This window comes from Protomyctophum parallelum (genome assembly GCF_964188405.1).
Source record: "Protomyctophum parallelum genome assembly, chromosome: 13".
NCBI classification, from domain to species: Eukaryota; Metazoa; Chordata; class Actinopteri; order Myctophiformes; family Myctophidae; genus Protomyctophum; species Protomyctophum parallelum.
In genome coordinates, this window is record NC_139708.1 from 25,127,052 (window position 1) to 25,197,537 (window position 70,486).

The window sequence follows — 70,486 nt, forward strand, 5'->3', positions numbered from 1 at the left end:
AAAATGCAACTTAAGCTCCTCCCACTGGTCCAAAATACGTGTGACAGCTGGTTCAATTGAAAGCCAGCGTGTGGCACACACCTTGGTGATCATGAGTGGTTTATTACCAAGGTTGATGGTTTCATATATGGCCTTGTAAGCCTCTCTTCGTTTGGGAGACACTGAAAACCAGTTGTAGGTCTCCCGCACAAGGTATTCAATGCTGCGTGGAACTGTGTCCTTGCTGGCATGACTTACAGCCAGCTGCAGGGAATGACACACACAACGGATGAGGACAAGCTCCGTCCCACACTCCTCCTTCAGCACCTTGTGGACCCCATTGTTGACCCCTGTCATTACAGAGGCATTGTCTGTTCCTAAGCCTAGGAGTTTCTCTTTTTTCAGTCCACATTTCTGCATGAAGGCCAAAACAGCTCTGGCTATAGCCCTGGCATCCCCAGACTCCAACTCGACAAGCCCTAGAAATGTTGACACTACGTTGTTTTTAGTCTCACTGAAGTAACGTATCACCACCCCAAGGTATTTTGACACGCTGATGTCAGTGGACTCGTCAAGAAGGAGGCTGAAGCGTTGGTCACCCACATCCGAAACCAAACGCCTGAGAAAGTATGGAGCCAGACATCCATTTAGCATCTCTGTGCACTTGGTCCTATGCATTTTGAAATTGGTGGCAGCAGTGGAATCTGCAAACGCCACTTTGCAGGCTTCCCCAATGTGGTCACATGCCAGCATGGAGCAGTGCTCTGCTATAGCCAGGGCAATAGTTGCCTCTGCCCTTTTTGCCTTATCTATATGAATGTTGATGGTAGGCAAAGTGCTTTGTGTAGCTCTGTTGTAAGGCTTTGCCTTTTGTATGTGCTTCTGGGAAGCCACATGCTTTTTAATATCACTCATTTTTGCAAAAATGTCAGATTTGCAATACATGCAATATGCACGTGTGTCATTGCCTGGCAATGGCTTTAACCATCCCTTGAATTCAGGAATAGTTTCCCACTCCCTCCTGTACTTCTGAGTGTAATGCTTAGAGTTAGCCATGCTGTAAGCCTGTAATATGCTTCTGTGCGACTGCCTGCTAAGGTTGTAGAGTAGAGTGAGTGGACGACGTGGGTACTGGGTAGGTAGGTAAACTAAAGTTTTTAGAAAAAAAAACCACTGAAACTTTTATTTTTCAGAATATATATAATTAACTGATTCATGGATCCGTCGCTGGGGCAGTGGGGCGTGGTTAATGTGTAGGGGTTTTTCGACACGCCAGCGACAGCGTTAGTTTAGTTTCAGTCAGAGCCCTCTGTGCTGTCTGAACTCGGAAAATTTGCTGCTCGTTTAAACGCATTGTAATTAAAAAAAAACATACCTCAATTCAACTAACGTTTAGAACGCTATTTTGTTCTGATCCATACAGGAGTTAGAAGGTTAATACTTTATGCATTTGCGTGTGTATTTTATTTTTACTAGCAGACTAAAGTGAGCTGCCACTGCCAGTGCTTTGCTTCCTCCTTTCTTGCTCTGGGTGTAAGCACACCATGATGATGATGATCGCATTCATTCCATTGTTACAATGTGAGTCAACGGGACTACGGGAGTGTCATTACTCTCTCTTACTAGATTACTCTGCTGTCACAGCAGAGCTTAGTGGCTTCCTCGACTCGGCTCGGTTATGTGCACATAACCGAGCCGAGACGAGGAAACCACTGAGCCAGACGCGCCGAGTTTTTTTTTTCTTTTTTTTTAGGCTGAGAAGGAAAATTAATAAAAATGAGGGTTTTTATCTCTGGCGACTGTCAACACGATTTATCCCCAATTCACCAGAAAAAGTAGCTAAATTTCTCGCCAGAAGCTTTTCACTAATTAAGTCGCTAGGGGGGTCTGGAAAGAAGCTAAATATGGCGACAAATCCGCTAAGTTGGCAACACTGGCTGCCTCACTGTCTCCCAGTGCCGGTCTGTCTGTCGCGCAATGCACTGTGGGTATTGTAGGAAATGATATTACCGTGCCTCGGCTCATTACATGACTTGTTCTCAGCAGTGGTTTCATCAAATTTAAAAATCTTTTTTGTTTTCATGAACGGATATCATACTAAAGCATGACAAAGGCCATGTAATAGTGGCGAAGTGATCTTAACTATCCGTCACGAATAGAATACAGGCATTTATATTTCATATTATTACAATTTGAAAATACACCTCATGTAATAATAGCATACACTACAATATGTAGAGCTAGTGTAATAACTTAAGATATCTACATTTTCACAAGATTCTACTTCATAAGTCATTCACTTATTACCTTTCCAATATTGTCTTATTACATTACTTTAGGCTCTGGAATAGTTGGCCATTTGCTTATTATAGTAATAACATTAACTCTTTCTTGAAAAGATGGGTGGTCCTTAAAAGGACCGTTGTGTTTAGAGCAGACAGAACCGTTTACTTGGAGCTGGTGTACTTGGTCACAGCCTTGGTGCCTTCAGACACGGCGTGCTTGGCCAGCTCACCGGGGAGCAGCAGGCGGACGGCGGTCTGAATCTCCCGGGATGAGATGGTGCGGCGCTTGTTGTAGTGGGCTAGTTTGGAGGCTTCACCGGCGATGCGCTCAAAGATGTCGTTGACGAAGGAGTTCATGATGCCCATTGCCTTGGAAGAGATACCGGTGTCGGGATGGACCTGCTTCAGGACCTTGTACACGTAGATGGCATAGCTCTCCTTCCTGGACTTTCTGCGCTTCTTGCCGCCCTTAGCCGCGGTCTTGGTGACAGCTTTCTTGGAGCCTTTCTTGGGCGCTGGTTTCGCTACTTCAGGCATGATTCTTTCTAAGTGGTTTGAAGAAAAGACGTGAGTATTATTCGGCGTTGCACCAGTATTTATAGCAAGCCAATACAAATGACGTGTGCTATTCCCAGTGCCTGATTCGCGTCAGCTGTCACGGACTGTTTATGTGACCCACAGAGGGAGGAGTCTCACGACACTGTATTTGTTTCTGCATGTGCTCCCTGCATGAAGGAGCTGCAGCTTTTCAGTGACGTCGCCATGGCCTACAATTCAAGCTACGGCGACCTGGGAGCCTACAGCGGAAGGAAATGTCTAATGAAGCAAAAAGAGAGAATGATGTCTCAAAAGTCCTAGTTAAAGAACCCGATTTCATGTTCTGACAATCATTTTGGGGCCCATTTCTAATATCCTCACAGCCCACCAAATAGTTTCTTATATACTATTTACTATGTATATAATCAATGAATTGACACAAAACTTCTTATAGATTCGTTTTTTGAGGGTTGCTAGCACAAACTTTGTCCTACACAAACATTAAATTCCCCTTGACAATGAATGGACAATTTTACATCATAGTTTCTGAGCAAATAGACAGTGTCTATTTCACGTTATGATGATGTACGATGATAAGAGCGCCCCTCACTTCACAACATGGGTGTGATCTTTATAATCGACTTCTAGTCTGTGCAGATTATTGAACAGATCGTATTACACTTTGTTGTGCAATGATGGTGTGCAAAAATAGCGTTTTATATAAAAAGTGAAAATAACCAATCTACAAGTTCACAACAGACCAATTGTGTTTGTCTGTAGACACTCAACAAAGGCGAATTTGAACCCCCATGCAGACTCTTCTGTGGTGGGAAGCTATACCTTTGACCAACGCACCACCCAAGCGTCATTTTTGAGGGGCGCTAGCCCTTCCAACAACGTCTGTCTTTATTGTGGCAGCCAAGTCTATGGACCTTTGGCAGCCACAGTGGGCTTTCAAATAATAATTGTTCATTAAAAATAATCAATTTCAAAGTTTGCAATAATTGTGATATTAAGATTTGAAGTAATAACTCAAAATATTATGTTGGTGCTAATTATCAGCCTCCCCTCCCCTTATAATCATTTTATCCTAACTTATTAAAACCTTGCTTATGTGTCAATATAGTGGAAGTCACAAATGGAACCTTCAAATTCCCATATAGACGAAGCCACTGTTGGCCAGGTGTAGCTAATTGGCTTAATAGTACAGTAGGCTACACGTAATGGCTGGCCCAGGGCACCCCTCTATATGGAGCCTGCTGTCATCACTGCTTTGTATTATCACAAGCTCTCACATAGGCTACCGTGTGAGTGCGGTAACTGAATGGGTAGAGAGGCGGTCTGGGAACCTGGATTAAAGTCCAGGTCAAGGCTATGTGAAGGCTCGAGGTGTCCCTTGAGCAAGACACTGAGGGCCTTATCTTGCCTTATGACCTTATGCCTAAACCTATTATAGCCATATTTAACTATTTTGAAAAACATTTAAAAAATAGTTCAACTAGCCCATATGCATTGACACGTTATATATATATATATATATATATATATATATATATATATATATATCACTCTTGAGATCATTCTTGAGATAAGGGACAAAACTTTTTTCAAACTAGATTTTTTTTTTTTTAAAGATACATTCAAATCAAATAGATGTATTTGTAGACACAGGTCTCAACTACCAATCTTGAGAAGGAACAGGTTTTTCGCATAACATTTCTTTCTAAAATGGGACATTTATGCACTTAATACCTGATTCATGTCAACTCCGTCAGACACACTAAAATCCCTTTTAATTTAATTTGATAATTTCAACAATAATATAAAGTCCTCAGTTATCTTATAATGGCTTTCAGTAATCAAGTTAAGTAATACAATTCTTTTAATATTGTTTTGTTCCAATATCACACTATTATGAAATATCCAATTTCTCAAATCCATCATTTCAACCTTTATTTTCAATATTATAACATGAAAACCATGTAAAAAAAAAATCATCATTACGTATCATTTCAGTTGGTGTTTCAATACATAAGCACAAAATATTTAATATCGAATTTTCTATTTCTTTGGAAATTAACAAAAACATCACAGGACGAACGTCTGACGGAGTTGACGAACATCATTAACTGATTTAGGTTCTAGACCACCTAGGATCTTGATTCTGGTGACTAATCCCACATTTTCAAGGATGAGGAATACAGTGGTACTATTTATATTGGCCCTGTGACCATGGCAGCCATTTTCAAAATGGCCGCCAACTTTCTGTTATTTCCCAATAACTCAAGTTCTACACCACCTAGGATCTTGATTCTGGTGACTAATCCTACATTTTCAAGGAGGAATACAGTTGTACTATTTAGATTTATCCTGTGACAATGGCAGCCATTTAAAAAAATGGTGGACCTGCTATTATTTTACCAATTTAGTCAGGGAATATTATCAGAATAATGTCAAATATGTGAATACATTTCTTACCAAGAATGTTTTCACCAATGTGTTTGTAAAGGTGTCTACTAACATATCCCACATTGGTTTCTATTGAACCACCCTAGGGGCATTTTTGACAGCTGCTGAAAGTTGGGTACCATACCAAGTGCATGGCCAAACTAGGGAGTCTATGGCCAAACTAGGGGTCAAACCCCCTTGGGCTAAATTCGGCCATATATCCACTTGCCCAAATGTGCTGACCTCATTTTGTGATGACGGCTATGGCCGTTTTCAGCCCAAGGAGTGTTCTTCGTGCATAGCTAATGCTTGGAATGCATTCAGAATCATGAAAACTCCCTAGTTTGACATGTCACATGCTACTTAAAGCATAATGAACATTTTGCCTTATATAGGTTGTTGATGGTACCCCAACTTTCAGCAGCTGTCAAAAGTTCCCCTAGGGTGGTTGAATATAAAGCAATGTGGGATATGTTAGTAGACACCCTTCCAAACACATTGGTGAAGAAAATTCTTGATAAGGAATTTATTACCAGATTGTATTAATATCCCCTGACTAACTCATCTTCTAGACCACCTAGACCCGACTTCACCAACAGAGACCCGATTGACACCTAAACAACAAGTTTGGACAGCCCCACCAATTAGTGTTACGGAAAATAGCAAGTGTCTACCCTAGGCCCAGAGGGAGACACAGAACTTAGATGCGGCTCACATGTTGCACGACTCCTCAACAAGCTGCCACCAGAGATGAGAGCTGAATTCTGCCGCACAATGCTCTGCGGCCCAGGAGCAACCAACACCATGTTGGAGTTCTCTGAGTGGTTGAAGCACGAGTCCTAGCCATATAACCTGTGCAAAGGCAAACACCTTGAAGACCTGCTTGAGGTGAACAGTGAGCAGTGAACAGTGAGCGAAAGACTGAAGACAGAAGATCTGCCTTCAGGACTATCAGGCAGGATGTGCAGACACTGAAGGCATCAGTGTCGCTCTGTGTCCCCAGCATGTCAACCAAAGCAATGTTACCAAATCAAAGGAGCCTTCACCTCAAGTCACCTGGGGCTGGTTGAGCAATCGTATCCTGTATCTAGCCTCACAACTAAATACAGACACTTGGCCAGACTGCCGTTTGAAAGGGTCAAACCCTTCATCCTGATTGGGGAAGACCACCCCACCTAATCACACCAACCGAACAAGTGAGGCCTCCAGGTGGGCCAGCAGCCATCTGCACAAGACTGGGCTGGACCCTGCAGGAAAGCAATCTCCAGCCAAGACAATGTAAGTTGACTATAACAGAGCCCCAGAACACAGAGCTCATGAGAAGGATGGAGAAACACTGGCAGGAGGCCACCAAGATACAACGCCACACTGCAGTGGCCAGTGAAGTCAAACTGTGCGTCTGTACCTGAAAGGGACAAGTCAAAGGCCAGAAAGCCCTGCACCTCCTTTTAGGTTGGTGGTCATTTTGAAAAACAATGGCTGCCATGGTCACAGGACAAATCTAAATAGTACCAATGTATCCCACATCCTTGAAAATGTATGATTAGTCACCATAATCAAGATCCTAGATGGTGTAGAACTTGAGTTATTGTAAAATAACAGCAGGTGGCGGCCATTTTGAAAAATGGCTGCCATGGTCACAGGGAAAATCTAAATTGTACCACTGTATCCCTCATCCTTGAAAATGTAGTCTTAGTCACCAGAATCAAGATCCTAGGTGGTGTAGAACTTGAGTTATTGTAAAATAACATCAGGTGGCGGCAATTTTGGAAAATGGCTGCCATGGTCACCACGAGACAAAGCTGTGATGGCCCTATAGCCAAAAAAATTCCTTAAGGCATGCTCTAACTTTGTGCCAAATTAGAATACGTCCCATTATTCAAAAACTATCATTTTATTGTTTTAGGAACACTTTTGTCAACGTCTGACGGAGTTGACAAAATGTCATTTGTTTTCATCTTAACCCTCTGTAGTACAATGTAGCCATTTTGTTTTGTTAGCTAAACCTAACCCTAAACTAAAATAATAAACATTATTTTGGAATTCTTAACAAAGATCATAATAATGTCCTGACGGAGTTGACATGTAAAAGCTGTGACCTCATTGATATCAACATTGTTTGTTTAAAATATCAAACAATTGAATGCTTGTCAGACCAGGTGCTCCACTGTTGCAACAAATATAAACGGGATTTGGAAAAGGAGTCTTCAGGCTAAATCTGTCGACAATATTTTCTGATTAATTTAAGACTTTTAAAAAACCTGACGGAGTTGACGGGAGACGTGGGACACACATTTCATATGAGATATCTATTGGAAAATATAAATTAAAATTAACTGTGTATATTGTTTGCTATGTTGTTGACAATCTACTTTAATTTAGTATGTATATTTATGTGATTGTGACAGTATTAGACACTTTTCAAGCATTTTGAAATTGTGACCACTTGCTGGGGACAGGCTAAATACAGGCGTTTTTGGGTACAGTGCCTGCTTTTAACTAATTCAGATGGCATATGAAAACAATTATAATGAAATGAATGGCATAATAATACACAACTGTATTACATTTAACTTTGCAAGTGCTTTTATTTTTATGAATTAATTTATTTTTCACATAAATAAGGCTCTATGTGTGGGACATGTTTTTTCCACTTTTGTCCCTCATCTCAAGAATGAGTGATATATATATATATATATATATATATATATATATATATATATATATATATATATATATATATATAAATGCACCATTTACCACGTTGTGAACTGTACATCTTACTGTACATCCTACTCCTCTCCACCACCTCCGGGCAGCACGATGCTCCTTGGGTCATAGTAGTCGTCATCGATCAGAGGAAGACCCTCCGCTTTGCGTTGCTTGATCAGCCTCTCGGCCTCCCTCCTGGCCCACTGGCGCATGCCGTGGTCTGGCAGGTAGTGGATGAACGTTCCACCCAGAACCAGAACCACGGAGATGCCCAGGAAGAAGCCGATCTTCATGTTCCATTCGTCAACCACGGGATCCGCAGAGAACCCGTGGAAGTCCGGGTTCTCGGCGAACGGGCTGACCTCGCCGCGTCCACGTTGACCTTCCCCGGCGCGCGGCGGCTGTAGATCGGACGCGGTGGCGGAACCACCGGCCACTCCGGAAGGCCGCTGCGACTGGTAGACGGAGAGAGTTAAGAGGCACGCTGCATCAGGCCGGAGACGGGCCAAACCGGGCCCCAAACGAACCAAACGGGACAACATTGTGTCAACGTTGTATACGAGCAAGCACACTGATGATATCACAACCCGGAACGGGAAGCCACTCCTATATTAAGCTCACATGGTTAGTCTTTATATTTTGGGGGGATGCCCTCGTCATCACAGTGATGTCACAAATGAGTCAGCCAAGTTATGTCCATAAATGGAGTCCTTCCTGGTTCAATTCCACTGGGTTCTGGAGCGGTTGTTCAATGGCCCTCAGTTTGATCTGCATTAAGCCATGGATCCTCATTTGACTCGTATCATCCCCCGTCACCTCTAGCTAGCCGTCCGCAACGACGAGGAGCTCAACAAACTGCTGGGTGGAGTGACCATCGCTCAGGGTGGTGTGCTGCCCAACATCCAGGCTGCCCAAGAAGACGGAGAAAGCCTCCAAGAAATAGAGAAAACAAACCCCACAAAGGCTCTTTTAAGAGCCACCCACTGTTTCCACATAAGAGTCACTTCCAATGAAACATCCCTTAAATTAAGATGTTTATTTTGTAGCCTAAAGAACCACGATTTAACTACACTGCTATTTACAAGACGCCTCTAGTTCTCAAGCCTTGCAGTTATCTCCAGTCCACTGTAACTGACCAGCAACAGCAGGTCAATTACAGTTTACGTTAAGCTGCAATAAGTAATTGCATAGGCTAGTACTGAACTAAGCCGGCCCTACACTGTTCTGTATTGAAATATTATGAGATTATAGAATAGGTGCACCTTACATTTCAACATGTTTACAATATTTTAGGTTAAACTAACTGGATTTAGCATGACATTAGGTTTTGATACAATAAAGAATTTAGTAATCTACATGTGTAATGTGTAATGTAATTTTATACTATGTAGTTGTGTACTATTGTTTTGTCAAGGTAGTCATAAAACAGTCAATATACTCTATACATTGTATTGAATTTCCACAATTTTACTAAATATCACGTATTCTATCCATTTTACCACGTTGCATCACATTCATGTCTGAATAAATCTTAATCTGGACAAACTGGTTTAGGTGGCAGGCTCTGTAATTTCCATTCAGGGCGGGAACCCTTTTGGGGTTCTCTTCTTGTTGCCATTTACAACAGTATATAGAGCAACATAACGACTTAATGACTAGATTTTATAGTACGTAGGCCAGGCCTATTGTCTGAATACCAGCACCCATATAAATAGATATGTGCACCATATAGGACTATAGAATAAAAGAGATCCCCGGGACCGCTGTTGACATGATTCAATTATATGTGGTTGAAAGTATCTATAATTAAAGGAGAACTTTAGTTTTGTTCAACCAAGGTTCATGTTTTAGGTTGTTATTAGAGAATTATTTTTCATTTGCTGCTTCCTTTAGTTTTAGGGATTTTAGCTGTTTTTGACAGGGGGGGCGGGGCATTGAGCATGAAGCTAAATATGTATTTTTTTACAACATTTTATAGCAATTTATTATTTTATTATTATTTACTATAGTTCTACTAGACCCCAAGAAACTACTTCTGGCCACAAAAGATCACAGGATCTACTGAATGTGTCAAACTGACTATTGAGCCTATGACACACATGTGGCTTCCCCCCAGTAGGCTACCTTCATATTCAGTAGATCCTGTGATCTTCTGTGGCCAGATACAATTTCCCGAGGACTATCCACAGTTTTCCTGGGCTGTGTGTGCTCCAGTTCCTGTTGATTTCATTGGATATCATTGGTCATCTGACCAGTTTCATTGGCTTTCATTTGATCAAATCGACAGGAACTGGAGCACACACAGCCCAGGAAAAGTGTGGATAGTAAATAATATTAGCCGTAATATTTTGTAAAAAAAAAGACATATTTAGCCCCATGCTCGAATGTGTCAAAATCAGCTAAAATCCCTAAAACGAAAGGAAGCAGCAAATTTAAAAAATCATCTTTTACTTTCTCTAATAACAACCTAAAACATAAACCTTGGTTAAAAAAAACTAAAGTTGTCCTTTAAAGTAAAGGCTCAATGTGCTAATTAATCCATGCAGATTTCAGACCTTTGTTGAGAACAAAGACAGCAGAACATGTCTGCTATTGTGTGAATGGGGGAGGGGGTCTGCAGCTTTGGCACCGCCCAGTGCACTGCAGAGCAGTCTGCCTGTCCCCCCTTACGTCCTCAGAACACACATAAAAAGGCAAAGCTCTGACCTCTCAGTTCACTCAGTATTCTAACTGCAACTACAGCTGAACTCAAAATGTCAGGCCGAGGAAAAGGAGGAAAGGGACTTGGAAAAGGAGGCGCTAAGCGTCATCGCAAGGTGCTTCGTGATAACATCCAGGGAATCACCAAGCCTGCTATCCGCCGTCTGGCTCGCCGTGGCGGAGTGAAGCGTATCTCTGGTCTGATCTACGAGGAGACCCGCGGTGTCCTCAAGGTGTTCCTGGAGAATGTGATCCGTGACGCCGTCACCTACACCGAGCACGCCAAGAGAAAGACTGTGACCGCCATGGATGTTGTCTATGCTCTGAAGAGACAGGGACGCACTCTGTACGGATTCGGAGGTTAATAACGCTGACTTGATCTACAAACAACCCAAAGGCTCTTTTAAGAGCCAACCACATGCACTTTACAGAGTTTATTCCATTCAAGTATAGTCAATATTTGCATATGAGCCATGATTCATGGACTGACAGTGGTTACCCACTGAGCATTTTTGTATTCTAATAAAAAATGTGTCTAAAGACGTCGTTTCATATATATAGACTACATTTGCACCTTGACGTTGGTTGTTTCAACATCTACTCTAAATAATTTTAGAATATTTTCACCCCAGTTTTAGGTCATTTAGACGTCTAAAAGTAGGTCTGAATACAATCTCTTTACTTGTAACTACATCATAGTCCTCCATTGAAAGTCTGTATAGCGTGTCCTAAATGGCCAAGACATGTCTAAAATCCAGTCCCCGGTGGATGGCAGATTTGGAGTAGGCCATACTGCCAAAAGCCAGCTCAGAGGCCTTGTGGTTAGAGTGTCCACCCTGAGACTGGGAGGTTGGGGTTAAATCCCCGGCCAGGTCATACCAAAGACTCTAAAAATGGGACCCAGTGCCTCCCTGCTTGACACTCAGCATCAAGGTTTGGATTGGGGGTAAGTCCCTGCGACATACTAGCGTCATGTCCAGGGGGTGTACATGTACATCAAGCTGCCTCACGCTACAGCAACAGGAGATAGGCTCCTGCCCTATGGGCCTCATGGCTCGGCAAGGCTACTTATACTGCCAAAAGTTCAGGGTGTAAAAACTCACTGCACATTTAACCTCCAGCAAGCTACACAAATTCCTATTGACTATGTAATAGAACACGAAAGTAATTGTTAAAAGTAATTGTTAACTGTAAAAGCTTAATGCAAATTAAATTCACACCCCCTTGCCATCAAATCAATTGATTCAATTTGGGGCTATGATTTGGGATAAATTGAGTTCCCATATATATTACTTCGAGTTTGTGCTTAACTTGAAGTCAGCGACCCACTCACCCCATCTTGAATGACGAACATGATGACATTTGATTGATTTGAGGTGTACAGACTGGTCAGGGACATGGGTCATAGAAATATCATCTCGTCAGTATAGCAAATACACTGACTGCAGTGAGTAGACTATATAAAGTGTCTTCCAACTGGTTTTAAATAGCGGCGAGCACTATTAATTAAAATGCTTTATAATATCCCTAAACTAGTCTATATTTTAGCGGGACAAATATTATATCAGGCAGGCGGGAGAACTATTTTAGCAGGACAATAAATCAGGCAGGCGGGATGCAGAAACAAAGACAGTGTGAGACACCTCCCTCTGTGGATCACATGAGCAGTGGCAGCAGAAGCCAATCAACTGCTGGGAGTTGCATACTTCATTTGCTTTGGCTTGCTATAAATGCTGGTGCAACGCCATGAACAGAACACTTATTTTCTTCATTACACTGAGAAAGAATAATGCCTGAAGTAGTGAAACCAGCGCCCAAGAAGGGCTCTAAGAAAGCCGTCACCAAGACCGCAGCAAAGGGCGGCAAGAAGCGCAGAAAGTCCAGGAAGGAGAGCTATGCCATCTACATCTACAAGGTCCTGAAGCAGGTCCACCCTGACACCGGTGTCTCTTCCAAGGCCATGGGCATCATGAACTCCTTCGTCAATGACATCTTTGAGCGCATCGCCGGTGAAGCCTCCAAACTGGCTCACTACAACAAGCGCTCCACCATCTCATCCAGGGAGATTCAGACCGCTGTCCGCCTGCTGCTCCCCGGTGAGCTGGCCAAGCATGCCGTGTCTGAGGGCACCAAGGCTGTGACCAAGTACACCAGCTCCAAGTAAACTGTTCTGTGTGCTCTAAAAACAACGGTCCTTTTAAGGACCACCCATCTTTTCAAGAAGGCGTTTATCCACAAATGACTGATTACAAATGCGTTAAACAGCCATGCATTTGAACATTATGGAAAAGTTGCTTTTTTAATTCTGTAATGACAAAGATTATAAGTGATGCAATTTGGTGCTCTTAATCCAGAGCAAAGCAATAATAACCTAATCTTGTGTGTATATAAAATGTTATGAGATTTCCTCTTGGCTTTTGTTTTGTCTGTTTACTCGTGAGTGTAATGTATAGGCTAGTACATGGTTTCAATGTGCTCTATCACCAGTATTTAGGTGTCAGCGTTTCCAGTTAATGTACATTAAGCGCTACATATAGCTAGAACTCATGCCTCATCAGTCAGTTTAAACTTCTGTGTGTGTGTGTGTGTGTGTGTGTGTGTGTGTGTGTGTGTGTGCAAGGGCTAATATAGTTTATGGAAATGTGATCTATTTGGGTTTCAGTGTTAATGTGACTTGATTTACTTGAGTTGTAGTGCTATTTGGCACACAATTGTATTTATTACATATTTGTAGAGATGCAGAACATTCAAGCTTTGTCACTCGAACATGCATGATCTATTGTCCTGCCTATAATAGTGTCTCACTGTCTGCATAATGTTCTCCGGTCTGCCTGGTCTATTGTCTCACTAGGGACTAGGGATATAATGATAAACATTTAGGGTAAATCTATATTTCAATTTGAATTAATAGATCTATTCCACACTCCAATTTAAATTTAACATGATTGTATACACATACATATACTACAATGTTTATTGAGGGGAAATAAATCACACCTGTGTGAAATGAGTGGTGCAACTCCATGTGGGGGTCCCCGGAAGTTCCAGACACACCGGACCACGGCCATGGTTCCGGCCCGGTTCTGGTGAGCCGCCCCACTTCTGAAACAGTAGAGAAATGAGAGAGTTACCCTGTGGGGGTTCCCGGGGAGTCCCCGGGGGTCCCAGAACATCCAGACCCACAGGAACACGCCCAAAACGGTTGAGAAATTACAATTACCGTGTGTCCCCGTTCTGTACTGTACTGGCACATCATATACACAGTTAATATATGTGTGTGTTAGGTTGCTCACAGGTGGTGAATAACAACCATGTTATTTCCGTGCTCAGACCCAGGCAGCCAGCCACACACATACGTAGCTCCGTAAGGGAGTGGTTGGCACCACTAAAAAAATAGAACATATTGTGTATGTAATAATACCATATGACTAGACAAGCCAGTTCGGGTGTTTTGGTGGCACTTAAACCAAGAACAAATATTCTTAAATCTTCTATTATCTATAGAGCAGTAATAGGTTGGAATCATAGACTGTAAAAAATATGGACAAAGCGTTCCCCGGGTCTAACATGAACGTAAAATGAAGCCTGTAATGATATGCTAATTCCTGATGTAAGTCGCCATCTTTCTAGATCCGTTTGGTACCAGCTGGCCATTGGCTGGCTCCGTTTTGTACCAGCTGGTCATTGGCTGCCCAGACAACGAGGCGGGACTTCCCCCCTTTTTAATAATTTTAATTTTTTATTTTGACTCGAGTGGGAGGAGAAGACTCTTGAGTGGGAGGGGAATCCCGATCATAGACTGTAACGGTAGCCACGCCCCTCAGAACATACGCGACTTTATGGTCATTTTTTTAATTAATGGGACCATAATTTTCCAAAAAGAATATTATGACATTAGAAATTAGACTTTAAACTAGTGACTGGAAGAAGAAAGTATTCATGACCATGTTTATTAAGGTAATACAGTCTAGGTGAAGTTGGACCAAAATACATGGGCCTCTATGGAGCTATGGGGCTTTTTGGGTCCAGTCCAGCAGTCCAACAGGCCATTATATGAACTACCGATTTCAAATGAGGCTTCACGAAATATCTGGCTGACTGCCCCCCTGGTTGGAATGCACTACCAAAGTGTATAACCAATACAAATACAAAATTCATCTTTAAAATCAAGTTAAAAGAACACCTTGTGTAAACCATACTGCAGTAACCCTGGGGAAATAATAATTCAAATGTATAATTTGTTGAAAGTGATTTTTGCTATGTTTTTTATTTATTTATTATTTATTATTTTACTATGTTTTATTTTGAGTTAGTGTTTGTAAACAATTGTAAGTATTGCCTTTGTTAAATGTTAAATGTTTGTCTGTGTCGGACCCCAGGAAGACTAGCTTTTGTCAAGGCAAAAGCTAAGGGATAAGGGATCCTTATAAACAATAAACACATACAGGGTATAACTGTGCTATACGCTATACAAGTTGCAAATGTGTGGTGTTTCATCTATTTTCCATTTAATTGAGCTATGTCATGTTTATTAAAATTATACATTTGAGTTTGAAATTAACTGAAACATGTCAGATTTCTCATCACAAAACAAGAGTGAGAGCAGAGTGAGATAAAGTGCCCTCTGATAAGTCTCCATGCCATGGCCACGAGCTGTGTTTGCAGACACTGGAAAGTTGTAAATTAAAAACAAAAATCTTCACCACAAACGACTAGTTTTACTTTAATTCCAAACCCAGACATCTCTGCTTGCTCTGCAGCAAATATGGAACAGGGTATCTTATGTTAAAACTATTTTAAAAGACAAATGACAGAGGAAAGTTGACAAACAACTGTACATGTAAGGGTGTACAAGTGAGGTTTTAAACGTCCCTAAACAAAACACGGGACTGCTCAACGCTCCACATGGTTTGATTATGACGCTAAACTCGTCTGACATCTGCTCGAGTTTTTTGTATGACTTTAATCAATTTATTTGTATGTATTTTATTTAGTTTTAGTTGTAGAGAAAACACAACTGTGCCAGTATTCTGCAGCACAGAGTACTAACCTAGTGGGTTGAGTCTACATCGTTCTCACATATCCTTTAAGTTTCACCCCCTCCTCCTCTTACAACATTCTCTACTCAGAGTTTAGTTCAGTCAGTGCATCTGAAACTCGAACCTCTACAGAATGGCAGAAGTAGCTCCAGCTCCCGCCGCCCCGGCTAAAGCCGCCAAGAAGAAGGCAGCACCTCGACCCAAGAAGACCGGTCCCAGCGTCGCCGAGTTGGTCGTCAAGGCCGTGTCCGCCTCCAAGGAACGGAAAGGTGTCTCCCTGGCTGCGGTCAAGAAAGCTCTGGCTGCCGGCGGCTACGATGTCGAGAAGAACAAGGCCCGCGTCAAGGTCGCCGTCAAGAGCCTGGTCGCTAAAGGCACTCTGGTTCAGACCAAAGGTGCCGGCGCGTCTGGCTCTTTCAAGATGAACAAGGAAGCACCGAAGGCAAAGAAACCCGTGAAGAAAGCAGTCAAAGCCAAGAAGCCTGCAGCCAAAAAACCCACCGCGGCAAAGAAGTCCCCGAAGAAGGCAGTAGCCAAGAAGCCCGCAGCCGCTAAAAAATCTCCCAAGAAGGCAAAGAAGCCTGCCGTCGCTGCAAAGAAACCAGCAGCCAAGAAGAGCCCGAAGAAGGTGACCAAGAGTCCCAAGAAGGTGACGAAGCCCGCTGCCGTCAAGAAAGCACCAGCAAAGAAGGTAGCGAAGCCCAAGGCGGCGAAACCCAAGAAGGCTGTCGCTAAGAAGAAGTAAACAACACAGTCTGTTAACCCCACAAAGGCTCTTTTAAGAGCCCCCCACAACTTCATTTAAAGAATGTTCCTTTATTTAATCTAGTTGTCATGTCAATGGATGATATGTTAAGGAAAAAAACTTTGCCAAAACAATTATTACGTACTGGGAAACATTATTCAACACCATGCAGCCGAAATCAATGATTCTGCATACGTCAAATGAAGTGAACAATATAGAAGAATACCTGTAATCTTTCCATTTTACAACGAAGACAACCTCTCAGGGCGGCATCAGCGTTCTATCACTGGGCGTGTTTATTAAATCACTTTAAACAGAAATCAGCCGTTGCTTAAACAAGTATCTCCGGTTAGTCTATTTAATTAGAGGTAATTCCATATTATATAGCCTACATTGAGCGCATGAATCCCAACAGCATAATCAAACCGTATCCAGAGCGCATAAAACCAAACATGATAATGAGGATTCGTGCAGCATAAAACGAGCAATTTGTGAACAACATAAGACAAATGCCTCGAGTCCTCATATTAAAAACAATGTATGCATTACTTGGGAGTAAGGAAGCACCACATGTGCATAATGTAAATGTATAATGTAATATAAATTTACATATAATGTAAATTAAATCAACGCAATGACTGACTGAGCAACTCGACTGTGTGAGAGCATGTCTACTTTGCAATCCCAAAGCCTGTGATTATCATTAGATTAGGCTAAGATTTTAAAACTAGGCATAGAGGAAAATTGCTTTAGATCACGAAAGTATTGCTTATATACATAGAAGTGACTCTTTATATAGAAATTGTGGGTGGCTCTTAAAAGAGCCTTTTGGGGGTTTGTAACTTGGAAACAGATTTATTTCTTGGCGGCTTTCTTAAGGCTCATACATAGTCTGGTTTTACGGTGGTGGGGTGACCACCAAACTACAACATGACGTCACGAGCCGCGGTGAAGAGCAAACCACCGCCACCGCTCCAGCTCTTCCCTCTGTTTTTACTCACCACCGCTCAACGTTATTTCAGCTCCGGTGGTCAGCTCACCACCGGAGCGGTGGTCACCTTACCACCGAAAATCCAGACTATGAATAGGCCTTCAGTCTTCTTGGGCAGCAGAACAGCCTGGATGTTGGGCAGCACACCGCCCTGAGCGATGGTCACTCCACCCAGCAGTTTGTTGAGCTCCTCGTCGTTGCGGACGGCCAGCTGGAGGTGACGGGGGATGATACGAGTCTTCTTGTTGTCACGGGCAGCGTTTCCAGCCAATTCCAAAATATCAGCGGTCAGATACTCGAGCACCGCAGCGAGGTACACTGGAGCTCCGGCGCCGACTCTCTGGCCATAGTTGCCTTTGCGCAGCAACCTGTGAACACGACCCACAGGGAACTGGAGCCCGGCACGGGATGAGCGGGTCTTAGCCTTCGCCCTGGCCTTTCCTCCGGTCTTGCTTTTTTTTTATTAAATTTCCACAAAGTTACAAGTCATCACATTTCATATATCAACGTTTGGAGATCCATACAGAAAATATGCTGCTTGTCATCATATAAATACATCACATCAAATACATACATCATAATACATAATAATACATACATCAAAAAGCACAGACACCTAGGCGCCAGAGAGCGCGAGCGAACAGCACCATACTTTGGTGCCATGTGTACTATATATTTTTTATTTTTCTGGAGCCCGGCACGGGATGAGCGGGTCTTAGCCTTCTGCCTGACCTTTCCTCCGGTCTTTCTTTTTTTTGAGTGGTGCAACCACTCCTACAACCAGCTTGCAATGTCCTCGCACGTGTCTGTGTGAGCATGAGTGCAATGTCCTCGCACCTGTTTGTGTGTCTGTGTGAGCATGAGTATGTGACTTAATAATAGCAGTAGGGGGCGCCAGAAACAGTGAGAGGGGTAGTGACTCTGAGAGAGAGTGAGAGAGAGAGAGAGAGAGGGGGGGGGGGGGGGGGGGGGGGGGAATTGCACCACTCAGTTCACACGTGTGTGATTTTTATTTATAAGTATTTTATTAAATTTCCACAAAATTACAAGTCATACAGAAAATATGCTGCTTGTCATCATATAAATACATAGCATCAAATACATACATCATAATACATAACCTCAAATACACACATCATAATACATAATACATACATAAAAAAGCACAGACACCTAGGCGCCAGAGAGCGCGAGCGAACAGCACCATGCTTTGGTGCCATGTGTACTATCCACAGCCCCCCCTAACGCCCAAATGCCTGCACCTGCATGTGCTGTTCTGAAGGTCTCGCCACCCGCCAACAAATAGCACCATGCTTTGGTGCCATGTGTGTCTATCCGCTGGCGTGCAACCAAAACCCCCAGAGCCACACACTCAGTATAAACATTTAAAAGTATAAAACATGTAGACGCAACCGGGAGTCACATCAGGATACTACTATTTGTCTGGGCTGTTCTAGAGTTACTACAGTGCCAAGGTGGGCTAGTTTAGGTGCGTGTGCAGTCTCTTCAGGTCCATTGTTTTTTTCCTTTTAAGTTCGGTTTTAATATGTTTAAAAACAGTGTTTGCGTCAATTACCACGTTGTCCATTGACATTTTGCACCCAGTCTTCCAAATCTTAAATCTTGCCTCTGCCGCTCATTTTGATGTACGTTTACTTCTGGAGTTGAATCACGAAGAAATGTGTTGGAGGAGAGGCGCGCGAGACCTTTTATATCTTCAACAACGCAGAGAATAGTAGGCATACTTTCTGTATGTGCGGGTGTGCGCCCCACCAATCATAGAAACGGATGAGAGCGCGGGCTGAGTGTGTAAGGGCTTCCAACCAATCAGTAGTACTAGCATGTACTGCTCCTCCCAAAGAAGAAGGTTCTCCTGACCAGAGACCGCTCAGAGCCAATGAGCTTAAAAGCAGCAGTTTGCACCCTTTTTACTACAACTCCTATCTTAACTTCGGAGAGAGAAAATGGCAGCAGGTACGGCAGCAAGGGCTGAATCCAGTTCTTGCGACCGACTGTCTGTTGCTGCCCCCTGCCGGCCGGTCTTTTATAGGTCGGCCGGTCGGTCCAATGCAATTTTAGCGACCGACGCATTTCACGTCGGCCGGCGGGTTTGATGGGTCGGTCGGTCGCTATGTGTGTCCGTCGCAAATTTTTCAGGTCGGTCGGTCGCTATGTGTGTCCGTCGCTAATTTTTCAGGTCGGTCGGCCGCTATGTGTGTCGGTCGCTAATCTTTCAGGTCGGTCGGTCGCTATGTGTGTCCGTCGCTCATTTTTCAGCTCGGTCGGCCGCTATGTGTGTCGGTCGCTAATTTTTCAGGTCGGCCGGTCGGTGATTTGGTCTGTCTTCATATAAAAAAGAATCTGCTCTCGTTGGACTTAACTTTATAAGTCCAATGGAACACTTCTTTGTAACGTATGGCTGCTGTAGTGTAGCGGTCTATTCTGTCGCCTCTCACTTTTTTTTGGCTGGGGACGCTGGTTCGAATCGCGCGGCACACAGCAATTATTATATTTTTAGAAATATGGAATGAATACATTATTTGATAGGCAGGCAGACAGGCAGTCTCTGTCTGCCTGTCTGCCTGCCTATCAAATAATGTATTCATTCCGGAGGGACCGGAAGTGCTTTTTTTTCCGGCTTGCACGTGCACAAGCGCACATGCACGCACGCGCAATATAATGCGCGTGCATGACACGCACTTGCTGGTGCGCGCTTAAATGCCGGGTGTATATAGTACCAGCTGTGCTTAATCATAATTACGTGCTCGGTTTGGAAAAGTTTGATGTAGTTTGTTGTAGGTAATAGTTTAATTGAAAGCTTATTAGTTGGTGGTATAAGTGTGCATATTTGAAGAAATGCAAATCTAACAATAATAAAATTATATGCAATAATAGGCTAGGCCTATATGGTCGAATATGACATAATGATATCAAGGCATTTAAGTAATGTAATAAGTTGCTATAACCCCGTACCCCTGTCCCACACACACCATGTCCAGACCATAGACCACAGACACAGGACCATATGCATTTAATTTACTATGAAAACCTGCATTTCCCGTCAGTCAGTCAGTAAGTGTGTCATGTCACGCCTTGTGTCATGCCTCACACCACCATATATGGCCGTTTCTATATATTATATAAGATCCCGACACTGACCTCATCAAACCCTGGATAGCCATACATGGAAAAGACTGGATCATCACCTAGATCTCCATATATGGAGCTGAGGCGGCCAGGAACTCTACATCTGACCTCATAATGTAATAATCAGCTCATAATGTAATTAAAAGACGAGCACATAACTTAATAGATTTTTCTATAATGTAATAATGTGTTACATTAAGAACCTCCACATAGGCGACTCATAGTGTAATAAAACTTCATAATGCAATAATGTCTTTATAATATATGAGCTGATTATTACATTATGAGTTTCTATTACATTTTAGTCATATTGACCATGATACTGACATGACACTGACCATGACACTGACATGACACTGACCATGACAATGACATGATACTGACATGACACTGACCATGACACTGACATGATACTGACCATGACACTGACATGACACAGCATATTTCTGCTGGGATGTGACTTTCTTTCTGGGACATACTGTATAGGCCTATCATCTTCAGAAATAATCAAATATAATTCAGAGTTAAATTAATAATTCAATTGAGTAATTCATGCTATTACATTCGATAATATTCAAGCAGGATAAACCATTTGTACTATAATCAATAAACCATAAAAAAAATAATAATAATAATAATAATAATAATAAATAAAATAATAAATAAATATAAATAATAATGTTTATATTAATATAAATAATAATAATAATCAAATAAAAAAAAGTTGTGAAAGTGATCTGTCGGAATGGTGGGACCTTTTCTGCCGCGGGTCCCTGTCGGAATGGTGGGACTTTTTTCTGTCGGAATGGTGGGATGTTTACAAATATGGAGCATACCACCATTCCGACAATTAGAAGTCAATGTCGGAGTGGCAGCATGTCGGAATGGAGACTATACAGTAGGGCTTATCACACCTGCTAAAAGCACTCATTTGGAAACTGATGCATGATGCTGACCATGATACTGATATAAGAATGTGTTGTTGCGACTGTAGGCCACTGTTTACTATGAAAACCTGACATGACATGACACACTTACTGACTGACGGGAAATGCTTCCCGTCAGTCAGTAAGTGTGTCATGTCACGCGTCCATATATGGTCACGCCTCATGACATCACGCCTCGTGACACGTCACGCCACCATATATGGCCGTCTCCATATATGATATAAGATCACGACACTGACCTCATCAAACCCTGGATAGCCATACATGGAAAAGACTGGATCATCACCTAGATCTCCATATATGGAGCTGAGCCAGCCAGCAACTCTACATCTGACCTCAAACCCTTATATCTCCATATATGGAGCTCACCTGTTCTGACATTCCATATGTTGATCCTTCCCCACCCGTCCTTCCTCTTCGATGTTTCCCTTTTGACTGATACCTGTCCATTCAAACTCTAGACGGGCCCGCCCCAAAGTTATTAGTGAAGTTCTCAGGCCCAAAAATGAAGGCCCGGCCCTACCTGGGCCCTCATCAAACCCTGTACACTCAAGACACTGCCCCCACTGCCCCTTAGATCTCCATATATGGAGCTGACCTGTTCTGACATTCCATATGTTGATCTGACCTCATCAAACCCTGTACACTCAAGACACGCTCCATGGCCAGTACATAATTAATTCCATATGTTGATCTGACCCCCCCATGCCAAAGCACCAGCGCTCGCCCAGCAGTCTGCCGTCACCCAGGCAGATGTGTGCACGTGACCTCACTTCTCGCCTTCAGGGCGTCTTACTGGTATAGTCTGATTGGCAAGATGGTCTACTGTTATTTATCTTTCTATTCCCACAATATAGTCTACAGAAAAATATGGCATATATTTTGGACGTCATTGATCATGACTAATACATTTTTAAGTTTGACAGCCCTAATACTATATATTATTATTAGTGTGGTTGCCCAAATATAATAATTCACATATATATATATATATATATATATATATATATATTAAGGTGGAGAAATCATCGCCTCTCAATTTTTTTTGGCTGGGGACGCTGGTTCGAATCGCGCGGCACACAACAATTATTATATTTAAAAAAATATGGAATGAATACATTATTTGATAGGCAGGCAGACAGGCAGGCAGTCTGCCTGTCTGCCTGCCTATCAAATAATGTAAAAAAAAAAAGTGAGAGGCGACAGAATAGACCGCTACACTACAGCAGCCATACGTTACAAAGAAGTGTTCCATTGGACTTATAAAGTTAAGTCCAACGAGAGCAGAAAAAAATTTATATGAAGACAGACCAAATTACCGACCGGCCGACCTGAAAAATTAGCGACCGACACACATAGCGGCCGACCGAGCTGAAAAATGAGCGACGGACACACATAGCGACCGACCGACCTGAAAGATTAGCGACCGACACACATAGCGGCCGACCGACCTGAAAAATTAGCGACGGACACACATAGCGACTGACCTGAAAAATTAGCGACCGACACACATAGCGGCCGACCGACCTGAAAAATTAGCGACGGACACACATAGCGACCGACCGACCCATCAAACCGGCCGGCCGACGTGAAATACGTCGGTCGCTAAAATTGCATTGGACCGACCGGCCGACCTATAAAAGACCGGCCGGCAGGGGGAAGCCACAGACCGTCGGTCGCAAGAAGTGGATTCAGCCCTCCCTCAGGTACGGACCGGTCGCCCCTTTTTTAACTCGCCCCCGCGAAAAGTGAAGGAGGGACGCCCCGGAATTTCGAAAAGTGAAGCACGGTCGCCCCAAAGCCATGGAGGGCTCGCCCTCAAAGTGTGGATATGTCGCCCCAAAGCGTGGATATCTCGCCCAGAAGTGTGGTAAATGGTGCATGTATAATAGCACCTTTATCCAAGGCGCTTTACATAGATTGTGCATTACATTCACACATTCATACACCGATTGCGGCGGAGGCCATGCAATTAAGGTACCAACCAGCACATCAGGAGCAATTTGGGGTTCAGTGTCTCGCCCAAGGACACTTCTACGTGACGTGTAGACAGGAGGAGCCGGGATTCGAATTGGCTAGACCTCACTCTCGCAACTAATTAACTAACCAACTAAGTAGTGTCACATTGCATTCCAGTGCCATCAATGCACATTTTTGTTGCACAATGCATCACAATCAACACTTCTGTGCAGCCAGCAATGCACCGACAAATATTGGACGTTTAACCACATGAATATGCTGTGACAATAAAATGTGAATTTGATGTTAATTATTTCATTAAGATCCCGAATTTAACCACTATAAATACAGTTTGATTTAATTTGAACTGTACATACATGCCTGTGTTATGTGCTATTTTGTAGAGTAGTAGAAATGCTTATTTATTTGCGCCATTATCATACACATACAGCAAAGTATTTTCTTTGTTCAGTCCATAGTATTTATTACTTAGCTATTATAGCAGCCCAAGTGCAGTACGCTATGACTTTAGCAAGAGTCCAATCGGACTCCAATCGGTGCCAGTGATGCATGGTACCTCCCCAAACAAGGAGGTCCCCATCTCAGAATCACTTTATTATTAGTAAAACATAGAGCCTATTTAAAAAAAACATATAAGCTAAAAACTAAAACAAAACATGGACAAACATTTAGTTCACAATCTTGCTGTGTTTGCACATTGTTGTATTTCTCCCGATTGGTATGGGAGTTTTTGGTTATTGGTCATAAGTTTCAAACTCACGTTGTGCGTGTGTAATCTGTGGGAAGTATGTGTTTCTAATTTCTTGGTATACATGGTACATTTTGCAGTGGGTGCATAGTCTGTCTTGAGTCTGTACCTAGTCAATGCTTTTGGGTATTTTACCGTGTTCAGGTATTCAGCAAATGTAGATTATCTTTTTAGTGATAGATATAGTTTTGGGTAATCTCTTTCCAGTATGCCAGGCTATTCAGCTATCCTGTGTGGTGTGAGTTTTAACTTTTAACCAGTACACTCTAGACCAGGGGTGCCCAAAAGGTAGAAGTAGATCGCAAAGGTTGTGCAGGTAGATCACATGACAAACACTACAGTGCTGTAGCCTACTCTGTCTACTCAAAAATTTCCTCACCAAAAATAGCAGATTTACAAGCTCATGTCCACTAATTTCCTTGTATAATCTGATTTTTGATTATTATTTTTTGCACAATTAGATAATTCTGATGATGTAAAGGTTGACGGGTTACTAGGTTACCGTGTTTTACATTTAGAACAAAACATTGAACCAGAACCACTGGCCAAAGGCAATAGCAAAAAGCCAGGGGATTTTTTTTATAAGAACATCAGCATAGATAGGGCAGCAGCAGAATTGTTTTAGCAACAAATCACTATGCAATAATTATATTTTAGCAAGGGACAATGTTGTGCTCTTATGCCTGTAATATAAAAGGCAAACTGATTATCATTCCAGTGACAATTACGTAATTTCTAAATAAAGTAAATGTAACCTGGCAAATAGGGCACAGGACACAGACATATATTGGGGTTCTTTATTTCCCAAGAAGTTGGTGTTGGTTTATCTTATTGGTGTAAAGAATGCCACAGTTTGGCAAATATGGCATGCAAGCCTGTAAACATAAAATAAATCTAAACAAAATACGGTAGTGGCACTATCTAGAATAAAACAACTAGGAAATATACCACAATTAAATGAGATATTCCATTTCAATGAAACAAATAAAATGACATTAATTGTGAGTTAAACCTAAAACTCACCACAAACAGTGTATGAGGAATGGCCACTGGTCTCCCATGGAAGCTTCACCCTTTTCCACTGAGAAACACATTACATTCCCAACATTATAGTAACCTCTATAAAGAGATCAACCTTACAATTTACTTAATGTAGAATTAGAAATACAAAGAAGCAGTACTTACAGTACAAAGACACAAAAACTCATATCAAGCAAGTTGATATAATAGCTAGTTCAGCTTTCACCTCTTGTTTACAATCTGCAACCATCAACAACATGTATTCTTAATCATCTGGAAATACACTCATACTATACTGCATCAAGAATGTGTTTACATTTGTATCTGAAAATATACAATGCAAGTATTGCATTTTTACCATCAAGATCTTCTCAAAGAATCCCCACAAATACAGGTTGCTCAAGACGTTTTTCAGTGTAACCCTTGGCCCCCAGAACATGGCACTCTTAAAGTGACAGTGTCACCTGGTGGATTTACATAGAACTACAGGCATATATGCCACTGGGCTACATAAAGATAGGATACTCTTATAAAAAGAATGTGGTTGGCTCTTAAAAGAGCCTTTTGTGGGTTTAAATATGATGCAGTTTACTTCTTTTTGGGAGCGGCCTTCTTTGCTGCCTTGGGTTTGGCAACCTTCTTGGCTGGAGCTTTCTTGGCTGCTGCGGGCTTCTTAGCCACTTTTTTGGGGCTCTTGGTAGCCTTCTTGGGGCTTTTGGCCACTACTTTCTTGGCGGCAGGCTTCTTGGCTTTCTTGGGCGATTTCTTTGCGGCTGCGGGCTTCTTTGCTACCACCTTCTTGGGCTTCTTAGCCGCTGCGGGTTTCTTGGCTGCAGCAGGCTTCTTTGCCTTGACTGCTTTCTTAGCAGCGGGTTTCTTTACCTTCACCGCTTCTGCCTTGTTCATCTTGAAAGAGCCAGACGCACCGGTACCTTTGAGCTGGATCAGGGTGCCTTTAGCGACCAGGCTCTTGACAGCGATCTTAACGCGGGCCTTGTTCTTCTCCACATCGTAGCCGCCGGCAGCCAGAGCCTTCTTGACCGCAGCGAGAGATACACCGCTCCGCTCCTTGGAGGCGGACACGGCCTTGACGACCAGCTCAGCGACGCTGGGGCCGGTCTTCTTGGGTCGGGCTGCTGCCTTCTTCTTGGCGGCCTTGGCCGGTGACGGTGCTGGTGCGACTTCTGCCATTATTGTCTCGGATAGTAGGTTGCTCTTCCTTCTCTCAAGTAAACTCTCACAGACTGATGCTGACAGCTCTGAAGGGGCTGGACTTAAACACCACATGAGAACCCTTTAGAGTCAACACTCTCAACACTTCTCTCTTGTGCCACTTGTGTTTTCTCCTCGATTAAAACAAGTTATAACAAACTACTGTGTATATTATTTAATGCGACAAAGAGCTGACCAGTTAACACGTGTGCCTTTCTGTCACGAATATATCTAAGATGAAAGCAGTTCACTCCTTTTTAGTAATAACCTCAAAACATCACCTGTCTATAGTCAAATCACAGTGTTGCCTCTGTCATTTTTATTCTAAAATATTGTAAACTATGTTGCATTAACAACAATACTCACAATCAATTAAGTAGACATTCTTGGCGACACGATATCATAAACTATACTTTTGTTTTGCCTTCAGTTTTGCTATAAATATAATGTTTTCTGACAACAGTAAACACACTCCAGTTCAAGGAAGCAAGGAAGCAGCTGTTGGAAAACATGGCAAATTTTGGACAAAAAAATATTTTTTAATTGTTTAAATCTTAATCAACTGTATCTGTATATTTAGTGGAGCTTATAGTAGAGTTTATTTATTTTGGTCATTATAACAAATCAATACAGTGCCTGCTTTTTTTTTTGCAACAGAAACAGACCAAAAAGGTGTAGGCTGAAGCCTTAAGGCCTATTCATAGTCTGGATTTTCGGTGGTGAGGTGACCACCGCTCCGGTGGTGAGCTGACCACCGGAGCTGAAATAACGTTGAGCGGTGGTGTGTAAAAACAGAGAGAAGGGCTGGAGCGGTGGCGGTGGTTTGCTCTTCACCGCGGCTCGTGACGTCATGTTGTAGTTCGGTGGTCACCTAACCACCGAAAATCCAGACTATGTATGAGCCTTTAGCTTATAGTGCCTAGCCTTCTATCAAATAAATGGCTTTCATAGGTGAAATAATACAACAAAGCAAACGAAGGGGAAAACAAAAACAAAAAAAACAAACATAACAAAACAAAAACAAAGACAGACAGGACAATACAGTTAACAGGAACAAGACAAAACGAGAAAACAAAACATCACATCAATGTTCTATATGTATCTACTATTTTTGATCTATACATTTTTTTATTGTACTACAGTTTTTTTGGTTCGTCATCCAATCCATTCCACAGCTTGACCCCTCTGACCGATATGCACCTCTCTTTGATGTTTATTCTAGCATTTGTTTGTTTGAATATGGAAGTGCCTCTTAGGTTGTAGCAGCTCTCTCTAGGCCAGAACAGCTCTTGGATACAGCTCGGGAGCAGGTGATTGTGTGCCTTATACATTGTTATTGCAGTATTTAGATCTACTTATTTGATTATGGAGACACAATGTACCCAACACACTTCTCAGGTAGGCCTGCGAGGCCTATACATGGTGAAATGTGTCATGCTGCAAAACATCATGTTATGATTAACTCATCTTTGCACTCTGTATGAAATACAAATATATAGGCATATTTTGTTTCTTCCCTACTGTCATTTCCCAAAGAAGCACATGGAATCGTCTTGTTGAAATAAAATGGCGTTGCCTTTCATAATAGCATGCCCTCCTCATTGTGTTATTTAGATAAAAAAGATAGTAATGAAAATTGAAAAATGAAAAAACACTGGGACAAAAAAATAGACGTATAGTATAGAGGATATGCACGTACTGAGTGGCAAAAAAACTACTTTCTGGCCGTGACAACCCATGCATCCAAACAGAAAAGTCATATCTGATTGCATTAAACAACATTTTAACAATGTTAAACTCACTTTGTATATTGCTTTTCCACAGTAACAGTAACACTGAGGATATGACTGTGACAATACATTAAACACATACCAATTAAAATAAATTTGGACCCCCAAATACTAGAAATGTGCTCAACCCCCACCTCCACTTTGAGAAGCCAACACTGAACATGTAGATTAGATTTACACCAACACTATACACTTGTACAGAAGAGTCTCATTCCAGGACTATGAATAGCTGCTGGTTTTGGTATCGTGTTGAGTTCAATACTAGAAAATTCGCAATTTAAAAAAATTGAGTGTGGTTGCCGCAGTGGCTTACATATGCCCCTCCCACTAATGTTGACAGCCAATTACAATGTTGCGTCACCCCTGTGATCATGCGTAAGTGATTCGGAGGGGATTTAACCCCCGAAATTCATGTTTTTGCGACAAACGGTTACATTTCTCGCATTTGCGGCGCCCCCTATGGATGAAAATTGAATTGCTTTTAGAACTTGGTTGATGGAACCACCCCGGACATCTGATTCAAATTTGGGATGGATTGGACATTCCGTTCGTGATTTGCGGCATTTTTTGTAAAATGGGCCCCTCCCACTAACTTCGGACGACGATTGCGGCCGAACGATACGCACTATCGATGTTCCGCCATTCGAGTTTTCATCGGAAAGGTCCAGAGATCACGTGTACAGATTTTTGTGAGATTTGGAGAAAAAACATTTTGCGAAAAGCAAAAAGTGTGTTTTGGACAAAAACAGAGTTATAAGCCAAAACGTAAAGTTATAGTGCCACCATGTAACCGATAAAATTATAAACTTATAGGTTAAATAATTTTAGTGATAAGTATGAATTTTTCCTCCAAGTTTTGTAACTATAGTGATTACAGTCTCCGAGGAAAAAATACTTGAGTGTGAATTTTTGCATTTTCCCATTCATGTCAATGGGAAATTTTAATTCACTAATAAATTCATATCAATTAAACTATACAACATTTCTCTTAGCAAATCACAAGCACACGATTCCCGATTTTTCCGGTCAATTTGACATATGGCTCAAGTGCGTGACTGTGGGACTAGTAGTGCGGCAAACTTTGTCTTACTCCAGGTAAATAATAATAATACGGAAAGTGTTAGTTACTAGAGTCTGGTTGCCCTGTGGGCAACCACACTAACAATGAAACAATTGCCTCCCCTCCCCCACAGGGTGGAGCTGAATGTCTGCATGTTGATCACATTTAGTCCTGGGTTTATTTCAGTTAGAGAAGATGCATATTTGGGGTTTTTTTCTGATTAAACACCAGACTACGTCCATAAATTAAATACTCTGAGAAGAAAAGTGTAAACAGCATTAGCTATCGTAGCCGATAAAACTCTTACGAAATATATTTCAGTAGTTTTTGGCTTATTGTCACGTTAGTTGAAAGTGCATGACGCCAGTCTAGGTTATAATATATCAAAGGAACAATTTATCTTCAAAGTAAACATTTGGTGGCTCTTAAAAGAGCCGTTTCGGGGTTGTGACAGCAACAGATTAGTCTAAGCACGTTCTCCGCGGATACGACGGGCCAGCTGGATGTCTTTGGGCATGATGGTCACCCTCTTGGCGTGTATGGCGCACAGGTTGGTGTCTTCAAACAGACCAACCAGATAAGCCTCAGCAGACTCCTGGAGAGCCATGACGGCGGAGCTCTGGAAGCGCAAGTCGGTCTTGAAGTCCTGTGCTATCTCCCTCACCAGGCGCTGGAACGGCAGCTTGCGGATCAGCAGCTCGGTAGATTTCTGGTAACGACGGATCTCCCTCAGAGCCACTGTACCGGGACGGTAACGGTGAGGCTTCTTCACTCCACCGGTTGCCGGCGCGCTCTTACGAGCTGCCTTGGTGGCGAGCTGTTTCCTGGGCGCTTTGCCGCCAGTGGACTTACGAGCTGTCTGCTTAGTTCTTGCCATTGTATGTTGTTTTCTTCTAAAGAAGTTGAGAATAGAATGCTTGCGCACTGAAAACTGCTGCTTTTATTAGTGCCTCAGAGACGCCGTCATCCTCTGATTGGTCAGTGGTAAGGAACCGCCTTGTTTGGGGAGGTACCATGTAATACTGGCACCGATTGGAGGAGAACTCTTACCAATGTCATAGCCTACTGGACCTGGGCTCCTGCCTCCTGTAATAGCAATACATACTATGGGATACTAGTTTCGCTTTTTATATATACTTTATTGAAAATTATTCAGGGTTTACAGTTTATGCAAAATTACAAATACACATAAGTTACAAAAAAAATATATAAATCAAAGTATTTCAATACAAAAGTTATTTTTTTTTCTTCTTTTTACAATGTTAGTAGGTGCCATGGTGTCAGTTTCTTTTTTCGTGTGTCAAGAGTTCTTTGTCTTTTTAGTTCAGTTTGGATTTGTTTGAAGACCACCTCTCCCGAGATGGTCTCCTGGTGAATTACCATGGCACACCTGGTTTTCCACAGTTTGTTTACAACAGTGCAAATTACATACCAGTAAAAATCTTGTTCCACAGCAGACATTCTTTCCTCGAACACCCCATACATGGCAGCATTATAGTTGATCTTAAGTTTAAAACCAATTTGTGGCATTTTCCCCCATACAAAGCTAGACCTTTGGCAGTCCACTAGCAGGTGCTCAACTGTCTCGTCTGCACCACAATTTAAAATTGGGCATTTAATGGTTCTAACGAAGCAGCTCCATTTAACAACTGCTCGTACTGCTAGTCTTCTCACGGAGACCAGCCACATGACGTCTCTGTTCTTTTCAGAGATATTTTTACTACTAGAATTTTTAATACACACCCGCTTTTGATTTTCATCCAGATATTTGTAGGGAAACTAGTAGGGATACTAGTTTCCAGGGCAAACTGATAATGCATTGCTGTAGTCATTAAGTCATATATTGTATGACATGGGCCAAAGTAAAACAAAAAATAATAAATAACCCAAGCATGTTCTGGTGTATAAGAAGGCTTCTCTTGAACTAGTTAACTGTGACTCATCTAATTCATCACAACATATGAATGTGGTTCAACTTCCAATGAGGATAATTAACTGCCAAGAAGTGTGGATTTTGGACTAGAACTAAAACGTGCGTTTAACTTGAATATAGGCACTGTAGCGTTTGAGGCCAGATCAACATATGGAATGCTGGAACAGGTCAGCTCCATATATGGAGATCTAAGGGGGGCAGTGTCTGAGTGTACAGGGTTTGAGGTAGGGACAGGCCTTAATTTTGGGGCCTGTTGAGAACTCTGCAATAATAACTTTGGGGCAGGAAGTCTAGAGTTTGAATGGACAGGTCAATCAAAAGGGAGATCACCATAGGCGGCGGGTGCATAAGGCTAGGGAAGGCTTAGCCTTCCCAAAAATTATGCTGGGTATTTTTTTTATATATATAATATATGTGCGCAGCATTATAGAAGGTGTCAGAACTCAGCAGCGCCAGTGCCCGCACGGTTCACAGTTCACACCACTGCAGCAACACTGGCACGTTCAGTGGAGTGACTGCTGTCTCTGTGCCGTCTGTGGAGAGCCATGAGCCGCGACTCCCGGAGGGGCAGCAACACGCCAACACCGCCGGGTAATCTACACTGTCACTGACTGACTGACTCGAGACTTGAGAAAAAGACGTCCAAAAGTCGTTGTCTGTGTATAGGCTAATTCATTGGTAAAAGTATGCTAAATAACTCATTTTTAGACCATCTGGGAAATAAATAAATAAATAAATCCGCGGCGGCGGCCTCGCTCCGCTCGGCCGCGAGAATCCCCCCCCAACGCAATTCTATAGCCTACCCAAAGGTAAAACGCACCCGCCGCCTATGGAGATCACATCAAGGAAGGATGGGTGGGGAAGGATCAACATATGGAATGTAAGAACAGGTCAGTCGGTTTGAAGTCAGATCTCAGTTCATTTCAATTTTATTAAAGTGTCAATTCACAACAAGTTGTCTCAAGACACTTTGCAAACCAACAAAGATCCACCCAGTGCAAGCAATATTGTGACAATGGTAATGAAAAACTCGCCTTTAGGAAGAAACGTCAGGCAGAACCCGACTCTAGTCTTCTCCATGTATGGCTATCCAGGGTTTGATGAGGTCAGTGCTGTGTCGACCATATATTGTGGCATGACGTGCCATGAGGCATACGGGACTGATGGCCATATATGGAGGCGTGGCTGACGGAAGGACATGTTTCATAGTAGCAATACTAAAAAAAAAAACTCTTAAGTACTGAACCCTCGTCTGGTTTGACAGACAGGTAGTGTGTGACGGCTGGGTGTTGTGTGACAATCCGGTTGAAGTATACCTTGGTAGTTGGTACGGCGGCGGCGGCGACGGGCCCGGGAGAACAATAATGCGACACGAGACAGTATCACGCTAAAGGTTCACAAAGTTTACTACACACATACAGGAAATATATAGAGCTGGATCCTAATGACGTGACCACATCACCACTCGAGACATAACAACCATTAACTGCAGCAAGCTGACCTTGCTGTCTGAGATGCTAATGTAGCTAAATGTATGCTACAGTTCAGGCAGTACACAATAGCACATTAGCAAGTACACTGTGCTCTCACGTACAAGTCATAGAGTTATATAAGGTACAAGTATACACAGCCATGCGATCAGATTACAACAGTATTTCAGAGTGGGCTGCTTAGCTTGGTTGCCGTCTCTGTTCAATACAATACATGAGTTCAGTTGTCCTGTTCTTAATTTTACAGTAGCTTGTAAATACAATCATTTTTTTTTAATCAAAATTACCATTAAATGCTCTTTAACATGTGAGTCCATATGAGTTCTAATTTACAGCATTGCCTCCTGGTGGAGAAAGGTGAGAAGGAAAAGCATCACATTGTTTCACAGAGAAGTAGTGGGTGCACTCTGTGCTGCCTAGTAACACAAATGATCTGTTTGCAAGCCCACACAGCTGTTTACTTTTCAATGCAATCATCTAAACTCGCACAACTTCTGGGAACTCAGATTAGGCCAAATGTAACAGTGACCTTCTAATCAAGAAGGCCTTTCAATATAAGGGTCCAAAAGTCTTTAAAAAATAAAGCCTTTCTAGTTTCTAAACATTATAACGGTATACAATATAAAATGCATTATAAAATAACACGACACTAACTGTAGACAATGTGAAGGATATTGATTGCCTACAAATATGTACGATCACATCATACTGTGTATAAGTATGCTTATAAAACAGTCAGTATCATACTGACTTCAGAGTTCAACATACTGTCGACACTGTTGAAGAAATGTGTGGTCAGGAACCTCCTTCTTTGGAGGAGGAGAGCGTTTAGAATGAGAGAATCAAGAACCGATCACGCCACTAGCAGTGATTGGTTAGGAGCTCATACACGCTCAGCCGGCAGCCCGCGCTCTCACCGTGTCTATGATTGATGGGGCGCACATAGACAGTAGCAGTAGAATGTGTGTTGTTGTCGAAGATATAAAAGGTCTCGCGCGCCTCTCCTCTAGCTAGCACATTAATTTTCTTCTTATCCCTAAAATAAAACTACATCAAAATGAGTGGCCGAGGAAAAACCGGTGTTTTAGAAAAATATGGGTTTCCAGAAGTATTTATTAAAATGGTTAAAATGTTGTATGCAAAATCTCAGGTGGCGGTCAAAGTAAATGGAAGGACGTCTAATTATATTGACATAAAGAAAGGGGTGAAACAGGGCTGTCCGCTGAGCGCAGCGCTCTACGTTCTTGCCATCAGCCCTTTATTAAATAAAATAAAAAATGATAACCGAATACAAGGAGTTCGGATTAATAGAACGGCAGCCAAGGTGTCCGCATACGCGGACGATGTAACTGCCTTTATAAAATCGCAGAGAGAACTTGATTTCGTTAGAGAACACTTTCACCTCTATGAGCAGGTCGCGGGGGCCAAGCTAAACGAGACCAAAACGGAGTGTATTTGGATAGGAGAGGAGGATCGGAGGCCGGCCCTGCTCATGGAGGTGAAAGAGGAAATGAAAATACTTGGCATTTTCTTTGCTAATAGGGACTGTGCTAAAGATAATTGGGACAGAAAAGAAACTGAAATACATGCCGAAGTTGAAAAATGGAAAGTTAGGGACACAACTTATAAATCGAGAATAGGGATTGTAAAAACATTTATTTTATCAAAGTTATTGTTCCTGGCCACCATTTTTCCGCCACCTGAGAAGTGCATAACAAGAATTAATAGGATGTGTGTACGTTTGATTTGGGGAAACAACCGGGAGGTTACCAAAAGGATTTTTATGTTTAAAAGTGTCAAAGAGGGAGGCCTTGGTGCAATGGACGTCGGCAGCAAAATAATGATTGCTTTCTGTAAAAATGTGGCTAGGGGCATTCTGTGTGGAGCAGCTTGGGTAGGAGACCTCAAAACATGGAGAAAACAGAGGGGCAGGGGCAGACTGTCACTGCCATACTATAAATTGGCATATGGGGATTTCACCACAAAACATAGCAATTTAAATATTAACTGGGGAACCCAATCAAATAAAATAATATATAATTTAATAAGTAATAAGATATATGGAGGGATGGTATGTTTTAAACACTGCTCCCTTGAAGAAAGTAAAAACCTAGTAAATAATTTTAACAGCGGCCTCGTCACTGGAAACATGCAGGACGTTATGTGGCTAACTGCCCACGGTAGACTCCCAACTAGAGCAGTGGTTAAATGGAGTTGTTTTGTGACCACAACCGAATGCCCCATGCCAGACTGTGAAGAGCTAGAGACCATATGGCACTTGCTCATAGACTGCAATAGGTCAAAAGCAATCTGGAGCAAGATGCACGATATAGGTTTGAGGGTGCCATGCCACAGAGACATTTTGTACGGTATTTTTAACTGCGGAAAAGAAAATTATGATATATTTTGGGTTTGTATTTGTGTGACCATTTTTAAGATTTGGAAGACTCGGTGCAAAATGTCAATGGACAACGTGGTAATTGACGCAAACACTGTTTTTAAACAAATTAAAACCGAACTTAAAAGGAAAAAAACAATAGACCTGAAGAGACTGCACACGCACCTAAACTGGCCCACCTTGGCACTGTAGTAATTCTAGAACAGCCCAGACAAATAGTAATATCCTGATGTGACTCCCGGTTGCGTCTACATGTTTTATACTTTTAAATGTTCATGTTGAGTGTGTGGCTCTGGGGGTCTTGTCGCATGCCAGCGGATAGACACACATGGCACCAAAGCATGGTGCTATTTGTTGGCGGGTGGCGAGACCCTCAGAACAGCACATGCAGGTGCAGGCATTTGGGCGTTAGGGGGTGCTGCGGATAGTACACATGGCATCAAAGCATGGTGCTGTTCGCTCGCGCTCCCTGGCGCCTAGGTGTCTGTGGTTTTTTATGTAAGTATTATGTATTATGATGTATGTATTTGAGGTTATGTATTATGATGTATGTTTTTGATGCTATGTATTTATATGATGACAAGCAGCATATTTTCAGTATGACTTGTAATTTTGTGGAAATTTAATAAAATACTTATAAAAAATAAAAAAAACCGGAGGAAAGGCTAGGGCGAAGGCTAAGACCCGCTCATCCCGTGCAGGGCTCCAGTTCCCCGTGGGTCGTGTGCACAGACTGCTGCGTAAAGGCAACTATGCTCAAAGAGTCGGCGCCGGAGCTCCAGTGTACCTCGCTGCGGTGCTCGAGTATCTGACCGCTGAGATCCTTGAGTTGGCTGGAAACGCTGCCCGTGACAACAAGAAGACTCGTATCATCCCCCGTCACCTCCAGCTGGCCGTCCGCAACGACGAGGAGCTCAACAAACTGCTGGGTGGAGTGACCATCGCTCAGGGCGGTGTGCTGCCCAACATCCAGGCTGTTCTGCTGCCCAAGAAGACCGAGAAAGCCGCCAAGAAATAAACCTGCTTCATTTCGACTGAACAAACTCCCCCAAAGGCTCTTTTAAGAGCCACCCACTGTTTCTATAATTATGAGAGTAATTTCCAATATCCCCGTCAAAGTAAGCGCACTTTATAAGGGTATCGCTATTACGCTTTCTAGTTCATAAGACATACAGTGGGTTATTAATGTATTTGTTCAGTTGTAATGTAATTACAAGTAGGCCTAATTAATGAAATTACCCTATATTGCTACAATGATAGGTGTATTTACAACTTGGAACATACAGCACCTTAACTCGCGTTGATGATAACATTGGCTTTTAATACGCATTGAAGCGAATGCAATAGAACTTTATATGAATCTATTCTACAGGTTCACAAGCTCCTCTAAACAGAGGTATTGTCCCGCTAAAATACAGACAAGGGGGATATATGATAATACATTTAAAATTAATCTATATTTTAATAGTTCTATTCCACGCTCCAAACTAAATCCAGTTATAATCTTATATAATCTAGTCAGTGTATGTGTTTACAGTATTTGTGACAGTTTTAAAATAGAACAGATGCAGACTGTTTGTAACCTCGATGTTATCTTTATCTGGTGTAATGTCAAGCCTTGGATACTCTTTGTACTGTGATATTTTGTAAAATCAATACAATCAATACAATTATTTGAACCATAGCTGTGATGAGTGCAGTCTCTGACTTCAGACCTAAACGTATGCGTGCAAGTATGTGAGATTAATTGGGTTGTCGGTACTATAGTTGGTGTGATTTTGAACTAAACTGCAGGGAATGCACAAGGCCTTATGCAAAAAGGAAATCAACTCTGTAGAGAAAACGTGGGCGGCTCTTAAAAGAGCCTTTGGGTTTTTGGTAGATCAAGTCAGCATTATTAACCTCCGAATCCGTACAGAGTGCGTCCCTGTCTCTTCAGAGCATAGACAACATCCATGGCGGTCACGGTCTTTCTCTTGGCGTGCTCAGTGTAGGTGACGGCGTCACGGATCACGTTCTCCAGGAACACCTTGAGGACACCGCGGGTCTCCTCGTAGATCAGACCGGAGATACGCTTCACTCCGCCACGGCGAGCCAGACGGCGGATAGCGGGCTTGGTGATTCCCTGGATGTTATCACGAAGGACCTTGCGATGACGCTTGGCACCTCCTTTTCCAAGACCTTTTCCTCCCTTCCCTCTTCCTGACATTTTGAGTTTAACTGTAGTTGCAGTTAGAAAACTGAGTGATTTGAGAACTCAGAGCCGTGCCTTTTTATGTGTGTTCTGAGGACGTAAGGGAGGACAGGCACGCACAGCGAGAGCTGCGTGGACGTTGCCAATGTGCACCCTCCCCCCACCCACACATACTCCTCCCCGTGTTCACATCAGTGACATCACCCATTTGTTTTTACAGTAATTGCTATTCAACTGTATAATCATATAATTGCTGTTGTTTTGTCAATATTTTTGACACTCCAATATTGCTTTCCCTGTTTTTATTGGCATTATTCTGCTTCTTTTTAACTCCCTAATAAAGTTGATTTTACATGTTGCTTCTTCTTGCACCTCATGTGTAAAGTGTATTTGGGTACTCATTACTCAGAAAAGCGCTACATACGTTTGAGATATCATTATTAAATATTAAATAATATCATTATTATCATGCAAGAGCCGGATAAAATAATTTATATGTAAACATTTGTAAAAACCCTTGGAAGGCATGAATAATAACATTCCGTGACTTCATGGCTTATTTTCCTATGCTTTAGGCCTACTCTCGATAATGTAGGCCTTTATGATTTGGAACTAATCAATTGTCCACTATTCAATGGTGATTTGAACCAAACTGATTCATGGTTTAGCAATATTAGGTGTGAAGAGAAATGCCGGATAAGAACTGGCCTTTAATGTCATTGTTTTGTTTAGCTTTTTTTGAATTGCTGTGTCCCATGTGGGATGGGTCAATTGGTATGGACACGAAAATAAAATATTAATTAATTCATTCATTCACACGGGTATAAACTGCCTGGTGCTCACATGAACAATATGAAGATAGGATACTCTTATAAAATAATGTGGTTGGCTCTTAAAAGAGCCTTTTGTGGGTATAAAATGGAGCAGACAGTTTACTTCTTTTTGGGCGCTGCCTTCTTTGTTGCTTTGGGTTTGGCAACCTTCTTGGCTGGAGCCTTCTTAGCCACTTTCTTGGGGCTCTTGGTGGCCTTCTTCGGGCTTTTAGCTACTACTTTCTTAGCAGCAGGCTTCTTGGCTTTCTTGGGTGATTTCTTGGCGGCTACAGGCTTCTTTGCTGCCACCTTCTTGGGTGATTTCTTGGCCGCTGCGGGTTTCCTGGCTGCAGCGGGCTTCTTTGCTTTGACTGCTTTCTTAGCAGCAGGTTTCTTTACCTTCACCGCTTCTGCCTTGTTCATCTTGAAAGAGCCAGACGCACCGGTACCTTTGAGCTGGACCAGGGTGCCTTTGGTGACCAGGCTCTTGACGGCGGTCTTTACGCGGACCTTGTTCTTCTCCACATCGTAGCCACCGGCAGCCAGAGCCTTCTTGACCGCAGCGAGAGAGACACCGCTCCGCTCCTTGGAGGCGGACACGGCCTCGACGACCAGCTCAGCGACGCTGGGGCCGGTCTTCTTGGGTCGGGGTGCTGCCTTCTTCTTGGCGGCCTTGGCCGGAGCTGGTGCTGGAGCGACTTCTGCCATTATTCTCTCGGATAGTAGATTGCTGTTCCTGCTCGAAAGTAAACCCTCACAGTGTGACGCTGAACGCTCTGAAGGGGCTGGACTTAAACACAACATGAGAACCATGTAGACTCAACACACACAGCAGCTCTACTGTATTATCTTAATGTGACACTTTTGTGTTTTCTCCTCGATTAAAACATCATATAACTATCTACTGGGTATATTATGTAATGCAACAAAGAGCTGACCGGTTAACACACATGCTCCTTTTTTACATTAATACAACTGAGATTAAAACGGCACTCTAGTTTTTAAGTGATATGATAAAAACACCAGCCTTCCACAGTCCGACACCAGCGTTTACTAGATCATTTGTCTTCTAAAACATTTAAAACTACGATAAATGAACAATGATACTCAAACTCGTCTTAGCAGACATGCATGGCAACGCAATAACATAAACTATACTTTTGTTTTGTCTTCCGTTTTCCTACAAACAGAAGGTTTTCTGACACAAGTAAACACACTCCAGTTGAGAACAGCATGTAGATACCAACTTCCAATGACAGAGGTTGTAACTCAATTTGTGGTCAAAAACATATTGCTATCAAAATACAGAAAACGACACGTGTTTTCATCTTCAATCAACTGCATGTAATTGTGCATGTATAGGCTATATGTGTTTGGTTATGGCACACATACACTTTCACTGATATGCCTACACTCCTTCCATGCATACTAACAATAATGTGATGATGTAGGCAAACAAATGTGACTTTGGAACATGATGTTGTATTTTGGCATGAATTACTTAACTTAAACTGGTGTGTACAGTAGACTATACTTTTGTAGGAAGTGGAGGGCAGCTGATGCAGTCCAACAAGCAGAAACTCGACTGAAGCACAATGCTATGCTTGGAACAGTGGCCCAAGGCAGAGCCGGACTTGGGAGCCTAACAGCAACCCGATACGACTCTGCCAGCGGGAAGGAGAGGCAGAGGTTGGTGCAGGAGGAAGTGCGAGCTTCAGTCGAGGAAGAGCGAACCAGCAGAGCAGTGGCCATGCGGCAGCAAGGCGCCTGGATGAAGTGGGAGCAGACGATGGAGCGGCGTGTCACCTGGAAGGATATCTGGTCATGGAATCCCCAAAGGATCAAGTTCTTGATTCAGGGGGTCTATGACGTCCTTCCAAGCCCATCTAACCTGTGCATATGGGGCAAAATAGAAACACCTGCCTGCCCCCTGTGTTCCAAAATAGGGACACTGGAACACATCCTGATCAGCTGCTCCAAGGCACTGGGTGAGGGCCGGTATCGATGGAGGCATGACCAGGTCCTCAAAACCATCGCTGAAGCAATCAGCAAGGGGATCAAGGGCAGCCGATACACCCAAGCCACAGCTAAGGCCATTACATTTGTCAAGGAAGGAAAAAGGCCAGAAAGAACATCAAAGAACTGCTCTGCTGGTTTGCTCTCCACGGCCCGAGACTGGGTGATGGCAGTTGACGTTTTCATCACAAATTCCATCACACATCACATCATCTTGGTCTCAGAGGCCACAAAACAACTCTGCTTGCTGGAGCTGACGGTTCCCTGGGAGGAGAGAATGGAGGAGGCGCAAGAAAGAAAGAGGGAGAAGTACCAGGAGCTGGTGGAGGATTGTCGGAGGAATGGGTGGAGGACCAGGTGTATGCCAGTAGAGGTGGGCAGTCGTGGATTTGCCAGCCACTCTCTGAGCAAAGCCTACGGTTCACTGCATGGGCATAACGGGTGCCAACCGAAGAAGAGCCATAGACAACAACGTGGAGGCTGCAGAAAAAGCTTCCAGGTGGCTCTGGTTGAAGAGGGGAGAGAAGTGGGCGAGGTAGCATGCCACTTGGACACAGGCCGGGCCTGATCAGCCTTGGTCAGGTCGCCTGGAGGAGGGTGTCTGTTGAAAGACCCGAAACACCCTATGATCCCAGGTTTACAACACTGATGATGTGTCCAAGTCTGTGCATCAGTAGATGTATTGTTAACTTGTATTAATACAAAAGTATTTGTTGTAGTGTCACATTATTGACAACATGGAGACTAGAATGTATTTTATGGACATTACTTCATATGTATTATTTTCAGAGCCACCCACACTTTCAACATTTATTCAGATAAGTTTAATGATCAATGAGGCCAATTAACTACCTATATGTAACCCGTTCTCAACAGTGATAGTAGTAATGGATGAATTCATGACAGAGGTGGCAGTGCATATTTAGGTGAGGCGACTTTGAGACAAGCTTGGTTATGGTTATGGAGCCTCACACAGCTGGACTCAAGTTAACATTATGGAATGAATGCAGTGATGTGCCAGATCAAACTGTTTTCTTTCTTCAGTATTGTGCCAGTTCAACATAAAAGGAGTCTGAAAGGTTGTGATTATTTGGGTCAGGATGTATTTTTTCCCCCTAGCAATGCTGATAAACAGCACCAACATCACTTTAACAATATTTTTGTTTTAAGAATAGCAGATCTACACGATCACAGATGTGACAGACTCCAGCACTTTGGTCCTCATCTCGCCAGAATGAAAAGGCAGTAATTCTCTAAATAAAGTCATTTTTTTAAATGTGATTTTCGTTCTTTTCATATTAACACAGTTTGAATGTTGAAGAAGGTTTTCATTCCAACAGATCATTAATTTGGGCAAATTAAATGTATACATTTATAACTATAAGTCAAAGTATGCTTGTTTTTTTAATCTACCGCTGTTTTGGGGGCGGAGAAGTGCTCTTCCAAGATTTGCATGACGGTTCCGATTGGTCTCTCAGGAATGTCTTTGTCCTCAGGTTTCACGCTCTGTAGTGGGGTTCCGTCTCCATGTTAAATTTATTTGTCATTTACAACTCATGTAAAAGTTTCACTTTCAGTACTAATTTGAAGGTGAGGGTCTATAGAACCATTTTGGTTCGAGTGGCAATCACCAAAATAAAATAATTGGCCTATAGGGGGCGTAGTCAGGTGCCAACCCCCATCAGCCCTACCAAAATATGTAAACTGTTGTAACTTTTGATTAGATTATCCAATCTGAACATATGAGATATGTATGGATTCACAATCAGGAGTAGCATTTGGTACTTAAACCTTATTACACGTATAATATTTGTTTCCACCCAGTATTGGTGTATATCCACAAAAATAGCAGGAAAGACGAGCTAAAAACTAGTAGTGGGGTCCCTAGACAGACCGTCATTTACAACTCAACAAAAGCTTAACTTTCACTTCTAATTTGTAGAGAATGACCTATAGAACAATTTTAGTTCGAGTGGCAAGTCTACAAATTAAAGAAATATATATTTTTTGCCAAATTTCCAAAATGGCCAAAATCGGAATTATGTTTATTTGAAAAATGTCTTCATTTTCTTATATTGCTGTTTTTCTTGCTATATCAAGTCAATCCTGTGTGAGGAATAAACTGGATTTCAAATATTAATGTTTTGAATAATCTGATATAGAAACAAAATAATGATGGCTGCCAATGTACATTGAATTACTACATTACGCCTAACTTCTATCCTGTTGAACCTAGAATGGTGATGTTGGTGCCTATACCTATGTTATCATGAATGACTAATTGTATAAAAACAAAATACATATAATAGGACAATATATAATATTTCACACAAATGAGACAATGCAGTACATATGTGGGGAACTAAAGTTAGATATTGGAATATAATACACCACTCATGTGTTACATTTGTTTATTTTATTTTATTAGTTATACTATGTACTGCCACTATAGGGGGCAGCGTAGCAATTGACTTCAGACTTGGTAGCTTGTTAGTTATAAGACTAAGTATACTGCAGAAGAGCATGAGCTGCACTGATTGCTCTCTTGTGGTATTGATAATTGTGAAGTCAACTTGGAGAAATGGAGAGCAAGGCGTTAAATCTGGACTAACAATCATTGACAATCATTGATTGACAATCTCACTCACTCACTCCCCAATTGCCTCACTAATCACCATCAGTGCATTCATTGCACCTGAGAGTAGGGCGTTGGCCAAACACACAAACCTCCACACAAACAGCAGTGTGCATCCAAAGAGGAGCAACACACACTGAGTAGTAGAATATTTTTCTCAGAGCAAACGGCTGCCTTTTATTAGCGCCTCGGAGACGCCGTCGTCCTCTGATTAGTCAGTGGTCAGGAACCTCCTTGTTTGGGGAGGTAACTTTGGACACTTGTGTGCTTTTGACACACAGAAATGATGATGAACTAAAATGTGCCTTGCACTTGAATGCAGCAGTTTGCTCCCTTTTTGCAACAATACAAATTGTTTAAAGAGAGAAAAAAGGGCAAGAACCAAGCAGACCCCACCCCACCTAAAGCTGACTGCCTGCCGCCCTAAACTGACTATCTTATTAGCATAATTAAACGTCAATTGTATGTACATACTTTATGTAAATGTAGCCTACACTACATTCAGTGTCATATTGCATGGATAATATTTTATCCCACTTGCTCTGAGAGACGTGTGGTCAAGAACCTCCGTCTTTGGGAAGAGTCAGAGTTTAGACTGGGAGGAACCATAGAGTTATATTAGGGAGGAACCGATCACACCACTAGCAGTGATTGGTGGGAAAATCATACACACTCAGCCCGCGCTCTCATCCGTCTCTATGATTGGTGGAGAGCACAGCCGCACACACAGAATGTACTACGTTGAATATATAAAAGGTCTCGCACGCCACTACTCGAGCATATTTCTTCGAGTGCTTATTATTCTAGAATTAAAACTACTACAAAATGAGTGGACGAGGGAAAACTGGAGGAAAGGTCAGGCAGAAGGCCAAGACCCGCTCATCCCGTGCAGGTCTCCAGTTCCCCGTGGGTCGTGTTCACAGGCTGCTGCGTAAAGGCAACTATGCACAGAGAGTCGGTGCCGGCGCCCCGGTCTATCTGGCGGCTGTCCTCGAGTATCTGACCGCTGAGATCCTGGAGTTGGCTGGAAACGCTGCCCGCGACAACAAGAAGAGTCGTATCATCCCCCGTCACCTCCAGCTGGCCGTCCGCAACGACGAGGAGCTCAACAAACTGCTGGGTGGAGTGACCATCGCTCAGGGCGGTGTGCTACCCAACATCCAGGCTGTTCTGCTCCCCAAGAAGACCGAGAAAGCCGCCAAGAAATAATTCGACGTAACAAACCCCCACAAAGGCTCTTTTAAGAGCCACCCACTGTTTCTGCATAAGAGCCATTTCCAATATTCTAAATGCCCACTTTTATAGCTTAACTTTCTATTCATCCAGTCTGTCCACATGTCTGCAATCATAACAGTACAGTGGGTTATTGCTTAATTTCTCCAGTTGGAATGGGGAGAAAGTGAAATTAACCCACGCAGTTTTATTTTCCCGCTCTATCTACATAAATGTCTAATGTACATTATGCTCCATGTTCGTGTAATCTACTAATTATTTCAGCATGTAGCCACAATACTTTAATTTATAAGATGTCGGAGCACTGTTATTGCCGAGTTGCATCAGTTGGCATGGAAAATGAAATTAACCCACATTCGTTGTAGTTAATGCATTATTTCGCCGTTCTATTCTACATGTCTAATGTACATTTGTGCTCCTTATGCTGTTCGTGTAATTATTGAATGATAATTTTCTTTCAGCGTGTAACCACAATAATTTCATGTATTGAAACGGCCATGTTCATTATATACATATTTGGTTAAACTCTTCTTGGAAAATATGGGTGGTCCTTAAAAGGACCGTTGTGTTTAGAGCAGAGAGAACAGTTTACTTGGAGCTGGTGTACTTGGTCACAGCCTTGGTGCCTTCAGACACGGCGTGCTTGGCCAGCTCACCGGGGAGCAGCAGGCGGACGGCGGTCTGAATCTCCCTGGATGAGATGGTGCGGCGCTTGTTGTAGTTAGCTAGTTTGGAGGCTTCACCGGCGATGCGCTCAAAGATGTCGTTGACGAAGGAGTTCATGATGCCCATGGCCTTGGAAGAGACGCCGGTGTCAGGGTGGACCTGCTTCAGGACCTTGTATATGTAGATGGCGTAACTCTCCTTCCTGCCCTTTCTGCGCTTCTTGCCACCCTTCGTGGCGGTCTTGGTGACGGCTCCCTTCTTGGAGCCCTTCTTGGGCGCTGGCTTTGCTACTTCAGGCATCGTGCTTGTATTCAACAGAATAGTTCAGTTGCAGTGAAGAATGTGTAAGAGGACGCTCTCGTACCACTATTTATACAGAGCCAATGCAAATGAAGCGTGGGACTCCTAGCATATGATTGGCTGATCCTGCCACAAAGAGTCTTTGTTTTCTGTATTATGTTTTCCCGCTCGTGTGCTTGTGAGGGGCTAAAATATACTAGCCCCTTTATACATTATTAATATGTGTGGTAAATGTATAATTTAAAGCCCCTTTTTATCATAATGTGTTTTGCTGCTACAACACCCACATTTCCCCATTATAAAAGGTATATCTCCATCCGCACATTAATTTGCCACAACTTAAGCTAACTTTACCTAACTATACAGGGAAACACTGTATTCTGAATATTGCAAAGTAAGATAATGATAAAACTGAGTGGGTGTCATGTCCAGGCCTCAGGTCCCACCTGACAGAAACCGGCCTGCTGAAACCAGGAACCGGATTAACTACTACATTAATTATGTTCTTTATTGGCACAAAATGTCATTCATCCAGAGAGAGTACAAGCTTTACCAGAAGTAATAGAAACTTGTTGTTTTGATAGTTGTTTTTATCCCTTCCTATAATGTTTGTTTTAAAAACGCCATGCATTGATAATGAAGGGATAATTAATTGTTTTTTGTTCAATGTTTGTTTTAAAAACGCCATTGACAATAAAGATAATGTTTTGTTTGATTTATACAGAGCGGTCCTCTTGTCTGGAATTATAAGAAACATCCAAATGCATAGTTATGCAATGATGTTTACCAATAAACTTGAACATTTGATTGCCAGTTTGTGGCTCCAACTATTACATTCAGGCTACTGTATTTGGAAGGTTGAACTGAGTTGGCTCTGTACTACTCCACCCTGTCTGCTCTTAATGCCATGTAGGCCTATGTCAGCTTGTAGATCTGCTATTATGCTTCCTATCCTAACTATTGTATTAGTTTCCTCTCCAGGGGCAATTGGGGTGTGTGTGTGTGTGTGTGTGTGTGTGTGTGTGTGTGTGTGTGTGTGTGTGTGTGTGTGTGTGTGTGTGTGTGTGTGTGTGTGTGTGTGTGTGTGTGTGTGTGTGTGTGATGTTTAACAGCACGCAAAACCATTCATTAAAGGCCAGAGGATTTGTGTCAGTTTCAACTTTCAATCTTATTAAAAAAAAAGTTGTTCAACAAGTATGTTGTGGTAGAGGCTCCACAACAAAGTGTCTCACCACTGGATCCAGCACTACCACATGATTGAACAGTAATAAATGCACTACTAAGTTAACGGTAGCTCAATAAAGTATAAAATTAGGTAATACTCTTTAAAGAAGGTGTGGGTGGCTCTTAAAAGAGCCTTTGGGTTGTTAGTAGGATCAAGTCAGCATTATTAACCTCCGAATCCGTACAGAGTACGTCCCTGTCTCTTCAGAGCATAGACAACATCCATGGCGGTCACGGTCTTCCTCTTGGCGTGCTCGGTGTAGGTGACGGCGTCACGAATAACGTTCTCCAGGAACACCTTGAGGACACCGCGGGTCTCCTCGTAGATCAGACCGGAGATACGCTTCACACCGCCACGGCGAGCCAGACGGCGGATAGCGGGCTTGGTGATTCCCTGGATGTTATCACGAAGCACCTTGCGATGGCGCTTGGCGCCTCCCTTTCCAAGTCCCTTGCCTCCTTTTCTTTTCTTTTTTTTTATTACAAATACACATAAGTTACAAAAATATATATATATATAAATCAATGCATTTCAATACAAAAGTTATTTTTTTCTTCTTTTTTTTTTTTTACAATGTTAGTAGGTGCCATGGTGTCAGTTTCTTTTTTCGTGTGTCAAGAGTTCTTTGTCTTTTTAGTTCAGTTTGGATTTGTTTGAAGACCACCTCTCCCGAGATGGTCTCCTGGTGAATTACCATGGCACACCTGGTTTTCCACAGTTTGTTTACAACAGTGCAAATTACATACCAGTAAAAATCTTGTTCCACAGCAGACATTCTTTCCTCGAACACCCCATACATGGCAGCATTACAGTTGATCTTAAGTTTAAAACCAATTTGTGGCATTTTCCCCCATACAAAGCTAGACCTTTGGCAGTCCACTAGCAGGTGCTCAACTGTCTCGTCTGCACCACAATTTAAAATTGGGCATTTAATGGTTCTAACGAAGCAGCTCCATTTAACAACTGCTCGTACAGCTAGTCTTCTCACGGAGACCAGCCACATGACGTCTCTGTTCTTTTCAGAGATATTTTTACTACTAGAATTTTTAATACACACCCGCTTTTGATTTTCATCCAGATATTTGTAGGGAAAAATGCCACCATATAAGTCATCACATATCTTACCATATACATGTACTAGTCATAGCAGTCCAGTCAATATTTAAATGTGCAGAGTTTGACATCAAATCACCATACATGACTTTAAAATACGGAAAGGAGCTTCTTGCCCGACCCTTCTTTTTGGTCCAGCTCAGAGCCTCCCCTATCCACATAGCCCTCCTTTTAAAGCCAGCTGCTACATTTTTACAAAAAGAAATTTTCAGTTTAAGTCCTAAGTCCACAGCCCCAAGGCCTCCATTATTTCTACTCTTATATAGTAAGTTTCTCTTTGTAACTTCCCTAGTGGTTCCCCATAAGAAATTGACTAGTGTTTTATTTATGTATTTCAGTGTCTGGTCCTTGGGAGGGAATATAGTCGCCAAAAAAAGCAGTCTTGCCAAGACATATGTCTTAATAATTATAATCTTTGTTCTATAACAGCAAGATTTGTTTTCCCATTTTTCTAAGTCCTCCTTTATTTCTTTATTTTTATTATCCCAGTTCTGTTCATAACTGCCATTATTACTAAACTTTACCCCAAGGACTGTCATTGTTTCCGTGTCCTTTATATTTAGATTTGGCTTTGCCTCACCCCTCCCGAACCAGACACCTTCAGTTTTATCATGGTTTAACCTGGAACCCGAGATCTCTTCGTAAAGTGCCAAGTGCTCATGTACAAAGTCTAATTCATTCTTGTTTTTAATTATGATGGTGATATCGTCAGCATAGGCCAAAACAACGACCCTCTCTCCACCACTAGTTTTTATACCTGTGAGTCTTTTATCATTCTTGATCTTGTTTAATAACGGATTAATAGCTAAAATATAAAGTGCAGCGGACAGGGGGCACCCTTGTTTTACACCCGTCTTAATTTCAAATGTCTCTGTTAGAACACCATTTACATTAACTTGCACTGTGGACTTGGCGTACAACAATTTGATCAAATTAATAAAATCATGATGAAAACCGTATACCTTTAAGACCTCCCACAAATACTCTCTGGATATAAAATCAAAAGCCTTTTTTTTTATCTAAGCTTATAATAAAGAAACCCTCATTTGTATACCCACTTGTTATATCCCTTAAAATACCTAAGTTATCCCACATCAACCTTCCCTTAATAGCACATGTCTGTTATTTTTCAACAAGTTTTTCCAAGTCTGTATTTAATCGATTAACTATTATTTTTGCAAGTATCTTATAGTCAACATTCATTAACGTAACATGTCTCCAATTATCTAAGTTGTATGATGACCCTTTTTTATATATAAGCGATATAACACCATGGTAGAAGGATGAATGCATTTTGCCTTCCTTGATCCCATCATTATATACAGAGGTTAGCATATGTACTAATTCGTTTGTGCAGGAGAGATATAACTCATTAGGCAGGCCATCGGGGCCTGGGGATTTACCCTTACTCAACTGGACCTCGGCCTGACATTTTTTGAGTTCAGCTGTAGTTGCAGTTAGAAATGTGAGTGAGTAGAAAGCTTAGAGCCTTGCCTTTTTATATGTGTTGTGAGGACGTAAGGGAGGACAGGCACAGAGAGAGCTGTGTGGGCGTTGCACCCCCCCCCCCCACACACACACACACACATACTCCTCCCCCGTGGTCACATCACCCATTTGTTTTTACAGTAATTGCTATTCAACTCTATAATCATATAATTGCTGTTATTTTTTGTTTATTGGTTTTATTCATTGGCATTATTTTTCTTCTTTTTAACTCCCTAATAAAGTGTTACATGTTGCTTCTTCTTGCCCCTCATGTGTAAAGTGTATCGAGCTGCGGGGGGGTTACTAACCCCCGCCCCGCCCCGCCCTGCACACACACACACACTCCTCCCCCTGTGGTTCATCACCCATTGGGTGACTCTATTTTAACTCTATTTTAATTTTAACTATATTTTAATGTAATAAATATGATATTGCGTAGCCTATGTACAGTAGTAGACTATGTAACATGCCTCTCCTGAGTCCTGATGTCCATTATATAACTTCCCCATTTAGTCTAGTTGTAATTATGTAGTAGTTGAGTGGTTACTGTTTATATATATTCTTTCCTTTTTTTTGTTTATTGCTTGGAAATGTATTATGTTTTACTGTATCTCGACGACACTGCAAATGAGGGAATATGGGAAACCTCAATGTCTCTGGAGATTTTTTTTTTTTAATGAATTAATTAATATGATTTTAACTATATCATATCCACTATTAATTGTCAATTGGTGTCAAGTTTGAACCAAATAAATCACATCAGCAAATCAAACAGTGACTCAAGAAATTGAGAGAAACTTTCTTGGAGAAATGCCCTGGCCTTAGAACATATAGGCAAACTGCATGTAACTTACAAAATAACGACACTATTATATTTGAGCAAGGGCCTCATTTATATAATTTTACTATTATGTAGTCATAAACTGATTCTCACAGCACATGTGTCCATGGTGTAGACAAAGTGAAGATAGTCATGCTGATAGATCATGCTGTTATAGAACAAAGATGATGATTATTAAGACATATGTCTTGGCAAAACTGCTAATTTTGGCGACTATATATATATAGGACCAGACACTGAAATACATAAATAAAACAGTCAATTTCATATGGGGAACCACTAGGGAAGTTACAAAGAGAAGTTTATTATATAAGAGTAAAAATAATGGAGGCCTTGGGGCTGTGGACCAAAAAGAAGGGCCGGGCAAGAAGCTCAGTGCCTTATTTTAAAGTGATGTATGGTGATTTGGTGTCTATTTCTGCTCATCTAAATATTGACTGGACTGATATGTCAAGTAAATGCATTTATGCTCAGATATGTGATGACCTGTACGGTGACATTTCCCCCTATAAGAACCTTGATGATAATCAGAAGCGGGTATGTATCAAAAAATTGAGTTGTCAAAACATCCCGGGAAAAAAGAGGGATGTGATGTGGCTATGTCTCTGTGAGGAGACTAGCAGTAAGGGCGGTGGTAAAATGGAGCTGCTTTGTCAAAACTATTAAATGCCAGATACTAAACTGCATGCAGATGAGACTATAGAGCATCTCCTAGTAGACTGTCAACCCGTCCCCACCTCTCTCTCTCTCTCTCTCTCTCTCTCTCTCTCTCTCTCTCTCTCTCTCTCTCTCTCTCTCTCTCTCTCTCTCTCTCTCTCTCTCTCTCACACACACACACACACACACACACACACACACACACACACACACACACACACACACACACACACACACACACACACACACACACACACACACACACACACACACACACACACACACACTCTCTCTATATATTCTAGCATATTACAATATATATTAATATGTTTGTGATAAATTATCCCCACCCTTCCTAATGTTTCGTCAAATCTAGCCTTGACGAATGTATGCAAAGACTAAACTCTATTATTTCGATAGCATGTATAATGTACTCTATGGACACGGCACTCTATAGTGTATAGTAATAGGTTAGTACCACAGACGAAAAACAGTCTAAGTTCAAATTTCATTCTGACCCCTCCACGAAAAGGCCTCGTTGTCCTGAACCCGTATCTATCATTTATACATTATGGATCAATAGTGTGGACTTAGACTGTTTTTCGTCTGTGGCATTGGATAGATGTTATTTTCTCATCCTTGATAACTATTTTTATGCATTTGATGAATTCGTGAGATATAGGCACAACACATGGTAATGATGAGGTGGACTGGACGTGTTACTGTTTTTCTCTTTAGTTGTTTTGCTATTACATTTGTAATGGCACTACTCAATTTAAGGGTAATTTAAAGGGTCCACATTTTTGCTCGTAAGGCATACGGAAATGTATTAGTATAAAGCCATACAGGGGATATCCTTTTCTCAATAAAGGCTCATATATACACTGGTTATTATCCCAGTGGCCACATATGTGACCATGAACAAAGAGAGTCATGCAGAACATATTTGGGCCACACACACACACACACACACACACACACACACACACACACACACACACACACACACACACACACACACACACACACACACACACACACACACTGTTTTTATATACTAATACATAACTAATATAGTCTTCACACAATGTCACCCAACACAAGATATTTTGTAAATGTGTTTATCACTCTTCTACAATCTACAGTATATAGGAAAAACACCAACCTGGGTGTACATGCTTTTCATTAAAAGCAAATGACCCATTGCCAAGCAATAAGTCACCCAATTGTACTTTATTTTAGTTTGTCCTCCCAGAGACGGACCATCATTGACCCCCACCTCCACTTTGAGAAGCAAACGCTGATACAGGCAGATTGACATGCACTATATACAATGTCTGTACATAATTGGTTAAAAGCATTATTTATTGTAGCGGTTTAGGTCATTATGAATACCAGGTATGTTAAATAATATAGCCTCTGAATAGACACAATGCAACACATTGGCTGTTTGTAATAAATGTTGAGATAATCAGTTATATTGGCTTATTGTCAATCTACTATTAAAAGGAATAATTTATCTTCAAATAACACATTTGGTGGCTCTTAAAAGAGCCGTTTTGGGGTTGTAACAGTAACAGATTAGTCTAAGCACGTTCTCCGTGGATACGACGGGCCAGCTGGATGTCTTTGGGCATGATGGTCACCCTCTTGGCGTGGATGGCACACAGGTTGGTGTCTTCAAACAGACCGACCAGATAAGCCTCGGCAGACTCCTGGAGAGCCATGACGGCGGAGCTCTGGAAGAGCAGGTCGGTCTTGAAGTCCTGGGCGATCTCCCTCACCAGGCGCTGGAAGGGCAGCTTGCGGATCAGCAGCTCGGTAGATTTCTGGTAACGACGGATCTCCCTCAGAGCCACTGTACCGGGCCTGTAACGGTGAGGCTTCTTCACTCCACCGGTCGCCGGCGCGCTCTTACGAGCTGCCTTGGTGGCGAGTAACTTATTGCCTAATGTGCACACTGACTACTTAGTGTCTGAGCACTGTAATTAGAAATCAGTCTGTAATAGTTGGCAATTTACTTATTATAGTAATGGGCATGTGGGCAACCCTTGTTTTATTTATCTTCTTGGAGCACGTGGGAAACCCTTAGTGTTTTTTTTAGCTGCCAGGGGCACGTGGGTAACCTTTAGTTTTTTTGTATTTAGCTGCCAGGGGCAGGTGGGCAACCCTTTTTTTTTTTTTTAGCTGCCAGGGGCGGCTGGGCAACCCTTAGTTTTATTTATTTATAGCTGGCAGGGTGGCAGGTGGGCAACCCTTAGTTTTTTTATTTAACAGCAATGTCCCTATGTCCAGTTTGTAAATACATCAAAGATGCGATAATAATCCATTTTTAATGGATAAAGCCTTGGCCTGGATGAGAGGTTGTCATTTGGACCCCGAGGCCGAGGCTTATCTGGTCGGTCTGTTTGAAGACACCAACTTGTGCGCCATGTGTGTGTGTGTGTGTGTGTGTGTGTGTGTGTGTGTGTGTGTGTGTGTGTATGTGTGTGTGCGTGTGTGTGCGTGTGTGCGTGCGTGCGTGCGTGCGTGCGTGCGTGTGTGCGTGCGTGTGTGTGTACTATATATTCTTCTAAAAAGTAACACTCTTGGACAGGTTTCCACCCGAGAGAGATCATATTATTATTAGAGAGATCAAATTATATGATGACTATGGTATATATGCCTTGTTTTTTATAGCCGGCTACTTTTTTAAATGCCTACTTTTTCTTGTTAAGATCCTGGTTTTAAGTGCTTTGGTACAATAGTATATATTGACAATAAGCCATTATTCAGTATCAGGCAGTCATTAAACTGCCTGATACCACTCACATTTTTCAACCACACACCTTATTTGTTCTAATGTGGTTCTGGTTAGACATGGCTATATTAATTATGACATTGAGTAAACAATTATTACAATAAACAAAAAAAAATCTTTCCCACAATAGGAAAATACACTGTATAACTGATTAAGTATATGGTATAGTGCTGTTCGGCTGAGCTTAATATACATAGTATGTCCCACATAGGCTACTTTGACAATGCATGCTAAGGATGCATACTACTTGTGTACAATGTCATTACAACGCATTAAAAATGATTTAGTAATTACAAAGATAAATGGTCAAATGACATATGGTCTGAACCAAAACGTAGATCATAATGTCCAGATGAAGCAGTGTTTTGGTACTGAACTGTATGTCAAATCCTTCCTAACCTGCAGAAACCAGCGGTCGTTGTGTGCCCAGCTGAGAACTGGTAGAAACCAGCGGTCATTGTGTGCCCAGCTGATAACTGGTATTCTGCCTCTGAGTGGTTTTCAGCGGTGCCAGAAGAGAATAGATTATGTAATGTATGTGTCCTAAATTATGTGGGAAATATTTTCATGTTATGTTTTATTGTACCCTGTATGATGATTTGAGGGTTCCACTATTTGAGGCAATGCAACAAAGAAATCCTGATGATGGTCAGAAGTTAGAATGGTTATTTAATAATGAAGTATTTATTGATTGATTGATTGATTGATTGATTTATTGAAATATGTATTAACAGTTTGCAGAATTACAGTACATTTCAAGCACAAACTCAATTCAAAGACTGTTAACTGTGAGTGGACGACCCAATTAAGCATTGCACTTGTTTACAAGAGAGGGTCCACCTTGCTCATCAAAACAAATTGACACTTCTATATTTTAATTTAATATTGTTTTTAATTGTTTTATTGACCTTTCTTCATGCTTTATTGTCTCTGGTGTCTTGATGCTTTGTTGTTTTGATGTTTTTTTATGATTACTGTTTTATAACCTGTCTGTAAAGCACTTTGTAACTATATGATTGGAAAGGTGCTATACAAATAAAATGCATTCATTCATATTTAGGACAGCCAGTTTGTTTCTAGACCCTGGAGTAGAAGACAATCCCAGCTCTTCAAGTACGTACATGTGTCTCCTGTTGGCCTAATGGTGTATTTTATTTTAGGGTCTTTTATTTTATGTTGCGCCACCCCTTACCCCTTATCTCTAAACGTATTTGCCATTTTTTACAATTTTAAAACATTTAAAAATAGTTAAACTAGCCAATCTACATTGACACGTTGTTAGCTTGTAGATCAGCTTTTTGTACTATTTTAAAATGTTTTAAAATAGTACAAAAAATGGCAAATAAGTTTAGGGATAAGGGGTAAGGGCTTTATGTAATCGGCCTTGTAAGGATCTGGAGTGTATTAGTCAGATTGGTATTCACTTGATCACCGTCATGTGGCTTTATTGTCATTGTTTATGTAAATTGTAAAACGTGTCCTGTAATGTAAGTCCATATATGGGCTGGGCTTCTTCGGAAGCATGCCACTTAAATAAATATTCAATCAATCAATCAACCAACCTTTAAATCAAATACCAAGTACACCTATTTGTCTTTGCACGCATCTCTTTATTCAATCATGATGGTGAAACAATACTGTATATTGACAACATCTTCAAAGATGTATTAAGACACTGTAATAATAAATAAGTGATACACAATACATACTGTATGAGTTTATGATTAAACAGAGTCCCAAAGACAGGAAAATGAAATGATGAAAAAGAGTAAATAATGCATCATGGCTTTTATACCACGGCTGTGCTTTTCAAAGATGCATGCATGCAAACCTAAACAAGTTTAAGCAACACGTCTGATCTTCATCGCCACAGCCTTCAGGGAGTAATGATAACCCTTCCAGCTGAACCAGTTTACACTTGTTGCAAAATGAGTCGTCTGTCCCCACAGGTAAACGCCATTGATGTTAGCCTGGTGACAGGCCTTGTACCAAAATGCACCGTAATAATTACTTGCACAGTTCTGGGCATAGGCGTCCTGGTCGTTGTCAAAGGTTGTGAATTTCATGCCATTGTGATAGGTCAGTGAGTCTCCTGCTCCTCCGTCACTGAAGCCAGCAACCTGCAGCTTGTAGCCGTCAGCCTCAGAACCCACGGAGAAAGAGGAGTAAGAGGCAGACACCGTGTTTCCCTCAAAGTCCTCCATGTCCACCCTCAGCTGATACTCTCTGTTGTTGGTGAGGAGATGCATGTTCTCCAGGCCCAGCCAGTACTCGCCTGATGCGTCTCCAAACCCAGCTTGGTACGGAGCCCAGGGTCTGTAGAAGGTCACAGTGCCGTCCACTCTTCTCTGGATGACTGTCCACTTCCCTCCGTCCTTGTCCATGTCACAGTAGACCTTGACGGGTGCAGTGGTGGGGTAGATGGAGTACACTCCACTCTGTGTGGAAACGTTGTTGTGGATTTCCTCACAGTCCAGAACCAGGTTGAGATCGCAACGAGGAGCAGAGTGGACTGTTACAGCCAAAAACAGAACTGCAACAGCATGGAGCATCTTGAAGAATTTAAAGTTGCACCTTGCACCAAAAGACTTCTGAGTGCTCTGCGTCCGTTTATGTCCAGCTGCAGTAGAATGTTCAATGCAGTCTGAGTTTGAGGACCATCCTATATAGTTAACAATGGCATTAGAAGTATTCAGTGACGAGCCAGGTATGACCATCTTGTGGATGACAAATAGCCTAACAGCCTTAAGGTTAACAGGGGTTATTGACACTAAGGTTGAAGAGGCAGTTTGCACATCGGTCAAGTCTAGGTCACATGTCCATGATGACAATCATAGGTACAATTTTAATTACTGTTCTGGCTGTGCGATAGAAACTCCTATGCCAATGTCTATACCACATATAGTGCAGTATATGGATATGACTTGGTTTCACACTTGTTGTTTCATATAAGTGTAGCAACAGTGACTGTTCTCTTATTTTACATTCTACATACCAGAAGGCCGAGCTCTATGGCCACATTCAGGTGTTTATACAGATATATTGTGTTGTGTTTATAGACGAGGCAGGGGTATGTGGGCAACCCTTAGTGCTTGTTTTACCTGCCAGGGACATGTGGGCAACCCCTAATGTTTTATTTTGCTGTCAGGAACCCTTAGTGTTTTATTTTGCTGCCATGGGCAGGTTGGCAACCCTTAGTGTTTTATTTAGCTGCCAGGGGCATGTGGCCAACCCTTAGTGTTTCATTTAGCTGCCAGGGGTAGGTGGGCAACCTTTAGTGTTTTATTTAGCTGCCAGGGGCAGGTGGGCAACCCTTAGTGTTTTATTTAGCTGCCAGGGGCAGGTGGGCAACCCTTAGTGTTATATTTAGCTGTCAGAGGCAGGTTGGCAACCCTTAGCGTTTTATTTAGCTGCCAGGGGCATGTGGCCAGGCCAACCCAGGTTAGTGTTTCATTTAGCTGCCAGGGGTAGGTGGGCAACCTTTAGTGTTTTATTTAGCTGCCAGGGGCAGGTGGGCAACCCTTAGTGTTTTATTTAGCTGCCAGGGGCAGGTGGGCAACCCTTAGTGTTGTATTTAGCTGTCAGAGGCAGGTGGGCAACCCTTAGTGTCAATGCCTGCAGTTAAGAATGATGATTTGACAGTATAATAAGCCTGTCTGCCTGTGTGTTGAGGTAACACACATGCCCTGTGGCAACCCAGGGGTAGTGGAGGTGAGATTCACACTAAAATAGAGTCAAGACTTAAATCATCTTAAATTGTCTTATTGAAACGGTTCCTGGGGAAAAAAGTGGTTGGTCAGAACTGGTCAGCTGGCTGATGGTGGCCAGCTGGTGGGATGGGCTGCAGGTGTGACCACAGCCAGCTGGGAGTGCGGACTTCAGCCTGAGTTTGCGGAAATGTCGGAAGTACTAAATGGACCTGGCAACACACCATGTTTATTATATGTTTAATTACCTTCTATTTCTGTAAACGCTCTGCTAGTGTATGGAATGTGAAACAGGATAACAGAAACACAGTGCGGCTGCCACAAACCGGCTATACATCTGTGTCGGTGTGACCACCATGACACGTACACACTTTGTCTTTGTTTTCTAGCAGTTGAAATTTCTATCGCAAGACAACATCATCACACATGCATGCATGCAAGTATTCAGTCAGCAGACAAGTTTGACCATCTTGTGAATGACATGTAGGTTATAAATGATCGCTACTCCCAGCTCCGATGATTGATTAGTACATTTAGGACATTATTGACACCGTACAAGCTCACTTATGATGTGACGACACATTGTGAGCTTGTAGATATTATTGTTTTGGATATTACATTTTTGAATAGTTCAACTAGCCAATCTACATTGACACGTGAGCTCAGCTTGTAGACTGGCCATTTTAACTATTCAAAAATGTTTTGCAAAATAGTAAAAAAAAGGATCCCTAAAGAAGTTTAGGGATAATGTTTAGCCGTGATGAAAATGGAGCCCTATAGGTCTAGGGTTTAAAGGGTTAAAAGGGATATTTCACTAAACATGTGGGTCATGTGGGTCATGTCATTGTCATCGTCATGCACGCACGCACGCACAGACACTCTTTTGTACTTACTTTTTTTATTGCACACATCAAATCATTTAGTAAACAGACCTTCACAGTAGTCAGTAACAATGCAACAGCAGAAATAAGAAACAAAAAAAAAACTAAACAGAAGCAATTAAGTCACGTGCTGCGCAGCGCGGCCTCTTAAAGTGTTTTCAACAACTTATATATTATTTACATTGAGAAGAGAACAGAATATATAAAGTACAGTGCCAGAACAGAACAGGCTCAACATCGTTCTCAAGTAGGCGAGTAGCCGGCGGGCCCATACAGGTCTAGTCAATTCAAATGAGCTCGTATTTTATATATTTTTTGGGGAGATTTGGGGAAATTTGGTAAATTAATGTCATACTAGTGTCACACAAAACAAAAAAAGACAGACACAGACCAAAGTTGTGTCTGTGGGTTTTTTTATGAATATACTGAACCAATGAAAAGTAGCTTGAGAGCTTGTGACAGCATAGCAGTACAAGTATTTTGGATCCATTCATTGGAACACATGATTATTATGTCCATTTCCAGAGAGGTTATGGTTTTTGGACAGTAATTATGTCGTTTCCAGCCGCCGACAGCTACATAGTTAACAGCTAATTGAAAAAAGGGACAAGCGATCAGACTTAAACATTTATATTAAGAAAACATGTTACTTGCACCGTTTTTGTTCAGTCATTTCATTCTGACAGTTTAAAACCTTATAACATTGTAACTCCCGGGAATTGAACCCTGGTCTCCCACGTGGAAAGCCAACATCTTAACCACTAAGGCAAAGGGATGTTCGGAGACCCGGGTTCGATTCAAGGGTGGGAAGAATATCATCGCGTCTAAGAAGAAGAAAAGTTTCGGTAGGGATGGGATGACGTGAAAATTGCCAGCGTCAAAAATAACTGCAATCGCATCAATCAAAATATGCTAAAAGGGCCTTTCAAACGGGAAGCGAGGCTCCTCCAGGCCTAGATCAACGACAGGTCTCCTCCAGGCCTGGATCAATGACAGGTCTCCTCCAGGTCTCCTCCAGGTATGCTCAAGAGGGGCGCGACAACGCAAGCGTAAAAAAAAGCTAAACAGAATCCAGGTCTGGTGAGTGTGCACGAAACGAGCACTTGCGCAACAAATTCACGGGACCGCTCTCACATAAATATGCTTGCGTTGTCGCACCGCGACTGCTCCGTGCAAAAATGCAGGTCTCATTGAAAATGAAATATAGGCGCGTTATATCACTTGACGTTTGAAAGGTCCTATAAACTTAAATTGGCGGTTTTGTTTAACCACTAGAATCCCCAGCATCATCCCTGTTCTCGGAGGGAACGTTGGCCACCTAAAGAATAGCCGATCTACAACCGCCGTTGCAACAACGCAGCTATGAGCTTCTATATCTGCTACTATTTTGGCAAATGTGTTTGTGTAGAGTGAAATAAGAGTGTGCCAAACAAATGTGCTCTTTTACAGGTTCTGGAACTGGTTCCTTTTCTACCAACAGAACATTGGTTCTGGAACTGGTTCCTTTTCTACCAACAGAACATTGGTTCCGGAACTGGTTCCTTTCTACATTATCGGAACCGTATTGGTGCTTTCAAGGAACCTGCGGCCGGTTCCAGTTATATGGTTGCCACTCTGTAAGAACTTTTAGGGCTCTGACGCATTTCAATTTTCAGTGGAAACACTATTTAGGCGGGGCAACAATAACTGAACCAGTTCAACTCGCCTCTTTCTTTAAATTTCCTTTAAATTTCACAAACAGATCAGCTCCGTAGTCAAGACCAGCTTCTTCCAACTCCGTCTCCTGGCTAAAGTCAAACCATACCTCCCCCCAAAACAACTAGAAACTGCAATCCATGCTTTTATTTCCTCCACGTTAGACTATTGCAACTCACATTGGTATCGAACAGTCTGCAATTAGACGACTGCAACTGGTCCAGAATGCTGCTGCTCGCCTTCTAACTGGCACTAAAAAGAGAGAACACATAACCCCCGTGCTGGCCTCCCTTCACTGGCTCCCGGTTTCTTTTAAAATTGATTTTAAAGTCCTTTTATTTACTTTTAAATGTTTAAATGGGCTGGCCCCCGAATACCTCTTCAATCTCATAAAGCCCTACACCCCGGCTAGAGCTCTGCGCTCTGCGGATCAGGTACTGCTAGAGGGCTGCATAATCAATAAAAGCACTAGGGGCGCACGCTCTTTCACGGCTGCAGCTCCCAGGCTCTGGAAGAGCTCATTTTTTCTCCCTGGCTTTTAATCCCTCCTGAGTCCATTTTATGCTCTCATGCTTACATTTTTGTCATTTCTATTATTGTGTTTTCTCATTTACTTTCTGTGTTCTCTTGCCTGTTCTCTGTTTTGCCACTGATGTACAGCAATTTGGTCAACCTTGGTTGTTTTAAAATGTGCTCTATAAATAAAGTTTGATTTGATTGATTTGATTTCTTTCCCCCCTGCACATACAGTTTGTCGTTCACTTTGCCGCCGGCCGCCGGGCGATTCTCTTCTGTACAAACGCACTTCCAAGCGGCCTCCGCAGACAGCCATCGAGATATCGGAGAGTAATCTCCCGGAATTCACTGAATTCAACATTGACCATGGGGAGCCTTCCCCCCCCCCCCACTCAGTCCCATTGGTCAGACACCCACGACCACCATCCCCCCTCAATCCCATTAGTCAGACAGCCACGACTGTGTTACAATAATTCTCCGTAGTCCTGTCTGTGACCACCCTCCCCCCCTCAATCCCATTGGTCAGACAGCCAGGACCACCCTCCCCCACCTTCAATCCCATTGGTCAGACAGCCACGACTGAGGTCCAATAATTCTCTGCGGTCCTTTTCTGTGACGTGTTGTGTGTTCACGCTAACAGCTACAAAACGTACAAAACAAAACCAAAGAAAAACATCCCAGCAGCGACAGTCGCCATGTCGCAGCTTCAGAAAGCACTCGTCGGACGTCACCAATACCTGCATCCGACGAGCGAGGAAAAGTGAAAATATAAAAGGCTTTTCAGAAGAACTTGCTGACGAAAATGTGTGTTTGCCGCCCCTCCAATTACAAGCAGGATTTATGTGGAGAGAGAGAAAGGTGATCGGGAAACGGAAGTGGTGAAAAGCAACACTCGCTTTTCGTGTAGCTCACTTCCTCTTGGCCTCTAGTGTGGAGTTGAAAGCCAAGCTCGACTATTTATTCTGTAGCTTTTGTAGCGGGCCGGCGTTGTTGTCGTCGTCGTCAACAAACAATAACCTACAACAAAGTGTCGGTTCATGTCTCGATGTGTCTCGCTGGCTTCCAATCAGAAACGAACCGTTGGACTGTCTGTCACGAATCAGGTAGCCACGCAGATGCCTCGCAGGCGTTTTGCTTTCAAAGAAGGAAAAAAAAAAACGCCTGGGCGAGACATGCGTGAGAACTGGCATACGTGCGGAGTGAATCGTTGTGTATTTCCGCTAACCAATAAGAGTGCAGACGTCGTGCAGGCGTCACTCCACATGTGGTATAATGTCAGTGTTCTTCTCTGTGTGGAGTCGGGAGCACAGTGTGTGGGGGCGGGGTGTGTGTGTGTGGGGAGGCGGCCACATAGGTTGGTGAACCAGTAGGAAGTCCCCGGCTGTCCCAGCTGGGAGATGGCTCCGCCCCATTTCTATACCCAGAAAAGCACAGGTCTCTTTCAAACTATTCATCATCAACAGGGTCAAATTAGCCATTGGGCCGGTTGGGTCCTTGGCCCATGATGGGGCCCTTTGCTCTCATCTCAGGGGCCCTTCCTTCGGGATAAAAAAACTGGATCACGCGATACTGGGTTTGAGGCCCTGAGAAGGGCTCCTGCATGGGGGGGGGGCTTCAATTGGCTGTTGATTGTGTTCAATTTGGGGCCAAAAGATGATAAATAAAACAAAAATATATATACCGGCCCTTGGCCCCTGGGCCTGGGTTCCTTTATCAGGTAGGGAAGGCTAGCAGGCTAGCTAGCTAGCTAATTAGCATCAAGGTCCAAGATGTGAAGGCGTGCGTGTCGCGCATCGTGCCCGGCTGCCTCACTAGCTCCGGTGGCGCGCAGCGGCGGCCCGGGTGGCGGCGCCCCCCTCCCTGGTCGCCGGCGCAGGCGTCAGGTCGTCTTCCAGCACGTTGGAGTAGCCCTCTTTCTCCACGCAGCCCGCCACCACCTGCAGCCAGAGACGTAGGGGAAAAAGGTACATTTCGTCAGTGGCGGGGAAGAAACGACAATCACGATAATCAAAATATGCTCATTTTTGGCGGGAACCCCTTTTTGGTGTTTTAAGCATTATGTTATGCTTTAGCTATTGAAAAATAGCAGATCTATGAGCTTGTAGGTCTGCTATTTTTGAAACATCGTGAAAATGCGGCACACATCTTTAAATAATGATATATTATTTCAGAGCGTTTTTAACACAAATCTTTGCTTCTGAGGGGTTCGTGGAACAACATGTTTTCAGATGGGAGTCGGTGGCCAATTACATACAATTTTTGGGGTCCTTGACAGGAAATATTGAGCACCACTGATACAGAAACATAGGTATTTCAGATAACCATCATGATTTAGACATTTTGCTCCGTGTTTTCCCGGATTTTCCCACCCATCCGTCCACCGCCATCATAAGCACGATCATTAAACCCTTTTTCCGTCGTAATGTAGGCTGTATCCGTATCTGTATCTGTGTTTAGGGATCTAACATTGATTCCGTAATGGTTGCGCTAAAGGGCTGCACTGACCCGCAGTACCAGTCTCAGCCAGGTGGTGTCACTAACCTGCAGTACCAGTCTCAGCCTGGCAGTGTCACCTACCTGCAGTACCAGTCTCAGCCTGGCAGTGTCACCTACCTGCAGTACCAGTCTCAGCCTGGCGGTGTCACCTACCTGCAGTACCAGTCTCAGCCTGCGGTGTCACCTACCTGCAGTACCAGTCTCAGCCTGGCGGTGTCACCTACCTGCAGTACCAGTCTCAGCCTGGCGGTGTCACCTACCTGCAGTACCAGTCTCAGCCTGCGGTCCATGGCGGTGAGGTGAGGCTGGATCAGGACGGGCGCCAGGCGGTCGCGGAGCAGAGACTCCTCCATCACAGCGCTCAGACGGTACTCCTCTTTAGCCAGCAGCTGGAGGCGCAGGTACGTGGAGCTCCTGAGCCTGGTGGTGACCACAGGGATTACAAGGGGATGTCGTCTCTGTCCGGCAGAAACCAGCTGACAACAGCTGACAACGTTTTATTTGTTTCAAAAAAATCTATGCTATTGAACACCCTTGACGCCCGTGTGTTGGTTAACTCATTTTGGGGCGGGAACCCCTTTTGGTGTTTTAACTAAGCATTATGTTTTACGTTAGCTATTGAAAAATAGCAGATCTACAAGCTCATAGGGCGCCACCGAGTGGCGCGCTACGAGCTTGTAGGTCTGCTATTTTTGAACAATCGTGAAAATGTGGTGCAAATCTTTGAATATATATTCTTAACGTTTTTAACTCAAATCTTTGCTTCTGAGGTTGTCCCTGGAACAACATATTTTACATATAGTTCCTGGGGTCCTTGACATGAAATATTGAGCACCACTGATATAGAAACATGAGGTATTTCAGAAAACTGTTAGAAACCATTTATTTTTAAATTTCGAAGTCAGGTCTAAATTAAAAACAAATGGAAACAATGATAAGTATTGAAAAGTGCTTCTGACAAAACCGGCTTACTCCATTGGACTCTCAAACTGTCTTTTTTTGTATATACTGGAGTGGTGCCCGTTGGGCTCTGGCCTACTTGGGAACGATGCAAGTTGGAAATGCATGCCCCGCACCCAGTTATTATCTGGGTGGGGCTGTCTGCCCAACAGCAGAGATATGATACAATACTTGATTGGCATCTTAAAAAAGTAATCACAATAATGACACTGTAGCAAATGGTAAATGGTGCATTTATATAGCGCCTTTATCCAAGGCGCTTTACATACTGTAGATCGTGCATTACATTCACCCATTCATACACCGATGGCGGCGGAAACCATGCAAGGCACCAACCAGCACATCAGGAGCAATTAAGGGTTCAGTATCTTGCTCAAGGACACTTAGGCCTCTTTTAGACGGGGACCATCTCCATATAACACGTCAAAGTCCCGTTGCGTTCTCATTTTTTCTTACCCTTTACACGAGAACGCACAAGTTATGATATAATGTGCTATTATGCTATACTGTCGCTAGGTGGCGATAACGGGCTGCCAAATAGACAGGTCACCCACGTACAAGAAGAAGACGCAAGCGGCGCAACACTGCTCTGGGCGCGCCACGGGATGATATATATTTATTAAATAAACGTTGCTGCCGCGGCTGCCGTCTATCACAACTTCACAAGGCTTTTTATTTACATCATGGTTTTACATTCAACATCGCTGATGAGCAGCACTTTGTAGGCGAGGAGGGAGGCTTGTTCAGGAACTCCATTATATCATAATGATATTGCTCTGCATCAATGTAATAAACATAGGCTATGCGCTGCCGCTGTGAGCCAATTAACGTGAGCCATGATGTCATAAGTTTTGCGGATTCACCGTTTTGCCTGTTTATATGGAGACCATAGGAAACGGTGTTCTCAAAGATTTGCACTCTGGGAGGCGTTTTCACTTCGATGCGTTTTCACCTCCTGAGAACACCGTTCTCGTCTAAATGACAGCGCTAAACGGTACTTTATTTTGCCGTTTTTTATGAACACCATCCTCGTGTAAATAGCACCTTAGACACTAACTCTGGGTGAGCCCGGGTTCGAACTGACAACCTTGCGGTTTTCATCCGGAAACTCTACCCCTGAGAAAAAAAGCTTGGTTTCAGTTGAGACAGAACAACACAAAACAGACTGTACAAACAACCATACAACAAAGAATAATAATAATATTATTAATAGTAATAATAATAATAATAATCCTTATAGATTTGGGATCAATAGCAAAGAGGTAGGCCTACCCCAAGAGAAGAATCCTTTGCAGAGTGCGCTATCTGGGCATAGCGATCTAACTATGACCACTTAGTGTTGAGTAGAGTTGAGTAGAGTTGAGGTCATTATACTTAAATCTTGCATGTCCTTGACATGAAAACGTTTCAGCGACAATATTCTTTTCCCTAAATTTGTATCGCACAATTTTTGTAAACCATCTGTATTTTCAGTTCACCCAGTGTCAATATCTAAGCTTAAGATAATCCTGGGCTCTATACATTCAGGGGGGTTTCCCCGGTTGGACGTAGCACGTGGAAGGAACACGTCATTCCAATCAGTTCGTTCTCCCTCCAGCAGTGGCTGAACTCCATGCACTGAAGCATCATTTTGTCAGAAAACTGTCAGGACTTAAAAGACATTTTTAGAATACAAGTCTTAAATACAAGTCTTAATGGGGGTAATTTAAGGTCTGGGTCGGGGTCAAGTTCGACACCCACGTTCATAATATCCAGTGAACTTCCTCGTGTTTGGAATGTGACCGAGAAATCCTTTTGTCTTAAACTCACCTGCAGCACTGACTGAGTGGGACCAGGATTGACAGCTCATCATGAGAGTGCTTTCCAAACCTACGGAGACAAGATATTAACCGCAGTCATTCAGAATACCACACTGTGTGTAGTGTGTGTGCATGTGTGTGTGTGTGTGTGTATGTGCATGCGTGCGTGCATACATGCATGCGTGAGTGCGGCATCTACACACAGACACAGGCCTATAGGTCAAAGCGTCATTTATGACATTTATGTCTGCCACAAGTTGGTCAGACTGGTCTGGTGACTGAATACTTAGGGAATACTTTCAAACAAACACACGCATGCACACACACACGCACGCACACACACACACACACACACACACACACACACACACACACACACACACACACACACACACACACACACACACACACACACACACACACACACACACACACACACACACGTATATACACATAGGCTACATCACCTTATTTATTTTTTATATGCATACATATTGTACCATGTAGATTAGTCATGTACTTTCTTTCTTTTAACTGCAATGATGAGCCTGCACAAACAAGAATTTCACCCATGTTACCTGTAATGTGATGTGACAATAAAGTTTGATTCTTTGATTCTGATTCTGACACACACACACACACACACACACACACACACACACACACACACACACACACACACACACACACACACACACACACACACACACACACACACACACACACACACACACACACTAGGGCATTCACAAAAAAATTAGATCCATCAATTTATCAATGTCATCAAAAGTTGAAAAAAATTAATCAATTGTTTTCCCCATATCATATTTTTTGCTCTTTCAAACTGTAGCATTGATTATTGTCACGGACAGAAGTAATTATTTCCCTTTGCATAACGCACCGGAGCGCACTCGCCTATTCGTTTGCTTTGCATTCAGAACGCGCCCTTAATTAGAAACCAACTGCAGCTGTGTATGTGGCTCTCAGACAAGACTGAGCTTCTCTTCTTCCCAGCTAAGTCCTGCCCTATGCGGGAGCTAACTATTTCCGTAGACAACGCCCTGGTAACGTCTGTCCCAACAGCCAGGAATCTTGTTGTTGTCCTGGACAGTCATCTCTCGTTCAAAACTCACATCACAGCTGTCACTCGATCCTGTAGGTTCACACTCTATAACATACGACGAATTAGACCGTTCCTCACCCAGGAATCAGCCCAGCTCCTAATCCAGACAACAGTCTTGTCAAAACTCGACTATTGTAACTCCCTCCTTACTGGCCTACCAGCATGTGCACTCCAAAATGCCTCCAAAATGCCGCAGCTCGCTTGGTCTCCAACCAGCCAAAATTCTCACATGTCTCCCCCCTGCTCCGCTCCCTCCACTGGCTCCCGGTCGCTGCCCGCACAGAATATGCAAGTATGATCGAACCCTACAAACCCGCCCACGCACTCAGATCAGCCAACGCAGGGAAGCTGGAAGTAGCCTCACTAAAAACGCTGGGACAACGCTCCACACGTCCCAAACTCTTCTCCCTTCTGGCTCCAAAACTGTGGAATGCACTTCCCATTGCAGTCAGAACTGCAGCATCACTCCCAATCTTCCGCCGTAGTCTGAAAACCCACCTTTTCAGACTCCATCATGGCCCATAGTACTTACCCCACCCCCTTAGATAGCATTTCTGTAGACTTAGATAGCATTTGATACAGACTTATCGCATGTTATGTAGACAGCACTATAATTGCATTGTATGTAGTCATATCACGTCATAGTACATATGTATAGCATAGTAGTATAGATGTATAGTTTATATGTATAGTTTCATTATATAGATATTCCACTGTTACTTTCTTAGCTTACGCATGTTTCATGATAAATGTTTTTATGTGATGTATTCCCATGCTTTTTTGTTCTTGCTTAATGTAAGTCGCTCTGGATTAAATGCCTGCTAAATGCCTAAATTTTAAATTTTAAATTGCTCTCAGCGGTGTCCCACTATTGGCTGGCTGAATTTGAACTGCTTCTCTGTGTCAGAGAAGTAACAGATAGAAGTGCGCAAACTTTATCCCCAAACGATAACCCCCTCACCTCCGTGCTGGAAATAAAACGTCTGGATTTCCGAGGCTACGTCCGTGCTGACGCAATGACTGTCCTGTTTCTAGTTTAGCTTTACGTGCAGGGGCACGAGACGCATTAATATCTCCATCTCCGTTCAGTGCGGGTTGTTGTTTTATTTATATATCAGAAAACGTTATCGAGTTGTTGTAGGAGGAGGAGGAGGAGAAGGTTCACGTGGAAGGTAATGCAGATTGTATTCTGCTCCGTATTTTAGCGCACACAGCCCCCCCCCCCCCCCCCGTCATAAAACGATAAATCGACTCAACTTCGACTTTACTGTCCGACAAGTCGACTTGGAAAAATCTGAAGTCGTTAATGCCCTAACACACACACACACACACACACACACACACACACACACAGTCACACACACACACACACGCGCATACGTACAGCCTCAAAAGACCAACATTAGGCCTAAAAGGAGCTTTGGATATGATGTCCAGAGTGTATATTAGTGTTATATAGTGTTCAGTTTATTGACGCTGATGACGTGATGTTACAACCTATCAAATGTTGCTGTCCTCAAAGGTTATTAGCAAAACAATATATATTTTTTATTTTATTTTTATTAGGGATGCACAATACATGGAAAGCCGTTAGCCGATGATAACCAACACACCAACATAACCAACCAAAATGTATGCTTATCAACAACGGATATCGGCTACTGCCATCGGCTATCTCTTAGTGGCTGTGTCCACCATGGCACCCCCGGGCCTGCCCACCCCCCACCAATACTTTCTAAATCTTTCATCTCTCTCGGCAAGCAGATAACACGTGAGCGCAGCGCTCCCGTTATGAACAATTCAAAATGTACACTGCACGCTCGCTCGGGCATAACATCTTTCTGGACACGAGCCCTTACGGTGAATGCATCTGGACCCTCTCACCCTCTGCCGTTGTCCAGGTGGATGATGAAGACCTCGTTAAGTTAACTCACCCTCTGCTGTTGTCCAGGTGGATGATGAAGACCTCGTTAAGTTAACTCACCCTCTGCCGTTGTCCAGGTGGATGATGAAGACCTCATTAAGTTAACTCACCCTCTGCCGTTGTCCAGGTGGATGATGAAGGTCTCGTTGCCGAACTTCTCAAACGTCTCGTAGTGGTGGCGGTCCATGTTCCCTGTTTCAACCAAACGTTTAACCCATTAAGGCCTGATCGAGGCACAGTTAATTTTGCTTCGACTAAGACAATGACGAAGAACGTTGATCGTTTGACACCTGCCGTTTGTTTCACTGACGGAAAGTAAATAAAAACTAAATATGCTGAAAATTTCGTCAACCAATACAAACTAGACTAAAATGTTATTTTAGTCTAGTTTGGTTGCACTCTGAAAATAGCAGATATACAAGCTCAGATTGGCTATTTCCAGCATGCAACCAAGCATAAACGTCACGGCATCGCCAAAATACATTTTAGTCGACTAATCAACTGTAGATTTGTTTTTGTAGATTTAGTCGACATAAATTGTATGATATTTAGTCGACTAAAACTGCATTTGAGATGAGTACAATGTGACTAAAACTAAATTAATGTTATTCAAAAGACTGAATAAAACTAAATCAAAATCAATAAATGTGTTTGTATCAAGGACCTCCAAAACTATATGTATTTGAGCGCAGTTAGTGAAAACCCCCTAGTTTGACGCGTCACATGCTACTTAAAGCATAATGTTATTTTTTGTCTTGCCTTATAGGCCTATAGGTTGTTAATGGAATGGTATGCCAACTTTCAGCATTGAGAGGCGATACTAGACACCTTTATGAACAAATTTCTGAAGAAAGCTATTGGTGAGCATTTATTTTTGCAGATTGGACACAAATGTGGCTAACTTTCCCTAAATAATACCAATTGTGGTGTCCTTCTTGACGTGGAAACGTTTTGAGCAGCATGCATTCTCTCCTCACCCATCAGGAAGTCGAAGATGGTCATGTCCATGACGTCTAGGAGTCGAGTGCCGTGGTCGTACGGCGGAGTCTGTTTCACCTCATCACAGTAGTCCGGGTCCACCTCCCACCTATGGGATTAACACATTTAATTTAGTCTGGGTCCACGTCCCACCTATGGGATTAACACATTTAATTTAGTCTGGGTCCACCTCCCACCTATGGGATTAACACATTGCATGTAGTCTGGGTCCACCTCCCACCTATGGGATTAACACATTGCATTTAGTCTGGGTCCACCTCCCACCTACGGGATTAACACATTTAATTCAGTCTGGGTCTACCTCCCACCTATGGGATTAACACATTTAATTTAGCCTGGGTCCACCTCCCACCTATGGGAACACCTTTCATTTAACCTGGGTCCCATCCCACCTATGGGAACACCTTTCATTTAGCCTGGGTCCACCTCCCACCTATGGGAACACCTTTCATTTAGCCTGGGTCCACCTCCCACCTATGGGAACACCTTTCATTTAGCCTGGGTCCACCTCCCACCTATGGGAACACCTTTCATTTAGCCTGGGTCCACCTCCCACCTATGGGAACACCTTTCATTTAGCCTGGGTCCACCTCCCACCTATGGGAACACCTTTCATTTAGTCTGGGTCCACCGCCCACCTATGAGAACACATTACATTTAGTCTGGGTCCACCTCCTACCTCCTAACCGGTGGAAAAAGGCGCCTCAGTGTCGATCGGCATGGGTTTCGTTTTGTTAACGCAAGTTTAGTGAGGTGCGAAAACTGTGAATGCCATGGCTGTGCAGGCTTTACTTGCGGGCATCTTCAAACTACCAGCAGGGCGGCGCCCTGGACAGCCCTATAGCAACAGCTCGCCCCCGGGTTGTATGTTGAACGTGGCTAAGACGTGTGCTGTGGCGTGGTCCTTTATACTCACTCTGCTTTCTTGCGTTTGTGGTAGCTCCGCCTCCATGGGTTCCTCCAGGTCTTGCGTTTGGCCAGCGTCAGGTCGGGCAGGAAGGCGGCCAGCGAGCCCTCCATCTGGTCCGGCTTACCGCACAGAGCATGCTCAGTGCTGCAGTAGTACGAACACTCCCCGTAGAAACACACGTTATTGGCTGACGATACACAGAGGGGGCGGGGACAAAGGGTTAGAAACAAGGTTATTGGCTGAGGACACACATAGGGAGCGGGGACAACGGGTTAAAAACACGCATTATTGGCTGAGAAGACACAGAGACAGAGACACGTGCGTGCCTGCCTGCG

General features: G+C 42.7%; 17 protein-coding genes across 17 annotated transcripts in view; 5 read left to right on the top strand and 12 right to left on the bottom strand.

Annotated features, from left to right (window-relative positions):
- Window positions 1-2,426: 2,426 nt before the first annotated feature.
- LOC310869407 (histone H2B-like) lies at window positions 2,427-2,807 on the bottom strand (the record flags this gene model as incomplete). The annotated part of the gene is made up of 1 exon (XM_083780129.1): window positions 2,427-2,807. Exon 1 carries the CDS (start codon window positions 2,799-2,801, stop codon window positions 2,427-2,429), a length of 375 nt encoding a protein of 124 aa, XP_083636255.1. The 5' UTR covers window positions 2,802-2,807.
- A 5,234-nt stretch (window positions 2,808-8,041) lies between these two features.
- Window positions 8,042-8,503, bottom strand: LOC310868566 (NADH dehydrogenase [ubiquinone] 1 beta subcomplex subunit 11, mitochondrial-like; the record flags this gene model as incomplete). The annotated part of the gene is made up of 1 exon (XM_083779022.1): window positions 8,042-8,503. The coding sequence occupies one exon, from the start codon at window positions 8,501-8,503 to the stop codon at window positions 8,042-8,044; it is 462 nt and encodes a 153-aa protein (XP_083635148.1).
- Window positions 8,504-10,714: 2,211 nt separating this feature from the next.
- LOC310869406 (histone H4) lies at window positions 10,715-11,026 on the top strand (the record flags this gene model as incomplete). The annotated part of the gene is made up of 1 exon (XM_083780128.1): window positions 10,715-11,026. One exon carries the CDS (start codon window positions 10,715-10,717, stop codon window positions 11,024-11,026), a length of 312 nt encoding a protein of 103 aa, XP_083636254.1.
- A 1,411-nt stretch (window positions 11,027-12,437) lies between these two features.
- Window positions 12,438-13,069, top strand: LOC310869400 (histone H2B-like). The gene has a single exon (XM_083780122.1). The coding sequence runs from the start codon at window positions 12,451-12,453 to the stop codon at window positions 12,823-12,825; it is 375 nt and encodes a 124-aa protein (XP_083636248.1). The 5' UTR covers window positions 12,438-12,450; the 3' UTR covers window positions 12,826-13,069.
- Window positions 13,070-15,833: 2,764 nt separating this feature from the next.
- On the top strand, window positions 15,834-16,445 carry LOC310869390 (histone H1-like; the record flags this gene model as incomplete). Its single annotated transcript, XM_083780112.1, has 1 exon — window positions 15,834-16,445. One exon carries the CDS (start codon window positions 15,834-15,836, stop codon window positions 16,443-16,445), a length of 612 nt encoding a protein of 203 aa, XP_083636238.1.
- Window positions 16,446-17,476: 1,031 nt separating this feature from the next.
- Window positions 17,477-18,099, bottom strand: LOC310868567 (histone H2A-like; the record flags this gene model as incomplete). The annotated part of the gene is made up of 2 exons (XM_083779023.1): window positions 17,477-17,888; window positions 18,053-18,099. 2 exons carry the CDS (start codon window positions 18,097-18,099, stop codon window positions 17,477-17,479), a joined length of 459 nt encoding a protein of 152 aa, XP_083635149.1.
- Window positions 18,100-25,866: 7,767 nt separating this feature from the next.
- LOC310869391 (histone H1-like) lies at window positions 25,867-26,469 on the bottom strand (the record flags this gene model as incomplete). The annotated part of the gene is made up of 1 exon (XM_083780113.1): window positions 25,867-26,469. The coding sequence occupies one exon, from the start codon at window positions 26,467-26,469 to the stop codon at window positions 25,867-25,869; it is 603 nt and encodes a 200-aa protein (XP_083636239.1).
- A 3,337-nt stretch (window positions 26,470-29,806) lies between these two features.
- On the bottom strand, window positions 29,807-30,217 carry LOC310869395 (histone H3.2; the record flags this gene model as incomplete). The annotated part of the gene is made up of 1 exon (XM_083780117.1): window positions 29,807-30,217. One exon carries the CDS (start codon window positions 30,215-30,217, stop codon window positions 29,807-29,809), a length of 411 nt encoding a protein of 136 aa, XP_083636243.1.
- A 3,603-nt stretch (window positions 30,218-33,820) lies between these two features.
- Window positions 33,821-36,179, top strand: LOC310869403 (histone H2A-like; the record flags this gene model as incomplete). Its single annotated transcript, XM_083780125.1, has 2 exons — window positions 33,821-33,842; window positions 35,821-36,179. 2 exons carry the CDS (start codon window positions 33,821-33,823, stop codon window positions 36,177-36,179), a joined length of 381 nt encoding a protein of 126 aa, XP_083636251.1.
- An 821-nt stretch (window positions 36,180-37,000) lies between these two features.
- Window positions 37,001-37,370, bottom strand: LOC310869405 (histone H4; the record flags this gene model as incomplete). The annotated part of the gene is made up of 1 exon (XM_083780127.1): window positions 37,001-37,370. The coding sequence occupies one exon, from the start codon at window positions 37,368-37,370 to the stop codon at window positions 37,059-37,061; it is 312 nt and encodes a 103-aa protein (XP_083636253.1). The 3' UTR covers window positions 37,001-37,058.
- A 917-nt stretch (window positions 37,371-38,287) lies between these two features.
- LOC310869392 (histone H1-like) lies at window positions 38,288-38,875 on the bottom strand (the record flags this gene model as incomplete). Its single annotated transcript, XM_083780114.1, has 1 exon — window positions 38,288-38,875. One exon carries the CDS (start codon window positions 38,873-38,875, stop codon window positions 38,288-38,290), a length of 588 nt encoding a protein of 195 aa, XP_083636240.1.
- A 4,768-nt stretch (window positions 38,876-43,643) lies between these two features.
- Window positions 43,644-44,027, top strand: LOC310868431 (histone H2A-like; the record flags this gene model as incomplete). Its single annotated transcript, XM_083778884.1, has 1 exon — window positions 43,644-44,027. The coding sequence occupies one exon, from the start codon at window positions 43,644-43,646 to the stop codon at window positions 44,025-44,027; it is 384 nt and encodes a 127-aa protein (XP_083635010.1).
- A 612-nt stretch (window positions 44,028-44,639) lies between these two features.
- On the bottom strand, window positions 44,640-45,017 carry LOC310869399 (histone H2B 1/2-like; the record flags this gene model as incomplete). The annotated part of the gene is made up of 1 exon (XM_083780121.1): window positions 44,640-45,017. The coding sequence occupies one exon, from the start codon at window positions 45,015-45,017 to the stop codon at window positions 44,640-44,642; it is 378 nt and encodes a 125-aa protein (XP_083636247.1).
- A 1,390-nt stretch (window positions 45,018-46,407) lies between these two features.
- LOC310868568 (histone H4-like) lies at window positions 46,408-47,245 on the bottom strand (the record flags this gene model as incomplete). Its single annotated transcript, XM_083779024.1, has 2 exons — window positions 46,408-46,710; window positions 47,231-47,245. 2 exons carry the CDS (start codon window positions 47,243-47,245, stop codon window positions 46,408-46,410), a joined length of 318 nt encoding a protein of 105 aa, XP_083635150.1.
- Window positions 47,246-51,927: 4,682 nt separating this feature from the next.
- On the bottom strand, window positions 51,928-54,579 carry LOC310868569 (histone H3.2-like; the record flags this gene model as incomplete). The annotated part of the gene is made up of 2 exons (XM_083779025.1): window positions 51,928-52,266; window positions 54,574-54,579. The coding sequence occupies 2 exons, from the start codon at window positions 54,577-54,579 to the stop codon at window positions 51,928-51,930; spliced, it is 345 nt and encodes a 114-aa protein (XP_083635151.1).
- Window positions 54,580-54,982: 403 nt separating this feature from the next.
- Window positions 54,983-55,693, bottom strand: LOC310868570 (microfibril-associated glycoprotein 4-like; the record flags this gene model as incomplete). Its single annotated transcript, XM_083779026.1, has 1 exon — window positions 54,983-55,693. The coding sequence occupies one exon, from the start codon at window positions 55,691-55,693 to the stop codon at window positions 54,983-54,985; it is 711 nt and encodes a 236-aa protein (XP_083635152.1).
- A 4,799-nt stretch (window positions 55,694-60,492) lies between these two features.
- The window catches only part of LOC310869706 (extracellular serine/threonine protein kinase FAM20C-like), an 83,353-nt gene continuing 73,359 nt past the window's right edge, over window positions 60,493-70,486 (bottom strand). The window contains exons 7-12 of the mRNA XM_083780564.1: window positions 70,158-70,338; window positions 69,220-69,329; window positions 68,353-68,434; window positions 65,206-65,265; window positions 62,697-62,856; window positions 60,493-61,877 (exon numbers count right to left, since the gene is read on the bottom strand). Of these exons, the coding sequence (XP_083636690.1) occupies window positions 61,752-61,877; window positions 62,697-62,856; window positions 65,206-65,265; window positions 68,353-68,434; window positions 69,220-69,329; window positions 70,158-70,338 (719 nt within the window). The 3' untranslated portion in view covers window positions 60,493-61,751. The remainder of the gene's footprint in view (window positions 61,878-62,696; window positions 62,857-65,205; window positions 65,266-68,352; window positions 68,435-69,219; window positions 69,330-70,157; window positions 70,339-70,486) is intronic.

Bases quoted from the DNA above. Each gene is read 5' to 3' on its own strand.
- LOC310869400 (XM_083780122.1), top strand. From the start codon at position 12,451: ATGCCTGAAGTAGTGAAACCAGCGCCCAAGAAGGGCTCTAAGAAAGCC.